Source organism: Hippopotamus amphibius, chromosome 3, assembly GCF_030028045.1.
Source record: "Hippopotamus amphibius kiboko isolate mHipAmp2 chromosome 3, mHipAmp2.hap2, whole genome shotgun sequence".
In the NCBI taxonomy this organism is placed as follows: Eukaryota; Metazoa; Chordata; class Mammalia; order Artiodactyla; family Hippopotamidae; genus Hippopotamus; species Hippopotamus amphibius.
This window is the reverse complement of record NC_080188.1, coordinates 107,355,398-107,427,486: the sequence shown is the minus strand read 5'-3', so window position 1 is coordinate 107,427,486 and position 72,089 is coordinate 107,355,398. Positions and strand designations below refer to the sequence as shown.

The 72,089-nt window shown below is 35.8% G+C and overlaps 2 protein-coding genes and 3 pseudogenes across 2 annotated transcripts; 4 read left to right on the top strand and 1 right to left on the bottom strand.

Moving 5' to 3' along the window:
- Window positions 1-10,465: 10,465 nt before the first annotated feature.
- Window positions 10,466-11,383, top strand: LOC130850195 (olfactory receptor 4A47-like; annotated as a pseudogene).
- A 25,780-nt stretch (window positions 11,384-37,163) lies between these two features.
- On the top strand, window positions 37,164-47,164 carry LOC130848567 (olfactory receptor 4A47-like). The gene is made up of 4 exons (XM_057727020.1): window positions 37,164-38,056; window positions 40,173-40,181; window positions 46,260-46,289; window positions 47,014-47,164. The coding sequence occupies exons 1-4, from the start codon at window positions 37,164-37,166 to the stop codon at window positions 47,162-47,164; spliced, it is 1,083 nt and encodes a 360-aa protein (XP_057583003.1).
- On the bottom strand, window positions 41,178-43,456 carry LOC130849159 (ras-related protein Rab-5A-like; annotated as a pseudogene).
- A 10,899-nt stretch (window positions 47,165-58,063) lies between the features above and the next one.
- LOC130848566 (olfactory receptor 4C13-like) lies at window positions 58,064-58,948 on the top strand (annotated as a pseudogene).
- A 5,656-nt stretch (window positions 58,949-64,604) lies between these two features.
- On the top strand, window positions 64,605-65,531 carry LOC130850393 (olfactory receptor 140-like). The gene has a single exon (XM_057729911.1). The coding sequence runs from the start codon at window positions 64,605-64,607 to the stop codon at window positions 65,529-65,531; it is 927 nt and encodes a 308-aa protein (XP_057585894.1).
- The last annotated feature ends 6,558 nt before the right edge of the window (window positions 65,532-72,089 follow it).

Sequence of the window (72,089 nt, the reverse complement as noted above, 5' to 3'; positions counted from 1 at the left end):
ATTATGTTTAGGTCTATAGATAAGAAAATTATCTGCGTTCTTCACAATTTCATTTTTCCTTCAAGAAGATGATGTCAAATATTTTTAGACTTGTCTCACATGTAGCACTATAGGATTCAGAGGAACAAGTTTATTCCTTGTTTGAAAGTTCAAGTTACGCCTCTTAACTTTTACAAAAGAGCTATGTGAGTATGGTAAAGGTAACCAATAATGAAAAAGAATCTGAAAAGATCATATATATGTATACCTATACAAATATATGGGTAACAAAATCTCTTTGCTGTACACTTGAAACTAACACAGTATTGTAAATTAACTGTAATTCAATAAACAAAAATGGAAAAATGTTTTAAAACTCACCAACATTTGTATGATAATAGATTTTGCTTTTTGTTTTTTAGATTTTTTGTTTGTTTTTCTTTTTTCTATTGTAGAAACAAGTATCCCCTTTGGATTTCTTTCCATTAGTGAAAACAAGTACTAGTGTTGAATGTCATAAAAGATGAGTGGCTAAGGAAAACTTTCAGAATGTGGGAGATACCTGCAATGCTCCTCTGTGCATGTGAAAAATCCCAGGTCATCCTATGTTATTAATAACTCTTTATAAGTCTAAGCTTGCCTGACTGCAGCACTCCAACATATGTTACTTTTCACAGATGTCACTTTCTCAAACTCAGTGATCAACTGGAGCTATTTTGTCCATCATTTGAAAATTCAGTACCATCTCAGCATGGTATTGGGGTGACTGTGTTTACCAAATTGTGCATGGCAGTCTCCAATTAATTAAAAACAGAACTTTTTCCCATAAAGTCTAGGCCTAGAGGATGATATAATCAGCACTTACTCTATTTAAATAGTCAAGTTTGAAATTCCTGATGAGACTTAAACCCTTCAACACAATCTAGACTAAATGATATGTGGTCATTTTGTCTTGTGACTCAGAGAGGAGATGTGTGGAATCCAGGGTTAAGGATGGGGAAAGTCTTGAGTAAATGAGGTTTCTACTGTAAGACCAAAGAGAGGATTTGAAGAGAGAATCTAAGGCCAATGGTTATGTCGTAAGGGCTGTACCATGGGCTCAGTGGAGGGATGAGAAGTCTAATGAGGCATGAATTAGGAATTGTCAACAGAAAACTTGGAAGGTGTGAGAACTGAATGAGGAAGAATAGGCTGTATGGCGTTCTCAGTGGATAGAGTCTTGCTGGTTTGTGAGCAAGTTTAAAGCTCCTTTAGACGCTCCATTGCAGTCATAATCAAGAATCTCTCCTGAGGGCCAACTGCATTGTGACTATTTTTGATTCATTAAAATGTGTATATATGTAGTAAGTGTGTTTCTGCTAAAAATCAATGAGATAGAATGTTTGTATCTGTTGTATGAGGATACTTTGGCTTAATCTCCAATTTTACTTTGGTGAAAATATTAGGCATTAAGTGAGGGAAGTGAGCTCACTATAGTAGAGGCCAACTATGAGGCATACATTTTGATAGGTTCTTTACATGCTTTAACTCTCTTATTGTAGGAACAAGTATTGGTAGATACAATTTTTATTCCATGTTATACAAAATTAAAATGAGACTCAATAAAGTTAAGCAAGACCAGGAAGTCTTTTAGCATCGGCTTTCTCTAGTTTTTCCCACTTCACAATACTCCTTGTCATCATGATGTGAAAATATCAAAACACAGATCTGATCATTGGCCACATTGTGAAGTTGTCACTGAGGAGTTCTTCCCTTATTTCTTTGGGGGGAGGGGCTTTTTCTTCCCTTCATCTCTTTGTTGTCCTCCCTTTCGCAGATTACTTACATTCTCTTGACTCTTCTTTCATCAAAAAATAGTTATCTAATTATCATTTTTCTGGAGATGTATTACCCTTCATGGGCATCCAGGAAAGTGGGATGTAACAGGCTCAAGAAATGAAATTCAAATCATTGAATTTCACAAGAAGTAACACTTGGATGAAGGAGATATTTAGAGGGAAACAGCAACTCAATTATTGAGGAAATTGATACTCTGCTTGGACATGAGGTAGCAACTTGAAAAGCTAAACAGGTGCTATTTCCATAGGGTTTTTCCCATTGTTATCCAATAGTGTTAATATTTATTACTAGAAAAAGTGGCTTCATAATAAATTCACTTCAGGCAACTTTGACTTATTTAATTTATCCAAAAAATAGTGTTCTGTGTCTACAGTGGGCCAGAGAGTTATAGGATCTGGGTATACAATGTTGAATAATAAAAAAAACAGAGTTGTTTTTATGTGGAAATAAGTTCCAGTGGGTAATAGAAGGATAGTAATCAAGTAAAGAAATAAATGAATAATATGTCTTTCTTGGTAAACAGTAAGAAAAAAAAAAACATCTTGTAAGAGCATGTACAGGTGAGCAGAACTGGATAGAGATTTGTGTAGTTGTTTGAAGTATAGCAAGAGTTTCAGTTTGGTCTGAGTTTAAATAACAGTATTATGCCTCTTTCTTCCTTTCTTTCTTTCTCTTCCTTCCTTCCTTCCTTCCTTCCTTCCTTCCTTCCTTCCTTCCTTTATTTCCTTCTTTTAAAGAGTAGGTTACTTAAAAATGTGTTATTGAAATGGGGGAAATAGTAGCTACCCTAAATGTTTGCTACAAGCATCTATGTATCAAGATAAGTCCCAATTTCTCCTACCTCCCTGGGAGGCTCTGTCCAATACAGCAACTTGGTCTGACAGGCTGATTTCTGATTTCTGTTTCTTCTTGGGATGTGTCTGATTTTGTGCGTGACCTTTAAGGCTGGTGTCTTTATTTTCCACAGCCCCCTGGTTCTCCCACAAGGAATCCTCACTGGCTTTCAACATCATATATGTTAGGGGGGATTACCTTCCCAGTGCAGGACCCCTGGGCTGAGGAGCACTATGTGGGGCTCAGACCCTTTGCTCCTCTGGGAGAACCTCTGCAACTGGATTCTCCCTTGTTTGTGTGTTGCACACCTGAGGTATGGGACTTGACTATACCCTGTATCTGCCACTCCTATCAGTCATATCCTGAATCCTGCTTTATGTTTTTAATAAGAGGATCTACTAGTCATCAGGTCTTCCTCATCAAGAGTGGTTCCATAAATAGTTGTAATTTTAGTGTTTTGTTGGGAATTACATGAGTTCAGGGTCTTTCTACTCCACCATCATGGTCACGTCACCCTGTGTGTCTATCTCAAGTATTACAGCTTTGTGACTTTATAAACTGTGTGCTTAACAGGCAGTTCCCTTGCCATCATTTCTTATTCTTTAACCTTTCCTTTAAATCTCAACTAAAGTATTGCTTTTGTTGAGAAGACTTCTCTGAATCCAGTTTGATTGATATATTCCTATACTCTGACCCTTAGCATTTTGTCAATATTCTTGTAAGAGCACTTTTTCGCTGGGGATAGGGAACTAGGACTTTTTTAAATTGGTCATCACAATATCTGTGCCACATTGGACACACATTGATACACTATACACATTGTTTTATTTGAATGGATAAATAAAAAGATTAACTTATAATGCATTTAGACCTTTCCCTGCTTGTTTTGTAGCTTGACTGCTTCTAATATGTGAACTCAGCTCCTGTACAAACTAGATGGATTGAAGGAATAGTGTAATGTAATTCATCCTCTTAGGCCTCACACAGAATGTGAAGGAGCAGAAAGTCCTTTTTGTTAAGTTCTTGCTCTTCTATATTTTGACTGTGGTGGGCAACTTGCTCATTATTATGACTATAGCAGTCGGTAAGACCCCGATCTCACCAGTGTACTTTTTTCTTGCTAGCCTATCATTTTTAAATCTAATTTATTCCTTTTCTATTTCCTCCAAATTGATTTCTGACTTGATCTTTGGGAAAATACCACATACTTTGACTCTTGCATGACCCAGCTCTTTACAGAATATTTTTTGGTGAATCAGAGATCATCCTTCTGTTGATGATTGCCTATGACCACTATGTGGCCATCTGTAAGTCTTTGCATTATTTGGTTATCATGAGGCAAAGGGTGTGTTTTGTGCTGCTGATAATGTCCTGTGTGGGAGGTATTCTGTACTCTGTAATTCAGATTAGCACTATTTATGGGCTCCCATTCTGTGCCCCAATGTTATTGATCACTTTATGTGTGACATGTGCCCTTACTGAAACTCATCTCTACTGACAGCTATGTCATTGGCATCTTAGTGGTGGCCAGTGGGGGACTGGCCTCTGCTATTGTGTTTCTGTTCTCACTCATCTTCTGTGGAGTCATCTTGCACACTCTGAAGGACCTGAGTCAGGAGGGGAGGCTCAAGCCTTCCAGAACTGTGGTTCCTACATCATTGTGGTTGTCTGCTTCTATGCTCCCTGTGTTTTCTTGAATGCAAGACCTGCTAAAGCCTTCTCCACTGACAAATCATTGACTGTGCCTTATATACTCATAAACCCCATGCTGAACCCATTAACCTACAATGTAAGAAATTTTGAGATGACTAATGCTATAAAGAAGCTCTGGAGGGGAAAAAAAGGCAGATCAAGACAAATTAGTACATTATCGATCATGAAGTTAGTAATAAGCTTTAGGGTCAATCTCCTTGGAATGGAAAAGTCTTCATAAATTTGATGCAAACTTTCCATTTTTTAAAGGACTAGTGATTATTATAATTGAAAAATTAAGTATATGTTCATTCTATTACTAAAAATTCCCTGCTAGAAAGTAAACTGAGTAATGTCTGATTTATCACTACACTTAGAAAGGTAAGATGCATTTACAGTAGAGACTAAGTAAATAATATGTAATGAATTAATGAATTTTTATAAAGTTACTAATTTCAAATTAATTTCTGCTTATACTATTATTACCTTCTCATTAATTTTTAATTTTTAGTCAGATTATTTTCCTTTCATTTTATTCACTATACTATTTAAAATAATTATTAGTATATAGAGTATACTTTTTACTCAATTTCATTTCTTTCACATATGAAATCAGTGTAATTTTCAATTTTTTAAATAAAAATTATAGGTATGCTGGTTAATAATAAATACTAAAAGTAGAATCCATGCAAAATGAAATTATGTAGAATAAACCTCCTCCCCATCCCAAACTCTGTTCTCTCAGTCCTTACAGATGCAGTCACTATCCTCTGTTCCTAAGATTCTTCAAGTAATAACCTGCAAATTCAAGCACACTTTCATCTATGTTTGTGTCTATGTTTCAGTGTTTAAAGTTTGCATTTTATTGCTCAGCCTCCTGATGATCTTTACACTCCACTTTATGCAGATCTAACTCCTAGTTTCCTCCTACTGCTTACCTCCTCTATAAATATACCGTAAAATGGATGTGTCTGGTCGTCTTCATGTTTTCCCCAGTCTTTCTCAATACTAAACACTTCTGCAATGAAGTTTTTGAGATTTCGTTCATATGAGTTCCTAGAAGTGGAACTGAGTCCATTGTTTTATGGATTTAAAATGCTGATGTTCATCGTTGTTGCCAGCACGCCATCCACTTGGGCGTCTATTCACATGTTCCAAATGATTTGTACTCCTTTTGCATGAAATGCCCATGAATGAATTTTACACGTTTTCTTTGATTGCTGATCTTTTCCAAACTGATTTGGGTGGTGCGACCACTTTCACAATATTTATTCTTCCAATACATGAACATGGGGTATCTTTCTTTGTGTCTTTAATTTCTTTCATCAGTGTCATCTTGTTTTCAGTGTACAAATGTCCCCTCCTTGGTTAAATGTATTCCTGTGTATTTTATTCTTGTTGATGCTACTGTAAATAGGATTATTGTTTACACTTCTTTTTGGAGAGTTTGTTGTTAATATATGTAAATGCAACTCGTTTCAGTATGTTGATTTTGTATGCTGAAACATTCTTATATTTGTCTGGTAGTTCCAAGAGTTTGATGCAATTATTTGCATTTTCTATATGTAAGATTATGACTACTCTGTACTCTGTTAAATATGGCTTCTTGTTCTTACTATCATGCACATGAGATTTATGCATATCAATGTGTTAATCCATAGTTTACTCATTTTATTGCTGAATAATATTTCATATTATGGATATATCACTATTCCTTTATCCTTTTCTCAATTAAGAGATATAGACAACAGCTGTTTCCAGCTATTTGGAATTATGATTAAAACTGCTCTAAATAATCACATAGAGTTTGGGAAAGGAAGCAACCAAACCAGAAGAAACATGAAGTTATTTTCAAGACACCAGATGTGAGAAGTAAGTGCCAGTGATCAAATGAAAGATTGGAAACCAGTTGAGATCTAGGATTTTTCCAGTTTACTACCTTTCAAAAGTTTCCATGCTGTGGTACAGAGAGGGATACCTCATAAAATCCCAGTAGACTCATTGAGTTGAGCAGATGAATTTCAGAGTCTGAGGAGACCAAAACAGGTAGAATTCTAAGGTTAGAACAGTGCAGAAGATATATCTACTTATAGATGTGATGGGGGGTGAGAGGGCAGGGTAGTCTGTGGGGTGACAGAGAGAAAGAGAGCTAGATTAGCCAGAGAGCTAGAGAGCAGGAGAGAGAGAGAGAATTCAGGAGTACTAAACAGCATCCCTCTCAACTGCTCCTCAGAGTACCACTCAGTGGGTGTATTTGAGGAAAATACCTGAGGCTGGGGAAAGATTTATCCAGGTGGATTAGAGCGAAGAGTGCTTGGTGCTCACACACTGGGCCAGGAAGTGTGCCTATTTTCACCAGCTAGAAAACCTCATAGTTCACAGGGGCAGTGCTGTTGGTTGAATACTTTGAAAGATTCTGCATCAGTAGTGAGACATGATTAGCCCTAGACTGAGCGCTTCTCAAGACCTGTCTCAAAAACCATTTCAGCAAGATTTTTTTTAATTCTAGAAGAAAACATCCAAAGGAATCAAAGTGAGTATCATGTTCAGAATTCTGTGTCTTTGCTAATGTAAGGTATTAATCTAATTATTTTTCTTTTGATGCCCTTGTTTCTCATATATGGGTTATTCAGGGTGCATAAAATGCATTAGGATGTATATTAATTTTCTCCCCTCTGTGAAAGTGTTTATGTAAGATTGGTACTATTTCTGTATAGTTGTTATACAGAATTGATTAATTAAAGCTACATGGGAATGAAATTTTGGGGAGGGGAAAGGTAGGATTCTAAACAAACAATTTATGTAGGTATTAGATTATTCCAGTTTTTAACTATTTTTCTGTGTTTGTTTAGACAGTTGTCTTTTTCATAGCAGGGGTCCATTTTCTTTTAGGTGGCAACTATACTGACATAAATTTATTTATCATATTATTATATTATCTTCTTTACAGTCTAGAGAATCTGCAGTGATGACCATCTCATCAATCTTGATTCTGATAATTTTTTCTTATATTTTCTTAGTCCATTTTGCTAGAAACTTACCAATTTATTTAACATTCAAAGAATCAATTCCTGGTTTTAAATAGATTTGTTATTTTCAATCAATTACTCTTTTAATGACGTCTATCTCCTCAATACCATTTCCATACTACAGTGTTATCTGGGTTTATTTTAATTTTCTTTTATTAGCATCTTTAGATAGAAGCTTAGTTCATCCCTTAAAATATTTATTGTTTTCTAATATTCGCATTTAAAGCTATACATTTCTCTCTAAGCACTCCTTTAGCTTCATCCAGTTAATTTACACATATTAAATTGTGTAGTATTGTATATTATATTATATTATATTTATTGTATTATATTATAAACCCCAATATATATTTATACAGATATTTCATAGATACCTTTCATATTTCTTTTAAATACATGTGTATCATTAGATTTCAGTTGAAAACATACCTGAAAATATTCATGGAAAATTTTAGGCCTTTGTTGCTTAATTTGTAAATAATTGGAAAGTGTTATATTTTTGTTATTAATTTCTAATTGAACTACAGTATTATAATATAGGTATGCTTTATGATTTAAGTCCTTAAAAATGTATTGGAATCTGTGTACTGGCCTAGGGCATTTCTCATTTGGTGAATGCCTTACGACACTTTGACATGAATGGAATTGTCTGACAGATATTTTCTCCTTCCCCAGGTTGACACTAACACGGATTTTATTAACTTGCTTGTCTGAAATTATTTGACAACTTTTATCTGCATTTGAAATAAACTTTAAATGACTTGTTCTGAAAAGAGCATTCGTTACTTTTGGAAATCAGTTCAGATATCGTCTTCCAATACAAAGCTTAAACTTAATGAGATTTGCCAATTTTGAAGGTCATGACTTAAACGAGAGATTTTTCATATTTAATTTTTTCCCAGTCTAGACATTTCCCTTTTGGTTATAAGACGCTAAGTTGTTTCTCATGATTTTCTCCCGGAGGACAGGGTTCTCTAAGTCCTGTTTCACATGGTGGTTATCCTGGAGGCATCTCTGGAGATAAAGTCTACCCTCAAAATTATGACTAAATTCCCAATGTTTTAATTAGACCAAATGAGCCTTGAAGATGTACCAAGTGAATGACTCAGTAGTATGTGCTGCAGTTAAATGTAGACAAACTATTTACAGCCTTTCACCCTAACATCAGAGAGAATTTGTCTGTGGCAGTAAAAGCAAGACAGGCCTCTTCTTAAATTGAAATGATGGACTCAAAACATAGTAAAGTATGCACATGAAATTATTTTCCATCCTTCAGGAAAAGCAAAGTTCAACAATGCTGTGTGAAGACAGGACAGTATAAGATATTGTGAATCAAAACGCTGCAAAGGCTGTTTCACTATTTTACTTTCATTGGTATCAACACAAACAGCAAACTTTTTATTGTAAACAATTCTTAAATAATTTGGAGTTTTCTCTCTCTCCAATCAAAATGTTGGTTTAACACTTGTTTGTTATCAGGACAAATTGTGCAATAGTGAATATTTTGAGTTGCTGTTCAAAATTAAGATTCACAGTTCTTTAGGGAATAGAATATTCATATTCATTTTGAAAATTCCAACAATGTGAAAAGTAACAGTTTTCAGAATGACAAATGAATTAGATTTCCTGCAAGCATGGAAAGAGTTGGTCATGTGGAAGCAGTTCAAGGTCCAGTGATGCTGCATGCATCTTAGTCTCTGTGTTCTCAGAGATGGCATCAGTGCATGAAGGACATGGGAGAAGGCACCAGAGCCCAGAACATGGATTGAACAGCTTTCTCCTTATGCAGGTAATCCAGGAAGTGTAATTAGAAACAACATTCTAAACTAGGCTTTTAATTTTGCAAGAGTGCATTGGTGTTGTGAGAATTCAATCTTTTAAGAATTCTCTTTTGGGATTTTCATAATCAGCCATGTTAGGAATCCTTTATGATTACTAAAATATCTAAAGATTGATTCTGTCCTATAATATTATTTTTGAATATTTTCATATTCTAACAATCTGGAATAAATTTACCTTCTGGAAGACATCCTTAGAACTAATTACAAGTGTAAATCTTTGGGGACATTTTCATGGACAGATATTTGTAAATCTGATCAGAAGTTCAATTTATATATTCTCTCAACATAGCCCGTTAATCTGATAAAAATGAAAAGTTGAGGTAGCCTCTGTAGACCTTGATTCAGTGACTTTGAAGAGCCCAAGATAATATTGTAACAACCAAGCTGTTACTTCAATTCCTATTTTTCTGCTCAGAGATGAGCTTCAGCATCCTATCATATGACTTTTGACCATTTAAATGTATTCTTCCTTTAATTGTTGATATTTTTATTTATTTCACATTTTTACCTTTAATTGGTTAATTGTTTAGACATCTTTGTCTCTTTTAGATATTACCTCTGTGTATATTCTTTAACATGTAAATCTTTCTCCAAATTACTTTTGGGTATTGGTGTTGTGGCATTGTTCCTAAATCCTTAAAAAAATTGAAATTGTGAAATATATCTATTTGGGATTTTGATGATTGGTTAAGAAGATTCTTCCACCCCTAGAATGTAGAAATTCACCTCCTACATTAGCTGGAAGTATATATGAGGTAAACTTTGTTTTGCTTTTTTATTAAACCTTTCATCACTATTAATTTTTATGTAAGGGATTAGCTGTATGTAGGATTTAATTAGCTTCTAGAGGGAAGGCTAGTTGTGGCACATCATTTATTTAATAATATGCCCTTTTCCCGAAAAAGTGTCTACTTCCTTACCTTTCCATTAGTCTAAAAGATTTTTGAGTTTAGGGAAAATGTTTTAATCAGCCCATTATATAATCAATATTACAATACATTATAATATTATACTATATTACAATACACTATAATGTTGATTAAATAATATGTTGTTTAAAATGTTCCTCAACTATAATTATCAATATTATAATATATTATAATATCTGAAGTACTGGAATAGAATAAAGTAAACAGCCTATTTGTTGAATGAATGAACATATTATCATAACACTTCTGTAAGTCAATAGAAATAATTATATTTACAGGTAAAATTGTCCTGAACTCTGAAATAAAACATACAAAAGCACCTATGGAACAAAGGAACAATGTTACTGAGTTTGTCCTCTTGGGGCTCACTCAGAGCCTCCAGGGTCAGAAAATATTATTCGTTGTGTCCTTGCTCATCTACATTGTGACGATGGTGGGCAACCTACTCATTGTCCTGACTGTGGTGTTCAGCCCAACCCTGGATGCCCCCATGTACCTCTTTCTTGGTTGCTTATCATTTATGGATGCTGTTTATTCTACTACCTTCAGTCCAAATATGATTAAAAACTTCCTTTGTGAGAAGAAAACCATTTCATTCCAAGTGTGTATGACCCAGCTATTTATGGAGCACTTATTTGGTGGTGCTGAGATTTTACTCCTGGTGGTCATGGCCTATGACCGCTACATGGCCATCTGCAAACCCTTGCATTATCTGACAATCATGAATCAGCGAGTGTGTGTTCTGCTGCTGCTCTTGGCCTGGGCTGGTGGATTTTTACATGCTGTCCTTCATCCTCTAGTTGTTTACAACCTTCCCTTCTGTGGCCCCAATATCATTGACCACTTCATCTGTGATATGTACCCTTTGTTAAAACTTGCCTGCATTGACACCCACATTATTGCCCTCACAGTGTTGGCCAATGATGGGACAATGTGTGTGGTCATCTTTACACTCTTACTCATCTCATAAGGGGTGATTCTGCACTCCCTGAAGAACTTTAGTCAGGAAGGGCGGCGCAAAGCCTTATCCACCTGTGGCTCCCACATTACTGTGGTGGTCTTCTTCTTTGTGCCCTGTATTTTTCTTTATGTGAGATGCCCTTCTACCTTACCCACTGATAAATACTTGGCCGTGTTCTATACCATTATCACCCCTATGCTGAACCCTCTAATCTATACTCTGAGAAACGGAGAGATGCAAAATGCCATGAAAAAGCTCTGGACCAAAAAAAGAAAATGAGGAAGCAGGAAATGTTATCACCTATTTCCCATGAAGAATTGCTCTTTTGAGGAAAGCTATGTGTAATTATTTAACTGTAATCAATGTCTCCTCAGGTTTTATAACTTTGGCATGATGAAAAGTTTTATTATGTGAATAATTCCAATGATTATAATATACTTTTAAGATTTTCATAATAACCTATTTCAAATACATATATTTTTTGAAATACGTTCTTAAGATTTCCATAATTTAAAATGTCAACAAAATAAAATATCTCTACTGAGACTACAGATTTATGTTCTATATGATGAGTTAAGCTATAGTTAATATTGTAAATTTACCTAATTAGTGGAAGAGTTTCTCATATTTCTTTTTAAATAATATAATCTTTTTCAGAATTAATAAGGCTGATTACAGATATCAAAAAACTAGCATAGAAATAGGATAAAAATCTTGGTTCACTGCTCCCCCTGCAAAGACAACCCATATTCATATTTGAAGCATGTGTCTTATTTTGCAAGATACTTTATATGTATTATTTTCTTTATATTGCTTAGCATGTTAGGGTTGAAGGCAGATATTTCAGAGCTGTAATATTAATCATAAGGAGGCTATCTTTAGAAAAATAATCTGAATGAACAAGGTGTATATGCAGAATAATAACCAAATCACACTTATTATGCAAATTGGGTAATTATATTATCACCTTAAGTTTACCAGCTTTGTTTGGAGTTATATTTTAATAGAAATAACCCACTAATCTTCTTAGATAGTTTAGAATATCTGGGAAGACCTCTGCTACTTTTCAATATTTGCATCTCCTTTTTTGTTTACTGTGTTTCATAGCCTTCTATAGCAACCCAGGCTCTGCCCATCATGTGTAAATTTAGCACAATCCATGGCACATAAGCTTCAAATATGCACTAAGGAACTTGAGACCAGATATTTTGGGTGATATCATTGTTAAGGAAGATGGTGACACTATATGCCACTCATCTCTCATTAATATAATACAGATAACTTGGTAATAAAGAGGACAGAATACATTGCTTTATTTAACAGAGGCATCATTCATAAAATTCTCTCTCTCTGAATCAGGCTTGAAGCAACATATTATCTGCCTCTAATATGGTCAGAAGAATGTGATCAAATAAACTTATTTGTATGCCTCCCATATTTGTCTGGATTCATGAGGAACTAGGGCTATGGGGTGCTGGGGTCTTTTCACTAGGAAATCACACTCTATGAGAAAACTCATATCCTGATGATTTTTATCCCTATTGCATGGAGATTTCTTGTATTATCTCAAAATCTTCTCAAATATAATACTATTCACCAAATAATAGCAAGCATTTAGTAAACATATAATTTACTCCTCCACTTTTGGATGTTGCTATATACTGAAAGTCTATGCCCCTCTTCAAAATCATAAATTAAACCCTTGCTAATGTGGTGGTATTGGGAGTGGGCCCTTTGGGAAATGATTAGGTCATGAAGGTGGCACCCTAATGGTTGAGGTTAACACCCTTATAAAGAGACCTCAGAGAGCTCATGTGACCCTTCTGCCATGTGAGGACACAGGAAGAAGATGGCTGTCTTCCCCCAGATAAGGAATCTGCTGGAACATTAATCTTGGATTTTCTAGCCACCAAACCTGTGAAAAATAAATGTTTTTTATTTAATCAATCTACTCTATGGTGTTCTATAATAGCAGCCCAAATGGACCAAGACAGAAATGTAGTGAATTTTCAAATTTGTGTAGTTATTTCAAGTGATGAGATAAAAATCTTTGTTAATTGTCTATGTCCCTTGGTCTGTAAGCTCTGTGAAGTCAGGAAGAATATCCTAATTGTCTCTGTGTTCTCTAATCATTTCACAATGCCTGGGACATAGAATCCACTGTATAGAATTTCTCAATTACTTGAATTCTTGATCTATTGGAATGACAATTTATATTAGTAAATTTTAATTAACTCTTTCTACATTAAATATATTTACAAGTATTACTCTTTTTTGACATTTGCTACAATTATTTATTATGTTATTTATGTTAAATTATAAGTGTTTTTATTAAAGGTGCTATTTTAATATTCTTTTGATTATTTATTTCTTCTATCTCATCACATTTAAAAATTCCATTTCCTCCCAATAATTTTATAAATTTTAACCTCTTTTTCTTTCTTAAACAAATTGTGAGATGTATACACACACAATGAAATGCTACAGAACCATAAGAAGGAATGAAATAATGCCATTTGCACAAATATGGATGGACCTAGAGATTATCATACTAAGGGAAGTCAGAGAGAGAAAGACAAATAACATACGATATCACTTATATGGAGAATCTAAAATATGACACAAATAAATTTAGCTATGAAACAGAAAGACACAGACAGAGAGAACAGACTTGTGGTTGTAACATTGTGAATCAAATATACTTCAATAAAATAAATGTTTAAAAAAACACTTCATTTATTAACCCAGCTAGAATTTGTTTCTGTCTCTGGTAGTGAAATATCTAAGCCTGTTTTCCCCAACAGGTAAAATAATCTGCCAACATAACTGTTAATTTCAGTTTGTTTGATGTTTTTCTGTGTACTATGCCAGATGGAATTCTGAGCCACCTTTTCCTCCTCTTTCTCCTTTTCCTCCCCTACTTCCTCCACCTATTCTAAACTTTAAAGTCATTTTGCAGTTTGAAAACTTCCCATAAAAATATGTTTAGAATATCATGATACTATATATCTTTTTGGAGGAAAATTACATATTTTAGTATTTTGTATTCCCATACAGAATAAGACACCTATTGTAAAGGATTCATTGTTGTCTCAATAAGAATTTGTAATCATCTCCATAGAGCATATATAAATCTTGCCTTTTGGTTTTGTTGCAGAAAAAGAGGATCTATTTACATTTGACTCACATTTTCAATGAGTTGCTCAGAAAAGGCTCAGTGTCTTTTGCTGTCATGAGTTACAGCCCAATCCTCAAGGCCACAGATATATGTCTGTATCCAAACATTCACAGACCTGAGGTAACAACACACAACTGTGTATCCCACCACACACTGAGATCTGTATGCAACCTCAAGTGAATCTCTATGACCAATTGTACCTCCATATTCAGTGTCATGTAGGTGTCTGTCCAATTGCACCTATGTGTCTATATGTGAACACCACCCAGGTCTGTATCTGACAACACATGGATCAGGATTTGGCTCCCGATATGGATGCACTTGTATATGCATATACATATCTATCTGATATGAGCACACACAGGCCTATATCTGTCTACACACAAGGCTGTAGCTTGCCATGCACAGGTTTATGTTTGAGCACACACAGCCTGTATATGTCCACACACAGGGCTATATCTTTCTATTCTGTGCTCTGTATCTAACCTTAATGAATTTGGGCAGAATTTTGGCTGTAGAATTCCTGTTCCATGTGGCATGGACTGAGGTCACTCTCTAGTCATCAGCGTATTGCTGGACTTTTAAGCTGGGTCCAAGATGCCTGCACATATATGAATGGTGCCTTGGCAGGGATGGCTAGAAGAACAGGCTCTTCTGGATCTCTCTCTTCCCCATGTAGATACATGACTATGTGGACAATGCCTGTCCATTGAGTTTGTCAGACTTGTAAAAGGGCAGCTCAGGGCCCCCAGAGGGAGGAGGCAAAAGTCATCAGATCAGTTAAGTCTCATCCCATCATGGCTTCAGACCTAAATCCAGGATCTCAAGTTCAGGCTGCTTTTGCACATTGAAAGGAACAATCAACAAAATGAAAAGGATATCTATAGAATGGGAGAAAATATTTGCAAATCATATACTCTCTATATATATACTCTATATATATATACACTCTCTATATGTATATATACTCATATATATATATATATATATATATACACACTCTATACTATATGTATACCCTCTCTCTCTCTATATATATATATATTCTCTAAATATACAAGGAATTTCTACAACAAAGTAATATAAAAACACATAACCCCATTTAAAATGGGAAAATGTATCTGAATGGATGTTTTTCCAAGGAAAATATACAAATTCCAATAGGGACATTAAACGCTGCTCAATATCACTAATCAAGGAGGAAAAGCAAATCAATGCCAAAATGAGATACTACCTCACACCTGATAGGATGGCTATATGACATGTACAGGAGATGACAAACTCTGATGAGGTTATAGAGAAAATGGATCCCTACCAAACTGTAAGTGGGAATATAAATTAGTTCAGTCACTACAGAGAAGATTATGGAGGTTTCTCAATTAACAATAAAACTAACTTATGAATAAATAGCCTTACCTCTATGTACGTATCCAGAATATGAAATCAGGAGTCTGAAGAGATATCTGTACTCCATGTTCATTGCAGCGTTATTCACAATAGGCAAGACATGGAAACAACCAAAATGTACATTGATGGGCGAATGGATTAAGAAAACATCGTATCTATCTATCTATGAGGGAGAGTCAAAAATTATCTGCACTCTGGCTGTAGAATTTATAGAAGTTTTAACACAACTGGAGTGCGGATAATTTTTACTCACCATTGTATCTATCTATCATCTATCTATCTATTCTAGTTATCTCGCTATCTAGATGTCATCTATCTATCTTTCTATCTATCTATCTATTGGAATATTATTCAGACATATAAAATAAGGAAGCCTGCCATTTGTGACAACAAGAAGGGACTTTAAGGGCATCATGCTAAGTGAAACAAGCAGAAAACAACAACAACAACAGCCACAAAATATATACTATATGCTCTCACTCATATGTGGAATTTAAAAGAAAACTCAGAAGGAGAGAGTAGAATATTGATTACTGGGAGCTAAGGATGAGGAAAATTGGGAGCTGTAGTTCAAATGGTACATACTTCCAGTTATAAGATGAACAAGTTCTGAGGATCTCATGGACAGTGTGGTGACTAGAGTTAATATTGTATCATATACTGAAAGTTGCTAAGAGAGTAGTTCTTAAATGTTCTCACCTCACAAACACAAATTGTAACTATGAAAGGTGATGGATATGTTAACTAACATTATTGTGGTGATTTTTTCCATATGTGTGTGTGTGTGTGTGTGTGTATCAAATCATTCTTAAATTTACACAATGATATATGACAATGTATCTCTACAAACCTGGAAAAAAATAAAATAAAATTGATTTTATGTACTAAAAAAAATAAAAGTCTATGAATTAGAGACATGGTATTTCTTCCCTATGACCTACATACCATTTTATTTGGGGGGGGAGGGATGATATAATTGAAATAGATGCAGTTCACAATGGCTATGGTGCTTCCTTTAGTTCAGTCTTCTTAAAAATGTGTAGACTTTTTTTTTTAATTGGAGTTTATTACACTATGGCAACATGAATAAATAGTTTTGAGAATAGCCCTTCTGAGGTTTGGGCTGAAAGTTCAAGTGCAGTAGATAATAGCCTTAAGCTTCTTAGGAAGTTTTATGTGGTTAAAGGGTTTGTGAGAGAAACCTCGTATCTTTCTGAAGTATTAACAAAGGGTCCTACATCTACAACATTCAGATCATATTTATTCTGATGCCATTTCTTCCTTTGAGAGAGCTTTGGCTCCAGGGAAAGGCTGGGAATGCAAACCGGTTCTATATTTGGAATCATTCTATCCTGGCTCCTTTATGTTTCTCCTCATTCCTACTTGAAACCTTAATAGTCACTGTTTTGACTAATCTCACTTTAACCATTTTTTATCACAATACGTGATGCTAAATGAAAAAGCTGACACTTTCAATACTATACTTGGATATCTTGATTCTATCTACCTCTTTATTTAAGTATATTTTCTACTTTCCATGCTACTTATAGCTGACACTATTGCCAAACATTTCCAGGACTAGATATATCTGTAGATCTATAGATAACTTTAGATCCCAACAATATTGAACATCTGAACAATATTGAATTTGAGATTTCCTGAACATGATACATATCTATTTATTTTGGTGTTTTAAGATTTTATTTCTTTTCTTCTTTTTCTTTGCTCTGTTTTTTGTTTTTCTGGCCATGGTGCATGGTTTGCAGGATCTCAGTTCCGCAACCAGAGACGGAACCCACGCCACAGCAGCAGAAACCTGGAATCTTAACCACTTGGCCACCAGGAGACTCCCTTAAGATTTCACTGCTGAAAAGATTTGTAGTTTTACTGAAGGGATCTTTCTGATCTTTTCCTAAGTATTTACATTTTTTGTTGCTACTGTACAAGGTGCTAAAATTGTTTATATATTCCAATTATTATTGATACTGATATATAGAAATGCAACTTCCTATTTTAGTAGGGTCTACACTCCTACAAACATCCTATGTTCACTTATTAATTCTCATATTCTCTGCCTGTAGATTTCTTACGGGTTTCTATGTCATAATCATGTTGCCTACAAAAAAGGATAGTTTCTTCAGAGATAGAAGTATTTAGCCTTTCAATTTCTTTTGGGGTCATTTTTAGATGATTGTGTTTTTCCTTTATTTTTATCCATTTTACCTGTTAATCCAATTCACTGAAACAATGCTTTTTATAAAAGTTCTTTATTATTGTTCTTTTAAGGTATGAGAGATCTATCTGTTCTCTATTTGCTTTTATTTTTGGTGTTGGTAAATTGTTTTCTCACTTTCTGTCATTCATGCTAGAGTTTTATAAATTTTATTAGAATAGGATCAACTTTCAGCTCTTTGATTTTCTCTATTTTATGGTTCTACTTTGTTGATTTTTTTATCCTATTTTAATTATGCCCTTTCTTTTACTTTGACCTTTATTTACTCATCATGTTTTCCCCCTTAAGATAAAGTTTAGATAACATTTTAAGCTTTATTTTTAATATAAGCACTTAAATCTAAATAATGTGTAGGCAGCCTCCCACCCATTTTGTTATGTTTTTGTGGTCTAGATATAAGCATTTGTATCTTATGGTTTCTTCCTTGGTTCATGGGTTCTTTAAATACTTATTGCTGTATACAAACATTTGGAAGATTTCATAGATATCTGTATTAGCTATCGTCTTCTGCATGTCAAATTACACACAATCTAATGACTTGAAGAAAACAAAAGACACTTATGATCTCACAGTTTCTGTATGTCAGCAAACTGGGCAGGACTCAGCTGGTTCTGTAACCTGGTAGAGCTAAATCAGACTCCTTGTTGGATCTGTTTGACTTTAACCTTTGCTTTTTGTTGCCTTTGTTATTATAATCACACATGATGGCCTGCCTCAGGGAACCCTGCCTCTCTGCCTGAATGTTAAACTAAAGTGTCTCTGTTCAGCTCACAGGCAGACAATCTGCCCTGCACACCTGTGTGAATGACTGCTGAAAAGAAGATATTAATATATCCCCTCACCTAGGCTGGTCATTCCTGGAGATCTTTTGTAAGACTGATGGCCCTTTAAATTTACTTCCTCACAGACTCTCCCTCTCTTTTCTGCCCATTTACTTTACTTCCTCACAGCCTCTCCCTCTCTGATGTTATAAAAAAAAACTGCCATCCAGACTCCGATAAGATAGTTTTTTGGAGACACTGATCTTCTCGGTCTGCTGGCTTTCTAAATAAAGTCATATTCCTTGTGTCAACACCTAGTCTCAGATTCATTGGTCTGTCCTGAAGCGAGAAAAGTGAGCTTGGACTCAGTAACAGATCTTCCCCTTCAGGTTCTGGCAGAATCCAGTTTCTCAATATAAAGTAAATGCAGAGGAAAATATTTTTTAAAAAGTGAAGTCATGACTCATACAAATATAAAATCAACACATAACAAAGATTCCATTTATTGATTAATGAGGGAAAGAGCAATATAATAATACATATTATAATCAGTAAAAAGGAAATTCCAGTGTCTCACTCTTACCATTGGTCAGTCAGCAATGTGTAAAGAATTTACAACTGAAGGCAAAGCTGTCTTTATCTGTAATGATCAGTGAAAGCAATGAAACTCCCATCAGAAAACATTTGCCTTACAATTTCAACAAGAATTCTTTGAATTTTTCTCAATTTTCTACAAATTAAAGAGTTACAAAATAGCTAAAAGGCAGTAAAGGGAATAAACCCCATAGAATCATATAACTCGATGAGAGGATAACAGATAACACATAGATTTCCATGAAAACACCCACTAACATTTATCTTACATCTCAGTCTTTTATAATACTCTTTCCCACCAAAAGTTAGTTTATTTAACAGATATACATCAAAAGAATACAGATGCTGTATGAATAAAATAAATTTATTAAAGGAAAAACTATTTTGTCATTTATTTTAACTTTTTTTAAAGGAAATACTGCAGAAGCTTTCTACATCCATTGGAAACCTGTCAACAAACAGCATATTTTGAATGGGACATTAAAAAGTGTTGAATATATTTATTTGTCAAGAGAGAGAGCTAAGGGAAACTAATACTCATAAGGGATGATACAGCACCCTGGGTCTGGAAGCAGTAGGACACCACAATGCGACCTGGGAGAGGGTCCATCTAACAGGGCACAGCCTCAATTAAAGGCACCCAATCATTGACAAACCACAGCAGGGAATCGGGGCAGTAAACACCATGACATTCCTTCTTCCTTTCACCTGCCCTCTAATATTCAGCTAGGGCTACCTCTTAGCCAGAAGGAAAGGGAGCTGGTTGGTGCAGACCAGGGAAGACAGCTGTTTAGGGTGGAGAGTGTGAGAGATTTCAATGGCTGGAAAGATGGAATTATCATTCCAAATATTTATGCCATTTTTTGTTTTTGTTTTCATTTTATGAAGAGAGCAAATGCTATTTTTGGAGTTAGTGGGAAAAAACAGGGGAATGGGAATCTTCCAACTTCTTTATTCACTTAATTTTATTGAACATCAGTAGAAGTCAAATACTGAACCAAATGCTGGTGATAAAGATGTGAAGACAGATGCAGACCAATGTCTCAGACTTATTTAAGTGGCGCTTAAATGTAAGAGGCGCTTAAATGTAAGACTTGATCTGCGTATAAACAGTGTTCAGAATCAGAATCAATTGTGTGTGTGTGTGTGTGTGTGCATGTACACACATATATGTGTATAAATATTTTTTAATATTTAAGGGAGATTTTTGTATTTCTTACTGGCTGAGAAGCAATCAGGTTTATTACATGGGGATCTCCTTGTGCCTGGATATCCTCCAGCAAAGACCAGCGACCACTGTTTAGAAGTTGTGGAAGAAGGATTTGAGCATCCTTCAATAAGCTGAATAAAACTGCTTCAGAAGTTTATACTTTCCATGAAATAGAAAATGTAGCATGTTTCTTTCCTCCTGCACACCATGGGAAAAATGCCTTCTCTAATTAAAATGATTTGGACTTACCTGAAAACCCAAAATATAAATTTCTCATTACCTTGCTATGACTTACAGGGCTGGGATAGGGAAGGTGGGAAGGAATCGCAGGATGGAAGGGATATGGAGATAAATGTATAAATACAGCTGATTCACTTTGTTGTACAGCAAAAACTGGCACAATGGTGTAAAGCAATTATATTTCAATAAAGAGCTTAAAACGCTATTGTCTTTACAGGTTAATTCCCCACTTCTGAATTCAACATCAGCATTGAAATGGAAGAAGACAGAATGAATGTGACTGAATTCATTCTAATGGGACTTAGATTCCTCAGATGCAGAGAATTCTATTTGTACTATTACTTACCAGCTACATTGTCACTGTCAGTGACAACTTGCTCACTGGTTACTATAATCTGCAGCCAGACTTTGGCCTCCCTAATGTATCTCTTCCTGGCCTTCTTTCCTTGATAGATGCCTGCTATTCCTCTTCCATAATCCCTAAAGTGCTAGCTAATTTGCTCTCTGATTCAAAAGGTCTCTCCCTCAGGGGCTGCATGACACAGATCTTTATTGAACATTTCTTGGCAGTTTCAGAGATGGTCCTTCCTGGCGTCACCTCCTGTGACCACTATGTACCCATCTGCAGACCGCTGCACTATGTCACCATCATGAACCACAGCATATGCTGCCTCCTGGTGGGGGTGTGTTGGGCAATGGGTTTTCTCTGCTTGATTGGATAGATCCTAGTCACTTTCTTGCTCCCATTTTGTGGCCCCAACATTATGGATCATTTCATGTGTGACATTTTCCCCTTGATACTACTTGCCTGCACTGACACTTTCCTTAGTGGTCTCTTGGTTGCTGCCAATGGTGGGGGAATCCCTGTGATCACTTTTGCAATATTGTTGGTATCCTGTGTGGTCATCCTGTGCTCCTTGAGGACTCACAGCTCTGCAAGGGAGGAAAAATGCCTTGTCTACCTGTAGCTGCAACCAGTAGCTACTTCTACCATGGATAAAGCCATAGCCGTATTCTAAACCCTTTTACTCCCATGTTAAACTCTGTTATCTACCCAGCAAGGAATTCAGAAGACAAAAATGCCATGAGAATGTTATTAAACAGGAATGCCATTGCAGATAGGAAATAACACAACATGAAGTTTTTATTTCTCTCAAGGTCTTTACATTTTCACATTTTATTACTCTAAAGCCCTTCCCATACTCTCACCTGACACTAACAGCACCTCTGCAAGGCAGGTACTATTATGATGAGTCCCATTTCTCAGATGAAGAAGAATAAAGTTGAAAGAAGTTCAATCATCTGTGCAATATCAGAAATACAGCTAGCATCAGATCTGCATGCTTCTAAATCCCAGAGTGATACTCTTTCAACCATGTCAAAGCATATCAGAGAAAAGACATTTCATCAGAACTTCTCTTGTTTTGTAGTAATTGAAAATTTTCTTTTCTAATTACATACTTACATAATGGGCATGTGTATATAAGCAGTTGTCTCTCAGAACACTGTGTGGCCTACTGGTGTCTAAGTATGTATTTTGATTATATGACACAGGAGGCAATATTTTAGTAGATTAACAGTTATTAGTATCAATGAAATGCAGATATCTTTCAAAAGCACACAGTAAAATAAATTTATCAAATAACTTTCCTATTGGAAATTTGGCTTTACACTTACTTCCTTGAATCTGGAATCCTCTTTGAAAATTGCTTTAGGAGATTATTTATGTGGATATATATATCCACATAAATATATATATATCCACATAAATATATATATATATATATATATATATATATACATATATATACACACATAAATATATTTATATATCTCCCAGGAATTGTGACTCCACAGTTGACCAAAGAAAGTATTTTTCATTTAAACAAATGCCTTACTTATAAGACTTTGTGGTAAATTAATTTTGGCTGTTTTCATAAGTGAACTCTGTTACCAAAATACAAATATGTGTATGTCATTGATGTGTTTATAGTTTCCTCTTTGACAGAAAGTTCCAGCCTCCCACTTCATGGGTACCGTATGTTTTATTAAGAAATCAATAGACTCTCTGATGTAAAAATATTTAGCAACATATTATTGCTATGAAAATATGAGGGACAGTAAGAATGCTAGCTGCAGGATGAGGAGACATGAGTTTTATTTTACACTATGCCATCATCTTCTATAACTTTAAACAGCTTCCCTAATTCTATAGGTACTATGCTTAGCTAAATTGGAAGGTGTGTCCGAGTTCTGTTATTCTACCTAAGCCAATAGGTTTATTGTCATAAATATTGTTGTATTTACTTCTACTTCAATTAGAAGCAAAATTGGAGCTTTTATATGATGACAGCCCACCTCCCAAGAGCTTTCCCATTCCTGGTAAATAACTTAGAAGATGTCCTTCTCAGATGAAAGATTCCATGGATTGGACTAAGAAAATATGAGCTCTGCTCTTGAGTTCTTTGTTACTTTGAGAACACATTTCTCTACCTATTGAAATGAATGAAGCTGTCCATAAGAACATTTTGGCAGATAACTTGTTTTGTGAAATTAGTCTCTGAATCTATCAAAGTTCAAACCATCTTCAGATAGATCCTGGTCAACTGTAACATGATCCATATATAATTTCTCCTGCTTTCATTCTGGTTCCCCTTCAAGTCTGAGAATCTGTGTGGCTGTCTCTGCAGGGTTTTAACCACTGTGTCCTCAGAATTGTATTCTGAAAATAGAATTTCCTGGTATATTTCCTGAAACTCCCCTTCTGAAACATTATTTTCATGGACAGCCATCACTGATTTAGACCAAACTCCGCTCTCTTTCCCTTTGATACTTCTCTAGGGCTTAGGGAGCTAGACAGGTGTAGGGATTCTAAGGCAATCTCTCTATTGAGCACTGTGGCTATTTAAGTAGAGGCTGATGACCACTCAGGGGGCCATGGTGAATGGATTACAATCTTTTATGAGGTTGGGAATGATAACTTTGTCAGTTCATGCTAATGCTGATCTGACTCTGGCTTTCATTCCAGAGTTGAAAGACAAGTTTATAACATTTTCATGATGACACTTCAGCAAAATCCACATCACTTATAGTTCATTGGATAGTTTCAAATCCTCATTCAGACTGTCTTTAACATCTGCCAAGACACATATTATTACTTTACTATACTGTTGGAGTGTACAGTCAAACTCGGGTTGGTCAAGTGGTGTCAGTTTTCTTAAACTCTTTTCCTTCATGACATATGCTGCTCACAATGACAGGATTCTCTGGAGCCAGTCGACAGTTATGTACAATTTACTTCTCTTCCTATTAATGCAAACATATTTGAACATGTTGAGTGAGTGTGGATTTACATAGGTTTATTTCTGAGTTGAACTAATTTAAATTTGTTTACAAAATAATTTCAAATATTGGTATTTATTTCTTTCCATAGATAATTGTAATAGGCCTTACAATCGGTGGCAACATTGACATGTCATGGCACTTTAGTTGTAAAACAAGAATTTAAGATAAGCATCCTGGTCCAGGATTGAGTGCCCTAGCTTATTATTTCTGCTTGACAAATGGCAATCTTATTCCCTGCCTTTATTTCCTTGTTATAAAATGTGATTATTACCTATTTTTTATTCCATATAGATATTGTACAATCACTTAAATGAGTTGAATAAATGCATTTTACCACCTCTAAGTGTAGTTGAAGAATAGAATTATTTTCATCATTTCATGTTAACCTAATTCCAGAATTGGCATGAGAAAGAACTAATTTGAAAAAGTTCTGTAAAGTTTACATGGTGTGAAGAATCAGTATTTTAGTAGGATACATAATTATAAATTAGTGTACATCCGAACACAATAGTTAAAGATTGTGATTTACATAAATGGTAGATCAATTAAAAAACAAATTAGTTTAATATATATTTAAAAATCAGATAGTGACCAATCTAAATATTTAATTTACATAATACAAAATATTCAGACACCATAATAAGCTCATATGTTATCAAATATCTAAATTGATAAGTAGTCAACTAGTTTTTTTGTTTTTTATTTCTCTTATAGTGTTTAATCTTCATGTAGACACAAAGAGGAGTTCTAATTTAGAGATGAATTCTATAAAATTTCTTCTCTGCTGTTGATTTAACTTACATGAAATAATTGGGTTGTTGGCAACATCTGTAAATGATAGTGAAATACCCCTGAGGTCCTATTAGCCACAGCCAAAAATCTTTACAGAATTTGCCCACAAATAGGATATTTAGTAATACTTTTAAGGCATATCCACAGGTAACATTTATAAATCAGTAAAGACAGTTATTGTAGCTGGGGTAGTTGGCATTTCCAAATCTTACAACTTTACTTCTTTCTTGGTGAACTAACAGCTTCCTGGGGCCCTGACCATGGAACTACGTTAAACATGTTCATAGGTGAGGTTATTTTTCCCAGGAAGTCATATAGTCATAGACTCTCAGGTTTAAACTGAGTTTACAAATCTTATAATCATCCCTTGTCCACAGCCATCTGACATTTAAACGTCTTCTCAGCATACAAAACATCAAGAAACATTCTCAAATAAAATACTATCCATTAAGAAGTAAAAAGGTTTCGAGTCTTTTTCTTATTGATATATATTTAAATTAGGTAGAATAATAATGTTAGTTAGAATTAAATTAGAAAAATTAGAGAATTCAATTTTGTATCCAAAATTTTCTCAGCTTTATATTACAACTTAAGAATGTTCCTATGACATTGCACAACTTTTAAAATCATCTGTGTTAAAAACTACACATTAAAAGGAGAGGTACCATATACTAATTATCCATTCCTCTAATGTAGAACATTCCATGTAATTTCTAAATTTTCCACAGCTCTTAATTGTGTTGAACATATTTGTAAAAAAATATTTTTCTCTCCTAAAATTATTTTCCATTAGGGCTTATTTCTAGAAAGAGTATATTGGAGACATAGAAAAATTTAAAAAGCATTGTCTATTTCTTCATAATCATTTCTAAAACACTGTTATTAATCACGTCTGGTTCTTACTTTCTGTACACTATATTCTCTTCAGTTCTGTTGGGAATCACATGTAGAATAAGGAAATGCAGTGAAGCTGCTGCACTTTGTTCCCACACAAGTATCACATTTTCATCTTAGGTAACTAAAAATGAAAGCTCTTCATTGATTACTCTTTGAAAGAGTTTTTTGCAGAATACATTTTATTATATTTATGTCTTCTCTTTTCTGTTTGTTGGGAAATCTATGTTCCCAACATTCTCATTCTCTTAGTAATGCAGTAGCCTGTAACCAGGAATGATGGATGACGGATGCTATGGGATGATGGGAGAAAAAACATGAGAATGCATGTAGCAGAAATGTTAAGGAGTGGGAATTTTATTCCTATCATGGATGGAAGCATTGATGCTTTTTCATAATGAAATTTCAGTTATTAAGAGCATTTAACAGGGACACTCTTCATGACCTTGTGTGAATAACATACATTAACATACAGAGTAAGGGTCCAATAAATATGTGTTGAATGATTGAATGTGTAATAGGTACTTATCAGAACTAATAATTTTATATGTGTCTATGTTAGTCTGTATATAAACGTATATATGTGTAGTACATTATCTCTCTATATTTCCAAGCAGAATATTTATTTCTGGTCTCCACATTAAATTTTTATTTTTAGAACTTGAAAATAAGGACTTCCTTTGCATGAAAGATCTTCTTGTGCTGAACCACTACACAAAAGCTTTTTTATCCAATTCTATGGAAGCCATAAATTTCCTGAATATGACTATGTCTAAGTGTATGTGGAAGATAATTTTGAGGTATAAAAAATGTCACATAATAAACACACTAATTATCATTAAATAAAGTGAGCCAGGAACATACTTGTTCCTAGAAGCAGTTAAAAATTTTCAATCTCACTCCATAAAGTGTCAGAAATGATTAAACTGTAATACAACTTCCTTTCAAACTTTTATTTATGTTTCTCGTAAAGTAGAATGGTAATAGATAAACAGAATTGGAGGACAAGAGCACTTGAATTCCTGCTCAATTGATGGTCTGGGGAATCAAGTATAGCCTTTCCCATTGAGAATGGCAATTCACCAAGCATTTACTCATCACTAAACAGGTTTCAGATATTGCAGGCATTATGCAAGGCACTATGATAAATGAGGAAACACAACTGTATAGCTTGTGTGTTCTAGGTGGTACCAGGTATAGTGTGTCACCAGTGACTCATATACATGTCCCTAAACTCCCAGCTTATGACAGATGTTTATTGTCTTTCTTTCCACAGTTAGAGTTGAGTGTTCAAATATAAATTCTCCTGTAAGAGGGAATGATTCTTACCTGTTTAGGCAACTCTAAACATACAAGATACATCTGAGAATTACAATTTGTAACCCATCAGACAAAAAGGAGGTCTCAAAAGAATGGTACATTGAGATGCCTTTGCAGAGGCACATGGAATTGGAACTAGAATGAGAATCCAGATTTCATGTAGATAGCCAGTGTAATCTCAGGAAATTACACATCAAATTTTGCCCAAGTGTCTGAAGAGATGGAAAGCATAATAGATAAAATAAGAGAGACTTGAAACAAGTACTGAGGCAGATGTGCCAAGGACATGCTCCACAATTATAGTGAATTGATTATTTTTTTTTTTTCTGATGAAATTCAGGATAAATGCTTTCATGATTAACAGGTACCATTCTTTATTCCTTTGTAGGTAATTCAGGCCCCAGGAAGGTGTTAGTTTCTAAATGGATGCCTTCAGGCCTCCCAACAATGTGACTGAATTTGTTCTCTTGGGACTCACACAGAATCCACACTTGCAGAAAATACTCTCCATTGTCTTTCTGTTCATCTTCCTATTTACTGTGCTGGCCAATCTGCTCATTGTCATGACCATCTCCCTCAGCCCCACACTTTCTGCTCCCATGTACTTCTTTCTCACTCACTTGTCCTTCATAGATGCCTCCTAGACCTCTGTCACCACCTCCAAACTGAACATTGATGTGGTGTACAACAGGAGAACCATCTCCTGGGGTGGCTGCCTAGCTCAGTTCTTTATGGAGCACTTCCTGGGAGGATCAGGGGTCATCGTCCTCACTGTCATGGACGATGACTGCTATGTGGCCATCTGCAAGCCTCTGCACTACACGACCATCATGCGACAGGGGTTCTGCCAGCTCCTTGTGGTGGTGGCCTGGTTGAGGGGGATCCACACGCCACTGTGAAGATTCTTTTCATAGTTGACCTGACCTTCTATGGTCCCAATGTCATTAATCACTTCATGTGTGATTTCTTCTCACTATTGGAAATTGCCTGCAGCGACAGCTACAGGCTTGGAGTGGTGGTGGCAGCTAACACAAGGGGCATGTGCTTACTCATTTATTTCCTGCTACTTATCTCCTACATAGTCATCCTGAGCTCCCTGAAATCCCATGGCTCTGAAGCACGACGCAAATCCCTCTCTACATGTGGCTCCCACGTTACAGTAGTGGTGCTCTTTTTTGGTCCTTGTATATTCACCTACATTCATCCTGTGACCACTTATCCTGAGGACAAGTGCATGGCTGTGTTCCATGCAGTCCTCACACCAATGATAAATCCTATCATTTACACAGTGAGAAACACAGAGGTTAAAAAATGACATGAGTTTGCTGAAGAGGATAGTAACCTAGGTTGTTCACGCTGCCAGGCACGCGGTGATTTATGTACACAGGGAGGATTATGCCTGTTTTAAAGTGTGAAAAAAATTTAAGAAATTTTCATGATCATCCATGAAAACAATGGAACAGGAACTAATATTTGTTGATTATTTAACATTGGCTAGGCCTTTTTTAGACATTTTTATGACATTAATGTACTTTACCGAGGCTCAGTGTTCATGCTCATACCTCAGAGTTGGCAATAGAAAGAATAACTGTAAACCCCCAGTGTGATGATCGTAGGGTAAGGTTTTCTTCATAGTCTTGTTGCTACTTTACCAAATTCTTCATATATGTTATTTGGATGGAATTGACTTTTCCATTGGACTTTGATCTTAGAAATTCTTCTATTTTTGCTTAGCCTGTGGTAAAGCAAACAAGGGATAGAAATTCTTAGGTAGATCCATGGGGAAGGGACAGTTGAGTGAAGGAATAACAGCTGATTTTTTTGTGTATGTGTGCACAATGAATTTACCAAAAGCAAAGCAAGTGACACCCAGAAAAGGAGGGTAGATTAATTCCCAAATTTTGTCTAATTCTTTCCTTGAAACAAAAAAAGAAAGGAGAAATTTTGAAATTATTCTTAATTTACTCTATTTTCTTAAATATTCTCATGGCTCACAGTTTTTGTTGAATTGACAGAAATGTTTTCATTTTTTATACCAAGACTTGAACTATTTGAAACAAGGGTAAGCATCTTTTAGAAATCCCAACAAAAAAGGCCAATGGTTAGGTTCCGACGCTATTGCTCTGTAGGTGTGACACATATATTTACATTAAAGTAACACTTTCTTCTCTATCAGGCATAGTCAGTTCATTTTTCCACATACTAAACTGGTATTTGTATTATTATTATCCTAATTTCCAGAGAAGCAATTTGAAGCCAAATGAGGTTTACTAATTTTCTGAACTCACATCATACTTGCTTACCCCATAATGTGCATCAGGAACTATTTCACTGGAATGCAAATTCCTTTCAAAAGTTTCACCTAGAAACTTCCAGTCTAGGCCTTTAACACTCAGTCTTCCTTTCAGATGAAACAGTTTGTGGTATGTTTAGGTCTATGGATAAGAAAATTATCTGCATTCTTAATGATTTAATGTGTCCTTCAAGAAGATGGTGTCAAATATTTTTAGACTTGTCTCACATGTAACACTATAGGATTCAGAGGAACAAGTTTATTCCTTGTTTGAAAGTTCAAGTTGTATCTCTTAACTTTTACAAAAGAGCTACATAAGTATGGTAATGGTAACCTATAATAGAAAAGAATCCAAAAAGAACATATGTATGTATACCTATACATATATATGGGTAACTTAATCTCTTTGCTGTACACTTGAAACTAACACAGCATTGTAACTTAACTACTTCAACAAACAAAAGTGGAAAAATATTTTAAAACTCACCAACATTTGTATGATAATGGATTTGACTTTTGTTTTTTTGGTTTTTTGTTTGTTTGTTTTGTATTGTAAAATCAAAACTCCCCTTTGGATTTCTTTCCGTTACTGTAAACAAGTACTAATGTTGAATGTCATAAAAGATAAGTAGCTAAGGTAAACTTTCAGAAATTGGGGGATACCTGCAATGCTCCTCTATGCATGTGAAAAATCCCAGGTCATCCTATGTTATTAATAACTCTTTATAACTCTAAGCTTCCCTGACTGAAGCACTCCAATATATGTTACTTTTCACAGATGTCACTTTCTCAAACTCAGTGATCAACTGGAGCTATTTTGTCCATCATTTGAACATTCAGTACCATCTCAGCATGGTATTGGGGTGACTGTGTTTACTAAATTGTGCATGGCTATTTCCAATTCATTACAAACAGAACTTTTTCCCATAAAGTCTAGGCCTAGAAGATGGTATAATCAGCACTTAATCTATTAAAATGGTCAAGTTTGAAATTCCTGATGAGAATTAAACCTTTCAACACAATCTAGACAAAATGATATGTGATTATTTTGTCTTGTGACTGTTAGAGGGGAGATGAGTGGAATCCAGGGGTACAGATGCAGAAAGTATTCAGTAAATGAGTTTTCTACTGGAAGACCAAAGGGAGGATTTGAGGAGCGAATCTAAGGCCAGTGATTGTGTCTTAGGGGCTGTACCAGGGCTCAGTGGAGGGATGAGAAGACTAATGAGGCAGGAATTAGAAATTGTCAACAGAAAACTTGGAAGCTGTGAGAACTGAATGAGGACGCATAGGCTTCATGGCATTCTCAGTGGATAGAGTCTTGCTGGTTTGTGAGCAAGTTTAAAGCTCCTTTAGATGTTCCTTTGCAGTCATCATCAAGAATCTCTCCTGAGGGCCAACAGCATTGTGACTATTTTTGATTCATTAAAATGTATATGAATGTAGTAAGTGTGTTTCTGCTAGAGATCAATGAGATAGAATGTTTGGATCTGTTGTATAAGGATACGTTGGTTTATTCTGGAATTTTACTTTGGTGAAAATATTAGGCATTACGTGAGGGAAGTGAACTCACTATTTTTGGAGGCCATCTATGAGGCATACATTTTGATAGGTTCTTTACATACTTTAACTCTCTTATTGTAGGAACAAGTATTGGTAGATACAATTTTCTTGTCCATGTTGTATAAAATTAAAATGAAACAATAAAGTTAAGCAAGGAACTTCCTAGGTATATCAGTGGTTAAGAATCTGCCTGCCAATGCAGGGGACACGGGTTTGATCCCTGCCCCAGGAAGATACCACCTGCCACTGAGCAACTAAGCCCGTGAACCAAAACTATTGAGGCCTGCGCTGTAGAGCCTGTGAGCCACAGCTGTTGAGTCCATGCACTGCAACTACTGAAGCCCATGTGCCTAGAGCCTGTGCTCCACAACAAGAGAAGCCACCACAATGAGGAGCCTGTGCACCACAATGAAGAGTAGCCCCTTTTCGCCGCAACTAGAGAAAGCCCGTATGCAGCAACAAAGATCCAACACAGCCAATAAAAAAATAAAGTTATTTAAAGAAATTAAGTTAAGCAAGAAGAGGAAGTCTTTTAGAGTCAACTTTCTCTATTTTTCCTACTTCATAATATTACTTGTTATCATGATGTGAAACTATTGGCACATCTGATTATTGACAACATTGTGAAGATTTTCATTGAGGCGTTTTTACCTTATTTTTGGCCGGGGCAATGAGGGGGCACTTTCTTCCCTTCATTTCCCTGTTGAACTCCCTTTCACAGGTTACTTACACTCCCTTGAGTCTTCTTGTGTCAAAGAACTATCCTACAATGATCTCTTTTCTGCAGATATAGTACCCTTCATGAGCATTATGAAAAGTGGGATGTAATAGGCTCAAGAAATTAAATTCAAATGGTTAAATTTCATAGGAAGTAACCCTTGGGTGAAAGAGATATTTAGAGGAAAACAGAGCAATTCAATTATTGAGGAAATTGATACTCTGTTTGGGCTGGAGGTAGCACCTTGAAAAGCTAAATAGGTGCTATTTCCATAGCGCTTGGCTCCATAATACATCCACTTTAGGAAATTATGACATTTAATTCAACCAAAAAATACTGTTCTTTGTCTACAGTGGGCCAGAGAGTTATGGGAGCTGGGTATACAATGTTTTATAATGTAAAAAAAAAAAAAAAAAAAGTGTTTTTTTTTTTTTTTTTTTTTAATGTGGGCATAAGTTACAGTGGGTAATAGATGGATAGTAAGCAAGTAAATGGAAAACATACTTTTGCTGGTAATGGGTAAGATGGAAAACATTCTATGAGAGCATGATACAGTTGAGAAGAACTGAAGAGATTTGTGTAGTTGTTTGAAGTACAGCAAGAGTTTCAGTTTGGTCTGAGTTTAAATAACCATATTATGCTCCTTACTTTTTTTTTTTAAGAGGTTATTTAAAAACATGTATTTGAAATGGGGGAAATAGTAGCTACCTAAAATGTTTGCTACAAGCATTTATGTCCCAAAGTGAGTCCCAATTTCTCCTACCTCTCTGGGAGGCTCTGTCCAACATCAGCAACTTGGTCTGACTCAGACTGCTTTCAGATTTCTATTTCTTCTTGGACTGTGTGTGATGTTGTGTGTGACCTTTATGGCTGGATTCTCTATTTTCCACAGCCCCCTGGTTCTCCCACAAGGAATCCCCACTGGCTTTCAACATCATATATGTTAGGGGGGATTACCTTCCCAGTGCAGGACCCCTGGACTGAGGAGCACTATGTGGGGCTCAGACCCCTTTGCTCCTGTGGGAGAACTTTTGCAACTGGATTCTCCCTTATTTGTGTGTTGCCCATCTGAGGTTTTGGACTTGACTATACCCTGTAGTCGCCCTCCTATCAGTCTTGTCATGAATCCTGCTTTATGTTTTTAGTAACAGAGGATTTACTTGTCTTCAGGTCATCCTCATCAATAGTGGTTCCATAAATAGTTGTAATTTTAGTGTTTTGTTGGGAGTTACATGAGTTCAGGGTCTTTCTACTCTACCGTCATGATCACATCACCCTTTATGTCTGTCTCAAGTATTATAGCTTTGTGACTTTATAAATTGTGTATTTCTCATGCATTTCCCTTGTCATGGTTTCTTATTCTTTCATTTTTCCTTTAAAACTTAACTACAGCATTGCTTTTGTTGGGAAGACTGCTCTGCTTCCAGATTGATATATTCCCACACTGTGACCCTTAGCATTTTGTCAATATTCTCATAATAGCACTTTTTCCATTAGTCTGGAATTGTTTGATGAATCATTGTGTATCATATCACTGGGGATAGGGAACTAGGCATTTATTAACAAGGTCATCACAATGTCTGTGCCGCATTGCATATAAATTGATAATCCATACACATTATTTTAATGGAATGGATAAATAAAAATGATTAACTTACAATGCATTTAAATATTTGCCGGCTTGTTTTGTAGGCTAACTGCTTATATGTGAACTCAACTCCTGTACTTACTGGGTGGAACAAAGGAACAATGTAACTTAATTCATCTTCTTAAGCCTGGCACAAAATCTGAAGGAGCAAAAGTCCTTTAGTTTTGTTCTTGCTGTTCTGTATTTTGACCATGCTGGGCAACCTGCTCTTCCTCATGAGTGTAACTGTCAGTAAGACCTGGAATTCACCAATGTACTTTTTTCTTGTCAGCTTATCATATTTAGATCTAATTTATTCTTTTTCTATTTCCTGCAAATTGATTTCAGACTTGATCTCAGGGCAAAATACCAAATCCTTTGAACCTTGCATGACCCAGCTCTTTACAGAGCACTTTTTTGGTGGATCAGAGGTTTTCCTTCTTTTAGTGATGCCCTACAACCACTAAGTGGCCATCCGTAAGCCCTTGCATTATTTGGTTATCACGAGCCAAAGGGTGTTGATTGATGAAAGCTACATGGGAATGAAATTTTGGGGAGGGAACAGTAGGATTCTAAACAAATAAATTATGTAGGTATTAGGTTATTCCAGTTTTTCACTAATTTTCTGTGTTTGTTTAGACAGTTGTCTTTTTCATGGCAGTGGTCCATTTTCTTTTGATGGCAAGTATACTGACATAAATTTATTTATCATATTGTTATATTACCTTTTTTACAGTCTATAGAATCTGCAGTAATGACCATCTCATCGATCTTGATTCTGATAATGTGTTCTTTCTCCTATATTTTCTTAGTCTATTTTGCTAGAAACTTATCGATTTATTTAACATTCAAAGAACCAATTCTTGGTTTTAAATAGATTTGTTATTTTCCATCAATTACTCTTTCAATGAAGTCTGTCTTTTCAATACTCTTTCCATACTACAGTGTTCTCCAGGCTTATTTTAATTTTCCATTTCTAGTGTCTTGAGATAGAAGCTTAGTTCATTCCTTAAAATATTTATTGTTTTCTTATATTTGAATTTAAAGCTATAAAATTTCTCTCTAAGCACTCCTTTAGCTGCATCCAGTTGATTTATGCATATTAAATTGCATTGTATTATATATTATATTATGTTATATGTCCCATATATACATATATAGATATTTCATAGATACCTTTCATATTTCTTTTTAATACATGTGTATCATTAGCTTTCTGTTGAAAATATACCTGAAAATGTTCATGGGATATTTTAGGCCTTTGTTGCTTAATTTGTAAATAATTGCAAAATGTTATATTTTTGTTATCAATTTCTAGTTGAACTACAGTATCATAATATATATATATGCTTTATGATTTAAGTCCTTAAAAATGTACTGGAACTTGTGTCATGGCCTAGGGCCTTTCCTCATTTTGTGAATGCCCCATGAGCACTTTGACCTGAATGGAATCGTCCCACAAATGTTTTCTTTTTCCCCAGGTTGATCCTAACACAGATTCTATCAATTTGCTTGTCTGAAATTATTCAACAATTTTTATCTGCGTTTGAAATAAACTTTAAATGACTTTTTCTGAAGTTACCATTCATTATTTTTGAACATCGGTTCAGATATCATCTTCAAGGCAAAGCTTAGACTTAAAGAGAGTTGCCTATTTTGAAAGTCATGATTTAAACAAGATATTTTTCATATTTAATTTCTTCCCAGACTGGACTTTTCCCTTTTGGTTATATGACCTCAAATTTTTTGTGTGTGCGATTTTCCCCCAGAGAACAGGGTTCTCTAAGTTCTGTTCTGCATGGTGATTATCCTGGAGGCATCTCTGGAGATAAAGAGTCTACACTCAAATTTATGACTAAAGTCTCAATGAATTGTTAGACAAATTAAGCCTTGGAGATGCAGGAAATGAATGACTCAATAGTATGTGCTGCAGTTCAATGTAGACAAACTGTTTACAGCCCTTCACCCTTACGTCAGGGAGAATTTGTCTGTAGCAGTAACAGCAAGACAGGCTTCTTCTTGAATTGAAATGATGGACTCAAAACATAATAAAGTATGCATATGAAATTATTCTCTGTCCTTCAGCAAAAGCAAAGTTCAACAATGCTGTATGAAGACAGGACAGTATAAGTGATTGAGAATCAAAATGCTGCAAAGGCTATTTCACTATTTCACTTTCATTGTTATAAACACAAACAGCAAACTCTTTATTGTAAACAGATCTTACATAACTTAAATTTTTCTCTCTCTCTGATCAAAATGTTGGTTTAACATATTTGTTACCAGGAAAAATCGTGCAGCAGTGAATATTATGAGTTTCTGTTCAATTAAGAGTCACAGTTCTTTAGGGAACAGAATATTCATATTCATTTTGAAAATTCCACCAATTTGAAAAGTAATAGTTTTCTGAATGACTGAAATGAATTAGATTTCCTGCAAGCGTGGAAAGAGTTGGTCACGTGGAAGCAGTTCAAGGTCCAGTGATGCTGCGTGTATCTTATTCTGTGTTCTCAGAGTTGGCATCAGTGCATGAAGGACAAGGGAGAAGGCACCAGAGCACAGAACATGGATTGACCGGCTTTCTCCTTATGCAGGTAAACCAATAAGTGTATTTAGACACAAAATTCTGAACTAGGCTTTTTTATTTTGCAAGAGTACATTGGTGGTGTGAGAATTCAATCTTTTAAGAGTTCTCCTTTGAGATTTTCATAATCGGCCATGTTAGGAAATCTTTATGAATAATAAAATATCTAAAGATTGATTCTGTCCTATAATACTCATTTTGGATAAGTTCATATTCTAATGATCTGGAATAAGTTTACCTTCTCAAAGACATTCTTAGAAACTAATTACAAGTGTAAATATTTGGGGACATTTTCATGGACAGATATTTGTAACTCTGATCAAAGTTCACTTTATATATTCTCTAAACTAGCCTGTTAGTCTGTTAAAAATGAAAAAATGAGGTAGCCTCTGTAGACCTTGATTCAGTGACTTTGAAGTCCCTAAAGTAATATTGTAGTAAGCAAACCACGTTTTAAATTCCTACTTTTCTGTTCACAGATGAGCTTCAGCATCCTATCATATGATTTTTGGCCATTTAGATATATCCTTCCTTTGTTGATATTTTTATTTATTTCATTTTTTAATATTTTATTAGTTAGTTGCTTAGAGATCTTTTTCTATTTTAGCTATTACCTCTGTGTATATACTCTAACACAAACCTTTCTCCAAACTACTTTTGTCTATTGGTGTTGTGGCATCATTTCCTACACACCTAAAAAATTTAGAAATTGTCAAATATATCTATTTAGGATTTCAATGATTCCTTAAGACGATTATTCCCCCCCTAGAATGTAGAAATTCACCTCCTACACTAACTGGAAAGTATATATGAGGTAAACCTTTCTCTACTTTTTTATTAAATGATTCCTCACTATTCATTTTTGTATAAGTTACTAGCTATATGTAGTATTTAATTAGCTTCTAGATGGAAAGCTAGTCATGGCACCTCATTTATTTAATAATGTATCCTTTACCCAAAAATGTCTCTAATTACTTGACTTTCTATTAGTTTATAAGATTGTTGAGTTTAGGGACAAAGTTTTGATCAGCCTATTATATAATCAACATTATAATACCTTATAATAATATACTATAATATTGATTATATGATAGGCTATTTAAAACTATTTTCCCTACATTATAATAATCAGTATTAAAATACATTTTAATATCTCAAAGTACTTAAAGAGAATAAACTATACTGTATATTTGTTGAATGAATGAATATATGCTCGTAATACTTCAGTAAGTCTTTAATAATAATTATATTTACAGGTAATTTTGTCCTGAACTCTGAAATAAGACATATACAAGAATCTATGGAACAAAGAAATGATATAACTGAGTTTGTCCTCTTGGGGCTCACTCAGAGCCTCCAGGGTCAGAAAATATTATTCGTTGTGTCCTTGCTCATCTACATTGTGACGATGGTGGGCAACCTACTCATTGTCCAGACTGTGGTGTTCAGCCCAACCCTGGATGCCCCCATGTACTTCTTTCTTGGCTACTTGTCATTTATGGATGCTGTTTATTCTACTACATTCATTCCAAATATGATGAAAAACTTCCTTTGTGAGAAGAAAACCATTTCATTCCAAGCGTGCATGACCCAGCTTTTTATAGGGCACTTATTTGGTGGTGCTGAGATTTTACTCCTGGTGGTCATGGCCTATGACCGCTACATGGCCATCTGCAAACCCTTGCATTATTTGACAATCATGAATCAGCAAGTGTGTGTTCTGCTGCTGCTCTTGGCCTGGGCTGGTGGGTTTTTACATGGTGTCCTTCATCCTCTCATTGTTTACAACCTTCCCTTCTGTGGCCCCAGTATCATTGAGCACTTCGTCTGTGATATGTACCCTTTGTTAAAACTTGCCTGCGCTGAAAGCCACATTATTGGCCTCACAGTATTGGCCAGTGATGGGACAATGTGTGTGGTCATCTTTACACTCTTACTCCTCTCCTATGGGGTGATTCTGCACTCCCTGAAGAATCTTAGTCAGGAAGGGAGGCACAAAGCCTTATCCACCTGTGGCTCCCACATCACTGTGGTGGTCCTCTTCTTTGCGCCCTGTATTTTTATGTATGTGAGACCCCCTTCTACCTTACCCACTGACAAATACTTGGCCGTGTTCTACACCGTTATCACCCCTGTGTTGAACCCTCTAATCTATACTCTGAGAAATGAAGAGATGCAAACTGCCATGAAAAAGCTTGGACCAGGAAAAGAAAATGAGGCAGCAGGGAAATATTATTGCCTATTTTCCCTGAAGAATTGCTCTTCTGAGGAAACCTATGTGTGATTATTTAACTGTAATCAACATCTTCTCAGGTTTAATAACTTTGTCATGATGAAAAGATTTATTACGTGAATATCTCCAGTGATCAAAATATACTTTTAAGGTTTTCATAATATCCTATTGCAAAGTACATATTTTTTGGGAATAAATGTTTAAGGTTTCCACAATTTAAAATGTCAACAAAATAAAATGTCTCTCTTGAGACTACAGATTTATTTTCCATAGGATGTGTTAAGCTACAGTTAATACTGCAAATTTATCTAATTAGTGGAAGATTTTCTCATGTTTCTTTCTTAAATAATAAATCATTTTTTAGAATTATTCGGGCTCATTACAGATATTGAAAAACTAGTATAGAAATAGGACACAAAATCTTGGTTCACTGCTCCCCCTGCAGAGACAACCCATATTCATATGTGAAGCGTGTGTCTTATTTTGCAAGATACTTTACATGTATTATTTTCTTTATATTGCTTAGCATGTTAAGGTTGAAGATGGATGTTTCAGAGTTGTAATACTCATCATAAGGAGGCTATCTTTATAAAAATAATCTGAATGAACAAAGTGTATATGCAGAATAATAACCAAATCATACTTATTATTGCAACTGTGTAATTATATTATAATCTCAAGTTTACCAGCTTTGTTGAGAGTTATGTTTTCATAAAGATGACCCACTCATCTTCTCAGATAGTTTAGAATATCTGGGAAGACCTCTGCCACTTTTCAATATTTCCATCTCCTTTTTTGCTTACTGTGTTTCATAGCCTTCTATAGTGACCCAGGCTCTGCCCATCATGTGTAAATTTAGCACAATCCATGACCCATGAGCCTCAAATATGCACTAAGGAACTTGAGACCAGATATTTTGGGTGATATCATTATTAAGAAAGATGGTGACATTATATGCCACTCATCTCTCTTATTAATGTAATACAGATAACTAGGTAATAAAGAACACAGAATATATTGTTTTATTTGACAAAGACATCATTCATAAAATTCTTTCTCTCTGAATCAGGCTTGAAACAACATATTATCTGCCTCTAATATGGTTGGAAGCGTGTGATCAAAGAAGCTTACTTGTATGCCTCCCATATTTAGCCTAGATTCATAAGGAGCTAAGGCTATGGTGTGCTGCGGTCTTTTCATTAGTAAGTCAAATTGTATGAGAAACCTCATATCCTGATGATTCTTATCCCTATTGCATGGAGATTTCTTATATTATCTCAAAGTCTTCTCAAACACAATACCATTCATCAAATAATAGCAAGCATTTAGGTTTATCAGAACTTATGTAATTTATTCCTCCACTTTTGGATGTTGCTATACAATGAAAGTCTGTATCCTCTCCAAAATCATAAGCTAAACCCCTGTTAATGTGGTGGTATTTGGAAGGGGCCCTTTGCGAAATGTTTAGGTCATGAAGGTGGCACCCTGCTGAATGGGATCAATGCCCTCAGAGAGCTCATGTGACCCTTCTGCCATGTGAGGACACAGGAAAAAGATGGCTGTCTATGAACCAGGGAGGGGACCTCATCAGCTATCAGGTCAGTTAAGTCTCATGCCATCATGGCATCAGACTGACGTCCAGAATCTCATGTCCTAAATACAGACTGCTTCTGTACATTGAAGGAAACAATCGACAAAATGAAAAGGAAACCTATAGAATGGGAGAAAATATTTGCAGATCATATACTCATAAAAAGTCAATATCTAAATATATACGGAACTTCTCCAAGTAAATAACATAAAACACATAATTCCATTTAAAAAGGGACACAAAATCTGAATAGATGTTTTACCAAGGAAAATATACAAATTCCAAAAGGGACACGAGATGCTGCTTAACATCACTAATCAAGGAGGAAAAGCATATCAACGCCAAAATGAGATACCACCTCAAACCTGATAGGATGGCTATATGACATATACAGAAGACAACAAATTTTGATGAGGTTATAGAGAAAATGGAACCGTACTATACTGTTGGTGGGAATATAAATTAGTTCAGTCACTACAGAGAAGATTATGGAGGTTTCTCACACAATTAACAATAAAACTAACTTATGAACAAATAATCTTACCCCTGTATACGTATCAGGAACATGAAATCAGGAGTCTGAAGAGATATCTGTACTCCATGTTCACTGCAGCATTATTCACAATAGGCAAGACATGGAAACAACCAAAATGTGCATTGATAGATGAATGAATCAAGAAAACATCATATCTATCTATGTACGAGGCTGAGTCAAAAATTATCTGCACTCTGGCTGTAGAGTTTATAGAAGATTAATATAACTGAAGTGTGGATAATTTTTGACTTACCATTGTAACTATCCTAGACCTATCTCTATCATCTAGTTATCTAGCTATCATCTATCTATCTATTCATCTATTGGAATATTATTCAGACAAATAAAATAAGGAAGACTGCCATTTGTGACAACATGAAGGGACTTTAAGGGCATCATGCTAAGTGAAACAAGCAGAAAAAAATATGTACATATACTATATGGTGTCACTTACATGTGGAATTTCAAAGAAAACTCAGAAGGAGAGAATAGAATATTGATTACTGGGGGCTGAGGATGAGGAAAATTGAGAGCTGTAGTTCAAATGGTACATACTTCCATTTATAAGATGAACAAGTTCTGGGGATCTCATGGACAAGGTGCTGACAAGAGCTAATATTGTATCATATACTGAAAATTGCTAAGAGAGTAGATCTTAAATATTCTCACCTCACAAACACAAATTGTAACTATGAAAGGTGATGGATGTGTTAACTAACATTATTGTGGTGATTTTTTTCCAGGTATATATTTGTGTGTGTGTGTGTGTGTGTATCAAATCATCCTTAGACTTACACAATGTTATATGACAATATGTTATATTTCCACAAAGCTGGATAAAAACATAAAATAAATAAAATTGTTTTTATGAATTAAAAAATAAAGGTCTATGAACTAGAGATGAGCTATTTCTTCCATATGACTTCCATACCATTTTTTTTCGGGGGGAGGACATGATATAACTGAAATAGACGCTGCTGTTCACAATGGCTATGGTGATTCCTTTAGTGCAATATTCTAAAATATTTGTAAACTTTCTATTTTTTTTTTGTTTTTTTTTTTTGTTTTTCATACCACTTTATTCCAACCTGAGCACCTCAATATAAAACTAAACTCTGGTGAACTGTTTTCCTTACTAATTTTGAACTACTGTAAATGTACAAGTTCTGCTAGCAGTTCAACACTTAAATAGATTAAATCATCTCTGACACACGGTAGATTTCATATAATGAAAATACCTAAAACAATTAGTGCAATATACTGAACAGATCAAAATAAAATGAACTTTGGAAAACAAGGCTGCAAGATCGTTACTAACATATCCAATACTTGTGTTACACAATTACTGGTACATTGTTTATTATGGTTCTAGCCAGGTAGGAACAATTGAAACCCCTTCCTTTCAAAGGGGGAGAGAAGGAAAAAATTAGCTGTTTTAGTAACTGTACATTTTGTATACTTTTAAGCAACTCTTAAATATTACAGAAAAGTAATAAACATATATGGAGACTACAATGCAGTACCCTATTTACAGTACAGCTGAAGATCGAATTTAAAATAATCGTTTGAATGTACATAATTGTTAGTGCATTGACTATATTTATGTCCAAAGGGCACAAAAGCCCCCTCCCTACTCCCATACAACAAAAAGCTATGCAATGGCCAGCAGTGATTAATCAGAAATCACAGACACCTGGTTTATTTCATTCTTGTTGAACTTACATGTTTGAAGGGAACACTATCCTTCAAGATGCACTTTATCAGTTTTCATATTCCTAAAACAAGACGGGGTTGACTCTTCTTTTAAACCCCATTTATAAAATAATAGGACTAGCTATAATTTAGATGCCACTTATGTTCATTTTTCCCCCTGAAGATGTGGGATTGTTTCCTTGTGGCTAATCTGTTAAAATGTGGAATGTATACTTTAAATAAGGATACTAAGAGAAATTACAGGCTGCCTGAACATGGTAGCTAAGCATAAATATCTTTAGAACCTCCCTCCAAAGAAATATTTTTTTTCAAAAGCCCCAAAGAGTAAGTTCCAAATATTTTTCACGGAACTGGCTAGTTAACTGCCGGTTCAGTCATTTGTTTATATCCCTGGTGAAGAGAAATGAGTCCCGCTAACCTTCCAAAGAAACAAGCGTACACATAGCTCTCATTTCTCCCTTCCACTGCTGAAACATTAGTCAGAGGGTCACGTGCATGTTGTTAAAAATTAAGTTCAAAACACTTAAAATAATTCTGTATTAGAAACGACTATAGTAAGTCTCTTCTTTTTGGAAGTCATACTGGGCTGGTTAAATGCTCCAATTCCACTGTTATTAACAATTAGGAAGCAGAAGAATATTCCAGTTCGTTTAAACTGGAGTTTAGTTACTACAGCACTGACTCCTGGTTGGCTGCGTGGGTTCAGTAAGGTCTACTCCTCTTCCTCTGGCAGAATTCGCTCCTGGATTCTGTGGTTCGTTCTTTGGCAACGTTTTAGCTATTGCCATGAATATTTCATTTACATTCATTGACGTTTTAGCTGATGTCTCCATAAATAATAAACGTCATCTGCATAGGACTGTGCTTCCTGGAAGTCGACAGCTCTTTTACTTGCGAGGTCAGCCTTGTTTCCTGATAAACCTATTACAATGTTAGGACTGGCTTGCCTCTGATGTTCTTTAACCCAGTTTTTGGCTCTGGCAAAGGAGTCCTCGTTCGTGATGTCGTATACAACTATGGCCGCTTGTGCTCCTCTGTAGTACATTGGTGCTAGGCTGTGGGATCTTTCTTGACCAGCTGTATCCCATATTTCAAACTTTACTGTTGTGTCATCAAGACACACAGTTTGGGTTAGAAAAGCAGCCCCGATGGTACTCTCTTGAAATTCATGAAATTAGCCCTTCACAAAACGAAGCACTAGGCTTGATTTGCCAACAGCAGACTCTCCCAGAAGTACTAGTTTGAACTGGCATATTTTATTTCCAGTATTTGGCCCGTTGGGTCTTGTTGCTCCTCGATTAGCCATGTCCAAATTTGAAAGAAGTCCCTAATTTCAGTCTCTTAAATGAACTTCCAGGATGCAAGGTGTCAATTTTTTTTCTTTCTGGAGGTAAAAATACCTGAGCCTGCAGCTCGCGGAGCCGCGGCGTCGAAGCTTCCAGCTTCAGGTCCCAGGCGGAGCCCGAGAGGCAGCTGAGGCAGAGGCTGAGGCTGAGGAGGCGGCGGCGGCGGCGCGTCTTCTCCGCGTGCCGCTCCCCTCAGACTGGACAGTGCAGGGCTCGTGCCGCGGTACCGCCCCCGTCGGGCTCCGTCTCCGCCTCTCTCCGCTCCGCCTTCCCCTTTCCTTTCGCCGCCGCCGCCGCCGCCGCCGCCGCCGCCGCCGCCGCCGCCGCCGCCGCCGCCGCCGCCGCCGCCGCCGCCGCCGCCGCCGCCGCCGCCGCCGCCGCCGCCGCCGCCGCCGCCGCCGCCGCCGCCGCCGCCGCCGCCGCCGCCGCCGCCGCCGCCGCCGCCGCGAGTTCCCACTAATTCTTCCACCTTCTCCCTCCTCTCCTCAGGCCGGCCGCCGGCTCCTGTGCGAACCAAAACACAAACACTCCAGTCCCAACGCGGGAGCCACTTCCCTCTATTTTTTTAATTGGAGTTTACTCCATTACACGATGGCCACATGAATAAATATCTTGGAGAATAGTGCTTCTCAGGTTTGTGTTAAAAGTCTATGTGCAGTGAGATAATGCCCTTAAGCTACTTAGGAATAGTTTTAAGTGGTTAAAGGATTTGTGAGAGAAACTTTGTATCTTTCTGAAGTCTTAAAGGGTCTTACATCTACAACATTGAGATCATATTTATTCTGATGCCATTTCTTCCTTTGAGAGAGCTTTTGCTCCAGGGAAAGGCTGGGAAGGCAAACCAGTTCTATATTTGGAATCATTCAGTCCTGGCTCCTTTATGTTTCTCCTGATTTCTGCTTGAAACCTTAATAGTTACTGTTTTGACTCATCGCACTTTAACTATTCTTTATCATAATATGCACTGTTAAAAGAAAAAGCTGACACTTTCAATACTATACTTGGAAATCTTGATCCAATCTACCTCTTCATGTAAGTATATTTTCTGCTTTCCATGTTACTATAGCTGACAGTATTGCCAAACTTTTCCAGGACTAGATGTGTCTGTGTATCTATAGATAACTTTAGATCTCAACAATATCGAACATGTGAACAATATTGAAGTTGAGATTTCCTGAACATGATACATATCTATTTATTTTGGTGTTTTAAGATTTTATTTCTTTTCTTTTCTTTTTTTTTTTTTTTTTTTTTTCTGGCCGTGGCGCGCAGTTTTCAGGATCTCAGTTTCCTTACCAGAGACTGAACCCAGGCCACAGCAGTGAAAGCCTGGAATTCTAATCACTTGGCCACCAGGAAACTGCCTTAAGATTTTATTTCTGAAAAGATTTTGAAGTTTTACTGAAGGGATCTTTCTTATCTTTTCCTAAGTATTTATATTTTTTGATGCTCTTGTACAAGGTGCTGAAATTGTTTTTATATTCCAATTGTTATTGATGCTAATATATAGAAATGCAACTTCATATATTACTTGGGTCTACAGTCCTATAAACATCCTATGTTCACTTATTAATTCTCATATTCTCTGTATGTAGATTTCTTAGGGGTTTCTATGCCATAATCATGTTGTCTATAAGAAGGATAGTTTCTTTAGAGATAGGAATATTCAGCCTTTCAATTTCTTTTTGAGTCATTTTTAGACGATTGTGTTTTTCCCTTCTTTTTATCCATTTTATCTGGTTATCCAATTCACTGGAACAATGGTTTTTATAAAAGCTCTTTATTATTGTTCTTTTAAGGTATGAGAGATCTGTCTGATACTTATTTGCTTTTATTTTTGGTATTGGTAAATTTTTTTCTCACTCTGTCATCTATGCTAGAATTTTATAAATTTTATTATAAGACAATTTTTAGCTGTTTGATTTTCTCTATTTTATGTTTCCATTTTGTTGATTTTTTGTCTTATTTTTATTATGCCCTTCCTTTTACTTTGGCTTTAATTTATTCACCGTGTTTTCCTTCTTAAGATAAAGTTTAGATAGCTTATTTTAAACTATTTTTTTTTAACATAAGCACTTAAATCTTTATATTTTCTTCTAAATACTGTTTTGGTTGCATCCCACCTATTTTGTTAAGACTTTGTGGTCTAGATATAAACATTTGCATATTATAGTTTCTTATTTTGTTCATGGGTTCTGTAAATGTTTATTCTTGTTTACAAACATTTGGAAGATTTTATAAATATCTCCATTAGCTATCCTCTTCTGTATGTCAAATTACACAAAATCTAGTGGCTTGAGAAAAAAAAAAAAACAACACTATTATGATCTCACAGTTTCCATAGGTCAGCAAACTGGGCAGGACTCAGCTCGTTCCTCCCCTTCAGGTTCTCTCTCGAGGCTATAAGCAGAGTGCTGGCTGGAGCTGCAATATCACATGAAGGTTCAGCTGAGGAAGGATCCTCTTTTTTGTGTATATGGTTGTTGGCAGGATTCAGTTTCTTAGTATGAATTAAAAAGCTTATCAAATTATAATTCTAATTAATCTCACTGTCCTTGTATATTTTACCACTATGTATGTTATAAATACCTGAATATATTAATATTCCATTAAATGATTAGTTTAAAAATATTTTATTTTATTTTTTCTACCTAGGAAGGATCTCATTCAGATTCAACAGAGAAATTAAAAAAACATTTAAAGAGGAAAGAAAAATAACCTATACTTAATTTTCATATATGATTTCCACTTTCTTCTTACTTTTCTGTCAGTTCTGATTTCCATACGATATAATTTGCTTCAGCCTGAATAACCTATTTTTGAACTTTTTGCAATGTGTGTTTGCTGGCTATGACTTTTCCCACTCCTGAAATACTCAGGTGATTACTGAGTTGCACGTAGGCAGGTTTGTGACTACATTCAGCTCAACAACAACAGAAAAACAACAGCAACAAAAGCTGAAAGTCTGAAAAAGAAAGCAGAAGAGTCAGCATATCCCCAAAGAAGATGTATGAAAAAGGAATTTGGAGCTCAATTTCTGTCGGGTTATCAAGTTTTATTAAATGCATTAGATATCCCATCGAAACCCAGCAAGGTCCATTCCTCAGGATTAATATCTCCATCACAAGAATAAGGACTGTATATGGGAGTTTTAGACACTCCTTTTCCAATGGGACTTCTTCTTCTTTAGCTCTTATCATTTTCACTTTTTTATAGTTACAAATTGTTGCTCAGCTGGCTCAACAGAAGCTGAATATAATTACAATAATATAATTCTCAGGCAGAGCACTGAATAAACTTCAGTCAAGTTCTCCCACTCAAGCAAAAAGCGAATGAGCGGCTTTTCCTAGCATCAACTGACTTAATGTCACATATGAGAGATATACTTGAGGTTTATTCTCTACAGTCAAGATCATCTCACGGGAAAATAATAATAGTGTACTTTTTTAAGACTTACCACCCATTTCTGTATTCCTTTCCAATTGCCATGATTTTCCCTTTTAACTATTTATTATTCATATGAGCCAGAATTCAGATTTTGATTAAGTTATTATTATGTGGGTTGCAGGAGGTAGAATATATTCATGCGATATACTTCTTACCCTATTTGTGTTCAATGGGCATGGGGAAATTTTTCTTGGTTAAATAAGATGTAAATTGGGGGAACAAATTGGTGTACCATATAAAGAACGAATAGCTTGATGGTGTTTTCATTTTTGATTTGGATCACAGGCTAAGCAAAGTTCAAAGTATAATTAAAAGTCTATTTCAAGATACATCCATCATGGCCTTGCCTTTTGTAACTTCACTACAAGCTATGCGGTGGTTCTTGGCCCTAGAAAATCCTCCTAAAAGCTATTTTAAACAGCTTTTCTGTGGTTAGTATAGCACATTAGTCTCTATCACATTAGTGACCCTTGTTGACTTTATGGAATATGTTGCTATTCTGCCCATCGTTATGTGTCATTCATCTCATATATCCAAATGGCTAACTCAAAGTCTGGGTCAAAGGCATTCTGTTGTTGTGAGTCAAAACCTGGATCCTTTGGGGAATCCACATGGCCCACTTTAATCTTCCTTCTAAATACTCTGAAGCCTTCCATGTCAACATTCTCTATCACTAGGTATCATGATCATTCAACAAGGGCTTATTTATCTGACAAAATCGTGAGACTATTAGCTATAACCCATGTGTCTTTAACATCCAAACATTGGTCTGAAGGTGAGAATCGAGTGCTCCTTGTGCTAGTAGATATGCTGCTCACACATCTGGCCACTGGGACACTTTGTCTTATTTGACCAAGTTTTACCTTGCAGAGGGAATTTCATCAGAGTTCCAAGGGAACTGAAGTTCCCTTAGTTTGGAAACTTCCCTTGCTAAATAAAGTATTTTGTGTTTCTTTACAAGAAATGAATAATTGCTTTCATATCACTCAGAGGTGGCAAACTCTGCCAGAGATTCTGTTTTGTTCTGAAAGTTATGCTTATGAATATAATGTCCTTCTCCTGAACCGTCTACCACAGCACATTACTGTATGTGCTATTTCTATTTCATTAAGAAGCTTTATAATGTTACTCCATCATTTTGGAAATGACTCTCTGACATCACCCATGATGTAAAGGGCATTTGTGATGAATTTAAGCTGTGTCTACTAGTATCCATAACTTCTAGGTTTTGTCTTTCAAATGAACTGCCCTGGACATTGTAGCAAGGAGTTATTGAATTCCAAATCTCCCACAGTCATCAGGTTGCAAGTAGTTCTGGAGCAGAAACTTCCAAAAATATTAGAGCATCAGTATTAAGGAATTCCAATGACATTGTATGAGCAACTTCCCACTGCAAATCTCCTAGAGCTAGTTTCATTTATTTCTTTTCCTTCCTTCCTTTCTTTCTTTCTTTCTTTCTTTCTTTCTTTCTTTCTTTCTTTCTTTCTTTCTTTCTTTCTTTCTTTTTTTCATTTATTTCTTGTTACTAGGATATGAAAAGTGTAGTGATGGGATGAATTTGGTAGGGTTTATAGGAGATCTCTAGTGATCATGGGCTATGTTATTCCCAGAAACTTTCCTAATTAATCCAGTCCCTTTCTCCTGGCTAAACTGAACAGTTATACCTGACCAATTATTTAATAGTCTGTATATCCTCTCAAGCTTCTTCTTTTGAGACGGAAACTATTATGAAGTTATCAGTGTAATGAATTAACTTATTTTGATTATGGTACTTTCTAAATTTCTTTTAAAAAATTATGACAGTATGTAAAGCATATATCTTTGGGGAAAAATGGTAAACCTATAATGTATTCCTTTCCACATAAAAGTAAACTATGCCTGACAATTCGTTGATTCTAAAAGTTCATCTGGAAGCATAAATATATGCAAATTCCAATTAAATTTTTAAAGAGTAATGAGTCATTCTAGATTATAACACAAATTAAAATGTTACAATTAAAAGAATGTGGTGGAGAAGAATCAAGATGGCAGAGTAGAAGGATGTGCGCTCACTCCCACTTGCAAGAGCACCGGAATTACAACTAACTGCTGAACAACCATCGAAAGAAAGACACTGGAACTCACCAAAAAAAAAAACCACCCCACATTCAGAGACAAAGGAGAAGCCGCAATGAGACGGTAGGAGGGGCGAAATTGCGTTAAAATCAAATCCCATAAATGCTGGGTGGGTGACTCACAAGCTGGAGAACAGTTATACCACAGAAGTCCTAAGGGTTCTGAGCCCCACGTCAGGTTTCCTAACCTGGCAGACCAGCAACGGGAGGAGGAATCCCCAGAGAATCAGACTTTGAAAGCCAGTGGGATTTGATTGCAGGACCTCCACAGGGCTGGGGGAAACAGAGACTCCATTCTTGGAAGGCACACAAAAAAGTGTGCTCACCAGGACCCAGGGGGAAGGAGCAGTGACCCCATAGGAGACTGAACCAGACCTACCTGCTGGTGTTGGAGGGTTGCCTGCAGAGGTGGGGGGCAGCTGTGGCTCACTGAGGAGACAGGGGCACTGTCAGCAGGGGTTCTGAGAAGTGCTCATTGGTGTGAGCCCTTCCAGAGTCCACCATTAGCTCCACCAAAGAGCCTGTAAGCTCCAGGGCTGGGTCTCCTCAGGCCAAACGACCACCAGGGTGGGAACACAGCCCCACCCATTGGCAGACAAGCAGTTTAAAGTGTCACTGAGCTCCACCCACCAAATCAGATTAAAGTTTTACTGAGCGTCACCCACCCAGCCCAACCCACCATCAGTCCCTCCTATCAGGAAGCACATGGGAGCCTCCTAGACAGCTTCCTCCACAAGAGGGCAGACAGTAGAATCAAGCAGTAGCAGCACTATTTCATCTTGTGGAACTGAAAATCACAGCCACAGAAAGATAGAGAAAATGAAAAGGCAAAAGACTTTGTACCAGATGAAGGGACAAGATAAAATACCAGAAAAACAACTAAATGAAGAGGAGATAGGCACTCTTCTGGAGAAAGAATTCAGAATAATGATGGTGAAGATGATCCAGGACTTTGAAAAAAGATTGGATGCAAAGATCGAAAAGTTGCAAGAAAAGTTTACCAAAGACCTAGAAGAATTAAAGAACAAACAAACAGAGATATGCAACACAATAACTGAAATGAAAAATACACTGGAAGGAACCAATAGCAGGTTAACTGAGGCAGAAGGACAAATAAGCGACCTGGAAGACAGAATAGTGATAATCACTGATGTGGAAAAGAATAAAGAATGAAAAGAACTGAAGACAGCCTAATAGACCTCTGGGACAATGTTAAACACACCAGCTTCCGCATTATAGGGGTCCCAGAAGGAGAAGAGAGAGAGAAAGGACCTGAGAAAATACTGGAAGAGATTATAGTTGAAAACATCCCTAAAATGGGAAAGGAAATAGCCACCAAGTCCAGGAAGCTCAGAGAGTCCCAGGCAGGATAAACACAAGGAGAAACACACCAAGACATATAGTAGTCAAACTGACAAAAATTAAAGACAGAGAAAAGTTATTAAAAGAGCCCTTGCCACACAGGTCAAAAAAAAAAAAAAAAAAAAGAATGTGGTGATGGATCTAAAATAGATATACTATAAATGATTAAAAAGACATAAATTAGTCTAACATTACATATATATTTAAAATAAGGATGTTTCAGTTAGGATACTTTTTGTTGTAACTGCCAGAAAAATCAACTAAAATTGTTTTGAAATTTAAGAATATTTGTTGATTGACTAACATAACTGCAAACTTCAAAATTATGGAAAGCTTCAGAGTTAGTTGATAACACTGATCAATTATGCATTAAAGGAATCTTTTCCTTTTTTCACCATGTACCATTTGTCATAGTGTTGGATCTCTCCTAAATCTAACTCCCCTAGCACTAGAAGATTTGCTATCTATAACAATTCAGAGAAAAGTTTCTTTCTATGACTCTGCCAGAGGTAACTGACCCCAAATATTAGGTGGAAATGGAGATGCTATAATACAGTGGTGGCAAAGAGGAATATTTTTGGCTCTCATTTTATCCACGTGGCTACCTCTTGCTACTATTCTCCAATGGTTAGAGTAAAGGAGAAAGTACATGAACTCTGCCCCGAGAAAGGCATAGTGAAGAGGTGAGTAAACCTTTTAGGGGTAAAGTCCTAGGCTACACCTTCAGCTAAACCACGGACATTAACCCAGGTGCTGGCAGAAGGAGAAGCAATAAGAATAAAATTGGTAGTGCAGAAAGAAGATGGTAAATAGAAGTTCAACTCTAAGATCTGCTGTGGTGGCAAGGGGCAAATATAGTTCATCCAAACTTTCAGGGCAGGGTCACCCAAATGGCACCACAACTCAGCCTTCACCAGGATTCACCAATTTCCCATTCAGTGAATGTTTCTAGGTGATGGGAGTATAGTTACACCAGTGTGCTCTATGAAGGCAAGTGATTTGCTTTCCTTTATTTACTACAGAATGTGTGTCTTGGTTAAAGATAGTCATGAGTGGGGAGTACAATGGCAATGGGTTAGGGATTCTGCTCCATGAGTAATAAAGCAGGCTGAAGCACTGCAGGTAGAAGGGACAACTATATACCCAGAATATATTATGACAAGTTGCTGTCTCTTCCAGGTTGAGAGGTTTTAATGGAGTGAGCTGCCACAGGTGTTTGGCTGATTAGCCTAGAGCATTTTGCCCTATGAGGGAGTCAGTGATGGACTTTACTAATGGGATTTTGGATGTTCAGCAGTAGCCAGAATTGGTGACAGGCACATCCCACTGCAAATTGAGCCTATGTAGAGCATTCATGTCCACCACAGGCACTACATGAGTGGATGAGAAGTCTGACTGATATTGCATTCTCATTAAAAACACCTTTCCATTCCACCAACTTTTACGAATGTTGATTTTTTTCAATGGACAAGCACCCTGAGCTGATTGTGTTATTACAGTTCAGTTTCCAACTGCCCTGCAATACTAATATTTTCATATACTAAATCTATTATTCTATTTCTTAGCTTTCTATTTTGTTCAATTAGTCTATCTATTCATAAGCCAATATTATTGTGCCAAAGTTACTGCTGTGTTTCATCTACCACTGCCATATAAAAAAATTACCCCAAAATGTACTGGTTTAAAACACCAGCATTCGCTTTATTATTTCAGATGATTATACTGAGTCTGGAATTTGACTAGTTCAGTTGAGTACTGTAGGCTCAGCATCTCTTATGAGGTTACAGTTAGAAACTGGCTGAGTCTGAATCATTTAAAAAGTTTCTTCACTCATATACCTGATATACAGGCTGGAAAGCCTTGAACAACAGGGACTGGAATAGCTGGTACACCTTGAGATCATAAGGGGGGAGCCCTAATCTAAAAGAATTGCTGTCTTTATAAGAAATGGAAAGTATACCATAACCCACTCTTTCATGCTTCTCTAGAAGAAAGGCCCTGTGAGGACAGATTGAGAAGGTGGCCATCTGCAAGCTGGGAAGAGAGGCCTCACCAGAAACCAACCCTGAAGTCACCTTGATGCTGGACTTCCAGCCTCCAGAACTGTGAGAAAGTAAATGTTTGATGTTTAAGCTCCCCAGTCTCTTTATTTAGTTATGGCCACACAAGCCAACTAATTTGCTATTGTTGATGATGACGATGGTGATAAAATGTCATCTGGGTTTGGTGAACACTGGTCTGAATTGCATGACCAGGACTCAATTCAGAAAAAATCATGGTTCCTCATCAAATCACTAGTTATGGCTAATTTCCAAATCCAGAGATAGTTGAGCAAAGGAGACATCAGGTATTTTTGAATAAGAACTCTGTAATAGCACCAGAAATAGGTTGTGTAGCTCTCCAACCTGATCTCTCTCTTAAGGGTCTGAGACCATTTACCAGAGTAATTGTGTTCTGGGAAAACAGAAATGTTCATATCTTCTGGAGATTACTTGAAGTAAGAGGGTGAGTCAAAAATTATCCACACTCCGGTGCGCCCTCACTGTCTTATCAGTGCTTTCCTTTAAAGGCTACTGTCTCCCCATTCACTGTTGTGCAGGTGTGAATGTATTACATCAGTTCATGTGTAACTGCGCTATGAGCAAAAATGGATGCCCCACTTGTGATTTGCACAAAAGGGGAGAAGTGTGCAGTGATTTGTTTTTTGTAGTCTGAGGGTGTGCACATCCACACACTTCTGCCCACACCATTGACACTCTGCAAAGCTTTGTTTTGGGGTGTTAAAGCATCCTCCCTATAGTCCTGATCTTGCTCCATCGGGTTTTCACCTGTTTGGTCCCCTGAAAGCAGCCCTATGAGGACAAAGATTTCACCTCTGATGAAGAAGTGAAGACAGTGGTGCATTCATGGCTCACAGCTCAGCCTAAAACATTTTTTAATGAGGGAATACAAAAGCTGGTTGACAGATGGACAAAGTGTATTGAAAAGCAAGGAGATTATGCCAAAAACTGATGTATTTATCTTTTCTAAAAGTTAATTAAAATAAATTCTACAGCTAGAGTGTGAATAATTTTGACTTACCCTTGTATATTCTAACCCAAAACAAACTGCTGGGTGTGCCAGAATGACATTGTCCTCCATTAGTCAGAAGGTCCATGGATGGCTGTTGACCTGAAAAGTTAGCCCAGATATTTCTCCACAAAGATGGATTTATTTAGGATCAGGAAGAATTGCAATTTGGGGCCTGCAACCATGGTAAAATGTGCAATACCCACCCTCCCAAGGCAAGGGAATGAGAATGCTTTTATAGAGGGGAAAGGGATTTGGGGATGTGGGCAAAAATATTCACAATCTAAAAGTTGAGAGTTATGTTTTATTTGATGGGAATTTTTAGGAATTCAAGCTTGGGAGGCATCTCAAGTAACCTTGAGATAACTGCTCCGAGGAGGGCAGTGGGGGTGGGGGGTTTGGGGGGAAGAGGGGGCAGTGAAGGGCAGCCAGTTTATACAGATGTTTTGTAAGAAAGGCAGATAGTAGGGAATAGCAAAGGATTATTTTTAATTAAAGAAAACCAGATATCCCAAGTTAAGGAATTGAGGACTCTTCTATGTATGGATAGATGTAAGATTCTGGGCTCACCGACATCATTCCTTTGATATGCACCTCAGCTCTCTGGAATTAGTATCCTATATTTTCACATCCTGGGTCCCTCAGGGCTTACTGTAGGGAGTGGCTGCAGTCTGGTGGCTGTTAGATGGCAGGCATTCTTTCCTTCCTGAGTTCCCTCAAGGCTCACTGGCTAGAGTTGGAGGGCTGCAATTGCTGATGACTCTGACATTCTTTGTTTACCAATAAAGCAGGAAATATTCCACTTCTCAGGGGGCTCTAGTAAATAAAAAGACCATGCCCTTTCATTGGCTGAGCCCTTTTAAGGAAAGGAGTCTATTCTTCCAGTTGAGCTCTGCTATGTTTCCCCTTCTAGTCTCCCAGCTCCATTAAATCAAGTTTCTGCTTACTAGTTTTTTACAAGGTGACAAATATATGACCCAACACTTTCACATTGTGCCAATTCTGCATGTAGAGTAGACCATGTGTGTTCTACAGAGAGCATAAATTTCCATGTTGGATCCCTGATGCTTGAGTAAATTCATCAGATTAAAGGACTGAGTAGAAGTATTGGAAACAAATCTCCGTTTCCAAAATAGTGAGCAGAAAGCAGCTACCAAAGAGATTTGACAGATGCAGGGAGTAAGTCTCACCCCATTCTCACGTAATTTACTTCTTTGCTATAGGAATAAAATTGAGAGAGAGGCTAAATCAGTGTGGAAAATGGAAGCTTAAAAAAATTCTGTCCCATTAATCTCTACTTTGTATGATTTCTCTTTACATGAAAAAAATCCTACTGGATTGAGTCAAAGTGTGTATTTGTCTATGGTCTCTTAACATCTTCATTTCCCTAGACAGGTCTCACTTGGGAAACAATGAGGCTCATTGCAGTAATTATATAGATCAATTATACAAACAAAACAATGTCTATTGCTTTCCTTACTTTGTAACAAGTGACAATATTAGCTATTCCGTATAGGGAAAAGATAAAACAGGTTGGAATTTAGAAAACTTAAATTCTTATCTTTAATCTGCCAGTATCAGAATGTGCAATTTTGGAAATGTCCCTTTTCTTTCCTTGATCTCTGATTCTTTTTTTGTTTGTTTGTTTTTGTTTTTTTAAAGTGTACAATTTGATTTTTTTTTTCTTATTAGCAATGTATATATGGCAATCCCAATCTCCCAAATCATCCCCTCCCAATCCCCCCATCAGATTCTTTGTATGCACAATAAAAACAATGAATTAGATGCTCTCTAATAATCCATTAATTCTCAATGCATAAGATTTTGTTATTTGTTTATTTGTTTGCAGACCAAATTCTGGCCTCCGTGTACTTGAATTCCCAGAAAGCTCATTTTTAATATAATATGAAATACAGGATAGTTATTCTGCATATGGTGAAACATGTCCAACACTTTCTAGAGATTTCTGATTTTCACGAGGTCTTAATTCAGCTTAGAACTGAAACAACAGAAGCAAGCTTTTAGTTCTACTACCTACTCTTTATACCATCCTAGGCGAGTATAATAAACTCCTCCAGCCTCAGCTTTTCTATCTTGAATTGGGAATAATATATTTGTCTCCTAGGGTTATTTTGATATTAAATATGAAAGAGGTTTGCGAACAATAGATGTTCGGTGTGTGACATTTCCTTTTAATAGCAAAATTTAGGACAGATTAGAAATGGACAGGGTTAGTAATATATTATTAACAGACTTAACAAAGAAAGGAAAGTACATGAATAATTCTAAATCCCCCTGAGAGAGGAAATGGGAAATACTCAGAGGAAGAAATTGACATCTTTCAAATTTCCAAGTTTTTTTGAATCCATTTGTTAATTCCTCCACAAATTAGGATGAGAGACAGTCTTCTGAAATCCTTTGTTGACAGATGGATGTTAAAGAAAGTTCTTGCTATTTGGTAAGTTTTTAGATGGGAGATAATGTGTGGCCAAGATCAAGATCAAGACTTGAGGTCAGACTGTCTCAAATTGTATGTTCAGGTCTGCTCCTCACTAACTATATGTCCTGGGGTACAAGGTTGAACTTCTTCATGTCTCAATTTTCCTAACTTTCAATCACATGTAACTCTTTCTAAAAAATATCAAATGAGATAGTTCATATAAAATTCTTTGCACTATGCCTAGCATATATAATGCAGTCAATATTAGGTTTTGATCATTACCATAATCATCTCTGATCTTCAAAAAGAACTTTATAATTTACTAAATAATAATATCTCTCGAGTAAGGTAGGCTTAATTTCCTTATTCCTTAACCATCTCAGAACTTGTAATCTTTTGGACACCACAGAAAGTGGAAACAGAGATGAGAGTGTTCTATTGGAAATTTTGACTTCAAAGTCTTAAAGAGATTTTTATAAAAACAGAAAAAAAACATGGTGAAATAATGCATAGGGTAAGAATATCTAGACTTTCATGAGTCTTTTAACTTTTCTCTGTAAAATGGTATTCATTCTAATAAGCAGAGGAAAAATATTTTTTTAAAAAGTGAAATCATGACTCATACAAATATAAAATGAACATATGACAAAGATTTTATTTGGCTCATTGATTAATGAGGGAACTAGTAACATATTATAATCAGTCAAAAGGAAAGTCCAATGCACACTCAACACTGTTCCATCAGGGAAGTGTAATTAATTTACAAATAAATGCAAAAAAATCTGTCTTTACCTGTAATGATCAGGGGAATCAATCAAACTTCCACCAAAAATATCTGCATTTTGATGAATAAGAATTATTTGAGTTTTTATCAGTTCTCTTCAAATTAAAGATTTATAAAATAGTTAAAAGGCAGTAAAAGACATAAATCCCATAGAATCAATCATTCCATGAGTGCTATAGATAACACACAAATTTCCATGAAGACATCCAATAATCTCTATGTTACATTTCAATCTTTTATAATACTTTTTCTTCACAAAAGTTAAATATATTTAGCAGCTATACATCAAAAGAAGTACAGATGATTTATGAATAAAATACATTTATTAAGGAGAAAAGTATTTTCTAATTTATTTATCTATTTTTTTTTCACAAATTAAAAACACAAACTTTTGACATCCATTGGAAACCTGTCAAGAAAGCATAATTGAAATGGGAGATTAAAAAGAGTTTAATAGGTTTACTTGTCAAGCTATGGAGAGAGTTGAGAGAAACTAATGAAGGATGATACAGCACCCCTGGGTCTGGTAACAGTAGGAAGCCATCACCACATTGGGACCTGGGAGAGCAGGGGAGAGAGATCTCAGGAACCCAGGAGGTCCATCCAAAACAGCGCAGCCTCAGTTAAAGGCACCCAGCCATTGACAAACCACAACAGGGATCCAAGACAGTAAACCCTGTGATATTCTTCCTTTTCTTCTCATCTACCCTCTAATATTGTTAGTGTGAACTCTTGGCCAGAATGTAAGGGAGCTGGTTGGAGCAGATCAGGGAAGACAGCTTCTCAGGGTGGAGAGAGAGAGAGATCTCAATGGGTGGAAGAGTACATTTAATTAATGTTCCAACTGTTTACCTAGTTTTTTTGTTTGTTTGTTGTTTTGTGTTTTAAGAAAAAGAGTAAATGGTATTTTTGGAATTAGCAGGAAAGAAGGAAAACACAGAGGGAATGAGAGTCTTCCAACTTATTTATTCACCTATTTTATTGAACACCAGTATGAGTCAGACTCTGAACCAAGTACTGGTGATAAAGGAGTGAAAACAGATACAGATCAATGTCTCAGACTTATTTAAGTGGCTTTTAAGTGGAAGAGGGGGGTGAATTAGATTTAAGCTGTGTATAAACTGTATGCAGAACCAGAACCAATACTTGTACATTTTTAAAAAATATTTAAGGAAGAATCCTTAATATATCTTGTTGGCTGAGAAGCAATCAGGTTTATTACATAGTGAGCTCCCTGTGCCTGAATTTCCTCCAGCAAAGACCAGGAACTACTTGTTAGAAGTTGTGGAAGAAGGATTTTAGCATCTTTATAACAAGCTGAATAAAACAGCTTCAAAAGTTCACTCTTAAACAGCAGGGAAAAAAAACAAAAAGTTCACTCTTTCCAAAAAGTAGAAAATAGCATATTTCTTCTACTCCTGCAACCATGGAAAATAATAGCTTCTATTATTAAAATGCTTTGGACTAACCTGAAAAAGTAAGATATATATTTCTCATCACCTCGCTATTAAAAATATCGTCTTTACAGGTTAATTCTCCACTTCTGAATTTATCATCAGTATTGAAATGGAAGAAGGCAGAATGAATGTGACTTAATTCATTCTAATGGGACTTACACAGCATCCTCAGATACAGAGAATTCTACTTTTGGTGTCACTTATCGCCTACAGTGTAACGATCACAGGCAACCTGCTCACTGTGGTGACTACATTCTGCAGCCAGACTTTGTTTGGACTCCCCAATGTATATCTTCCTGGCCTTGTTGTCTTTGATAGATGCCTGCTATTCCTCTTCCATAATCCCTAAAATGCTAGCTGATTTGCTCTCTGATTCGACAGCTGTCTCCTTCAGAGGCTGCAAGACACAGCCGTTTATTGAACATTTCTTGGCAGCTTCAGAGATGGGCCTCCTTGTGGTCATGGCCTTTGACCACTACGTTTCCATCTGCAGACCTCTGCACTATGTCACCATCATGAAGAACCACATATGCTGCCTCCGGGTGGGGGTGTGTTGGGCAGTGGGTTTTCTCTACTTGATTGGACAGATCCTCGTCACTTTCTCTCTCCCATTCTTTGGCCCAAACATCATGGATCACTTCATGTGTGACATTTTCCCCCTGATACAACTTACCTGCACTGACACTGTCCTTGCTGGTCTCTTGGTTGCTGCCAATGGTGGGGGAAACCCTGTGATCACTTTTGCAATATTGTTGGTATCCTGTGTGGTCATCCTGTGCTCCTTGAGGACTCAGGGCTGTGCAGGAAGAAAAAAAGGCCTGTCTACATGTAGCTGGGACCAGGAGCTATTTTTCCTATGGGTAAAGCTGTGGCAGTGTTCTATATCCCTGTTACTTCCACATTAAACCCTGTTATCTATACTGTAAGGAATACAGAGGACAAAAATGCCATTAGAATATTATTAAACAGGAATGCCATTTCAGATAAGAAATGACCCAATATGAAGACTTTATTTGCATCACGATCTTTACCTTTTCAAATGTCATGACTAGAAAGCCCTTCCCATCCCACTCACCCGACACTAACAGCACCTCTGCAGGTGCTGAGGGATTATTATGATTATTATGCAGGTATTATTATGATTATTCCCATCTCACAGGTGAAGAAGAGTAAAGTTCTAAAAAGTTATAATCTGCCCCATATCAGAGACAGAGCTAGTGTCTGATCTGCATTCTCCTAAATCCAAATCTGATACTCCTTCAACCATTTCAAAGGATATCAGAGAAAAGACAACATTTCATCAGAACCTCTGTTGTTTTGTAGTATTGGAAGATTTTCCAATCTAACTACCTACTTACATAATGTGCCTGTGTATATAAGCAGTTTGCTCTTAGAAAACTGTATGACCTCCTGGTATTTAGGATGGTGCGGAATATAACATAGAAAAAAGTTGCTTTCCATTACCCCCTTGACACACATCTAATATACCTAATATTTAAAATTATATTGTGTTTCTTGATTTATTGGGTAAAAATTGTGTGATTATAAAAATTAATTGTATTTAAACTGATGTGAAAATATTAGTGCTCTCAAATGGTCCCAACGACATTATAAAATTAAAATTTAATGTTCTTATTTTACAGAATAAATGAAGGATCTGAAAGTTTAAATAATTAGCACAGAACATGTAAGTCAGCTTTAAGCCCAAGAACTCTTACTCCACATCTTGTGATCTTTACATTTTACAGAATGTATTGGGGCTGATATTTCATTATGGTTTTGTATATAAAAAATGTTTTTTATTGATATGCTATAGGTGATGATTCTTTATTAGATTAACAATTATTACTAGCAATTAAATGCAGATGTTTTTCAAAAGCACACAGTAAAATAAATTCATGAAACAATTTCACCCTTAGAAAGTTGGCTTTATACTTAGTTCCTTGAATCTAGACTCCTCTTTGAAAACTGCTACAGGAGATTAGTTATATGTATGTGTGTATATACATATATAGAAAAAACACCAGAAATCATTACTCTATAGTTGACCAAGTAACATATCAATATTTCTCAGCTAAACAAATGTCTAATTTATGAGATTTTGTTGTGAATTAATTTTGGCTTTTTTTGTAAATGTAGTCTGCTACCAAAATACAAATGTGTGTATATGTCATAGATGTGTTTATAGTCTCCTCTTTTGACAGAAATGTCCAGCCTTCCACTTCATGGGTACCATAAGTTTTATTGAAGAAATCGATGGACTTTATGATGTAAAAATATTTAGAAAACATTATTGTTATGAAAATATGATGGAAGTAAGAACACTAGCTTCAGGATCAGGAGACATAAGTATTATTTTTCACTGTGCCTTCATCTTCTATAACCTTAAACAACTTACCCTATTTCTACAAGTACTTTACTTAGGTAAATTGGAAGGTGTTTCCAAATTCTGTGATTTTGCCCAAGCCAATATGTTTATAGCCATAATATTGTTGTATCTGCTGCTACTTCAATCTTTTTTAAGAGAAATTTTAAATTAATTAATTTATTTTATTTTTTATTTATTGGCTGTATTGGGTCTTCGTAGCTGCCCACGAGCTCTCTGTGGCATAGCTCCAGGAATTCCTCTCTTGAAGAATTATTTTCACGTAAACCTTCACTGATTTAGACCTAACTCTACTCTCTTTCCCTTTTATGCTTCTCTAGGGCCTGGGGAGCTAGAGTAGACAAGGGTAGGGGTTCTAAAGCAATCTCTCCATCCAGCACTGTAACTACTTTAGGAGAGACTGGATGGCCACTTAATGGGCCATCGTAAATTGATTTCAATATTTTATGAGGTTGCGAATGGTGACTTTGTCAGCACATGCTAATTCTCTCATCTGACTCTGTGTTTTATCCTAGAGTTGAATGGCAATTTCATCACATTTTCATGATGACACTTCAACAAAATCCATATCCCTTATAGTTCTTTAGATAGTTTCAAATCCTCAAGCAGACTGTCTTTGGCATCTGCCATCACATATTATTACTGAACTCTAATACTGAAGTGTCCAGTCAAACTAGGTTTACTCATGTGGTTTCAGTTTTACTAAACTCTTTTCCTTCATGACACATGCCGTTCACAGTGACCACATACTCTGAAGCCAGTCAAGAGTTATGTGCAATTTATTTTTCTTATTATTAATGCAAGCATATTTGAATATGGTGAGTGAGTGTTGATCTACATAGGAATATTTCTGAGTTGAAATGATTCAAATTTATTTCAAAAATAATTTCAAATATCAATATTTCTTTTCATAGATAATTGCAATAGGCCTTACAGTTGGTGGCAGCATAAACGTGTCATGATACCTGAGTTGTAAGACAATAATTTAAGATAAGAGTCCTTGTCCAGCATTTAGTGGCCTAGCTTCTTATTTCCCTTGGGCAAATGGCATTCTTATTCCCTGTCTTATATTTCCTTGTTATAAATTGTGAATATCATTGCCTATTTTTTTCTATTCCATATGGATATTGTACAATTAAACTTAAGTGACTGAAATAAATGCAATTTACCATCTCTAAGTATAATTGAAGAATAGATTTATTTTCATTGCTATCAAGTTAATCTAATTCCAGAATTGACACAAGAAAGAACTAGTCTGAAGAAATACTGTACAGTTTACCTGGTGTAAAATGCCAGTACTATAGTAGGATTCATAATTATTAGTTAATGTACATCTGAAGATAAAATTTAAAAATTATGATTTGCATAAATGGTAGAACAATGAAAACAAAATTTATTATTATAAGAATTTAAAAATAAGATAGTTACCCACCTACATGTTTAATTTACACAATACTAAATACTAAGACTTCATATTAAGCTCAAAAGTAATCAAATACCTAAATACATAAGTACTCAACATTTTTTTTTCTCTTGTCATAGTGTTTTGTCTTCATGTAGACTCAAAGAGGAGTTCAAAAGTAAGGATGAGTACTATAAAAGTTCTCCTCTGCTGTTCAGTTAACTTACATGAAATAATTGGCTTGTTGGCAACCTTTGCGAATGATGGTAAAACACCCCTGAGGTCCTATTAGCCTCACCTAAGAAACTTTACAGATTTTACCCACAAATAGAATATGTGGTAGTACTTTTAAGGCTTATCCAAAGGTAACATTTATAAATCAACAAAGACAGTTATTGTAGCTGAGTTAGTTGACATTTTCAAATCTTAACAGCTTCACTTCTCTCTTGGAGAACTAGCAGCTGCCTGGAGCCCTGGCCATGGACCTATGTCAGACAAGTTCATAGGTGAGAATTTTTTTTTTTATTCTAGGCAATTACATAATCAGGGACTTTCAGGTTCAAATTGATCTTACAAATCTTACAATCACCCCTCATACACACTTATCTAGCATTTAAACTTCTCTTTCAGCATACAAAATGTTAAGAAAGATAGACTCAAATACAATACTATCAATTTAGAAACAAACATATTTTGGGTCTTTTTTCTAATGATATATATTTAAATTAATTAGAATAATGATAGAATTAAATTAGAATAATTAAACAATTCAAATTTGCATCCAAAATTTTCTCCACTCCATATTACAACTTAAGAATGTTCCTATGATATCACACAATTTTTCAAAACATCTCTGTAAAAAACTACACATTAATCAAAGAGATGTACTATATTTCAATTACCCATTTCTCCAACGTTGGACATTCCATGTTGATTCTAAATTTTCCACTGCTCTTAGTAAATGTGTTGAGCCTATCTGTAAATAATGATTTTTCTCTTTTAAAAATATTTTCCAATAAGATTTATTCCTAGATAGAGTATTGAGGAGCCAAAAAATGAAGAAAAAAATAGTTTCTATTTCTTCATAGTTATTTCTAAAGCAGTGTTATTAATTATATTTGATTATTATTTTGTGCACACTATATTCTTTTCTGATCTGTTGGGGGATATCCCCTCAGAATAAGGAAATGCAATGAAGATGCTGCACTTTGTTTCCACACAAGTATAAAATTTTCATGTTAAATAACTAAAAAATAATGTTCTTTATTCATTGATCTTTGAAAGGAAAGACATTTTTTGCAGAGTCTTCCTCTTTTCTTTGGGAAATTTATGTCACCAAATTTCTCATTTGATGAGTAATGCAGTACCCTGTAACCAGAAATGATGGATGATGGATACTATGGGAAGATGGGAGAAGAGGGTATGAGAAGGCATATAGCAGAAACATAAAGGAGTGGGAAGATCATTCCTATCATGGATGGATGAGCTGCTGCTCTTTGGTAATGAAATTTCAGTTATTAAGGGCATTTAACAGGGACACTCTTCATGACTTTGTGAAAAAACATACATTAACATACACAGTAAGTGTTCGATAATATATGTTGACTGAGTGAACTTGTAATAGGTACTTATCATAAGTAATAGATTTTATACGTGTTTGTGTTGGTCGGTGTATATATGTTTCTATGTATTATACCTTACCTATATCTCTAACTTGTCTAGTAAACTATCTCTTTTTTCCTCCATATTATTTTTTTCTTTTGGAAATTTGAAAATAAGGATTTCTTTTGCTTAATAGATCCTCTTGTACTGAACACGTATGTAAGAGTTTTTTTTTTTCTCTAACCAAGTCTACTGAAACTGTAAGTTTATTGAAGATGACTATGTTAAATCATATGTGCAACAGAATTTTGAAGAATAAAAAATAGCGAATAATGAACACAATAATTATCTTGAAAATAAACTGACCCAGGAGCATACTCTTTCCTAGAGGCAATTAAATGTTTTCATACTTACCCCATAAAGTATGTCAGAAGCTATTAAACTGTAATGCAGCTTCTTTTCAAATGTTTATATTTCTCTTAAAGTACAAAGATAATAGATAAACAGAGATGGGAGACAAGAGCACTTGAATTTCTGAGTTGATGGTCTGGGGAAGCAGGCAAATGGCAATTCACCAAGCATTTACTCATCACCTAATAGGTTTCAGACACTGCAGATATCATTCTAGGCACTATGGTAAGTGAGAAGACACAGCTGAATATCTCATGTATTCTGGTTGGTACCAGGTAGAGCGTATCGCCAGTAACTCATATACATTTCCCTAAACTGCTTGCTTACAACACATATTTATTGATGCTTTCTTTCCACAGTTAGAGCTGAAGATTGAAATGTAAATTGTCATGGAAGAAGGAATAACTCATACCTGTTTGAGGCAACTTTAAACTTACAAGATACATCTGAGACTTGCATTTTGTAACCACACAGACAAAAAGGAGGGTTCAAAAGAAAGTTACACTAAGATGGCTTTGCAGAATCACATGGGGTTGGAATCAGAATGAGAATCCAGATCTCATGTAGACAGCCCAGTGTTTTCTCCGTAAATTACACAACAAAAGTTGTTCTAGAGATGTTTAACAGGCGACAGGTACTAGGTGTTTGAAGAGATGAAAACCATCATGGAGAAAATAAGCAAGAGTTGAAACAAGTACTAGGGCAAAAGTGGCAAGGACATGCTCCACAGTTACAGTGACTGCACTATTTTTTCCTAAGGAATTCAGGCAAAATGTTTCCATGGTTAACAGGTATCATTCTTTATTCCTTTTTAGGTAATTTGGGCCCCAGGAAGGTGTTATGTCCTAAATGGGGCTCCTCACACCTCCCAACAATGTGACTGAATTTGTTCTCCTGGGACTCACACAGAATCCACACTTGCAGAAAATACTCTTCGTTGTCTTTTTGCTCATTTTCCTATTTACTGTGCTGGCCAATCTGCTCATTGTCATGACCATCTCCCTCAGCCCCACACTTTCGGCTCCCATGTACTTCTTTATCACTCACCTATCCTTCATAGATGCCACCTTGACCTCTATAACCACCCCAAAAATTACCCTTGACCTGCTGTACCAGAGGAGAACCATCTCCTGGGATAGCTGCTTGACTCAGATCTTTGTGGAGCACTTCCTGGGAGGATCAGAGATCATCGTCCTCACTGCCATGGCCTATGACCGCTATGTGGCCATCTGCAAGCCTCTGCACTACACAACCATCATGCGACAGGGGCTCTGCCAGCTCCTGATGGTGGTGGCCTGGATCAGGGGCATCCTACATGCCACTGTGCAGATTCTTTTCACAGTGGACTTGACCTTCTGTGGCCCCAATGTCATTGACCACTTCATGTGTGATTTCTTCTCACTGTTGGAAATTTCCTGCAGAGACGCCTACTGGCTTGGAGTGGTGGTGGCAGCTAACACAGGGGGCATGTGCTTGCTCATTTTTTTCATGCTTCTTATCTCCTACATAGTCATCCTGAGCTCCCTGAAATCCCATGACTCTGAAGGACGACGCAAAGCCCTCTCTACACGTGGCTCCCACGTTACAGTGGTGGTGCTCTTTTTTGGTCCTTGTATATTCACCTATGCACGTCCTGTGGTCACTTACCCTGCAGACAAGTTTGTGGCTATGTTCTTTGCAGTCCTCACTCCCATGTTAAATCCTATAATTTATACAGTGAGAAACACAGCGGTGAAAAATGCCATGAGGAGCATGTTAAAGAGGAGAGTGACTTAGTCTGTTCAGGATGCCAAGAAAGTGATTATTTATATACATAGAAGGGATTATACCTGTTGTAAACTGTGAAAGAAAATTAGGAAATTTTCCATATCATTGACCAAAATGAGGACCAGAAACTAACATTTGTTGATTATTTAACATTGGCAAGGCATTTTTTAGACATTATTATGACTTTAATATACTTTACTAAGGCTTCAATATTCACACATAGCTTCAGAGTAGGCAAAGGAAAGAACAATTATAAACCCCCTGTTTGATGATTGCAGAGTATATTTTTCTTCATAGTTGTACTGCTACTTTAGCAAATTCTTCATATATGTTACTTGGATGAAATTGGCTTTTCCATAGGACCTTTATCTCAGAAATTTTTCCATTTTTGCTTAGCCTGTGGTAAAGCAAACAGGGGATAGAAATTCTTAGGTAGATATGTGGGGAGGGACAGATGAGTGAAGGAATAACAGCTAAACATTTTTTTTTTAAACTGTGAATTTACTAAAAGCAAAATGAGAGACATCCACAAAAGGAGGAAATAATGCATCATGATATATCTCTAATTCTTTTTTGGTATAAAAAATAAAACAGAAATTTTGAAATTACTCTTAATTTGCTCTATTTCCTTAACTATCTCTATGGCTCACATTTTTTTTTTTTAATATCAAGGAAATGTTTTCATTTTTTTATGCCAAGACTTGAGGAACCATTTGAAACAAGGGTAAATATTTTTTACAAACCTCAAAAATAAAAAAAAGCACAGTTTCCAAAGCTATTGCTTTGTAGTTCTGATACATATATTTATATAAAATTAACACTTTATTATCTATCAGGCATATTCACTTCAGTTCATTTTTCCGTAATGTAACCACACAGTAATATCTGACAATGGTACTGGAGTGACTGTGTTTACTAAGTTTTTCATGACTATCTGCAATTCTTCAAAAACAGAACGTTTTCCAACAAAGTCTGGGCCTGGAAAATGATATAATCAGCACTCAGTCTATTAAAATGGTCAGGTTTTAAATTGCTGGTGAGAATTAAACTTTTCAACAAAATCAAGACTAAATGATATGTGGTTTATTTTGTCTCAGGACTGTTAGAGAGGAGATGAGTGTAATTCAGAGGCAGGGATGGGATAAGTCTTGAATAAACGTGGTTTCTCCTCTAAGACCAGACCTAGGATTTGTAGAGGGAATCAAAGGATAATGATTGTGTCTTAGGGCCTCAGTGGAGGGGGGGGAGAAGATTAATGAGATGCAAATTATAAAATTATTAAATGTCAACAGAAAACCTGGAAGGTGTGAGAGCTGAATGATGTATGACATTCTCGGTCAATGAAGTTTTGCGAGACTGGAGGTTTAAAGCTCTTTCAGATGTTCCTTTGTACTCATGATCGAGACTCTCTTCTGAGGACTAACTGCCAAGTGACTATTTTTGATTCATTGAAAAATATATATATATATATATATATAGTAAGTGTGTTTCTCCTAAAAATCAATGAGATAGAATGTTTTGATCTATTCTGTAAGGATGCATTGGTCTAATTGGAATTTTCTGTTGGTGAAAATATTAAGCATTAAGTAAGGAAAGTGAGCTCACTATTGTTGAAGGCAAACTATGAGGGATACATTTTGAAGGGTTCTTTACATACTTTAACTCTCTTATTGTAGGAACAAGTATTAGTAGATACATTTTTTTCCCTTGATTCTATGTAAGAGGAAAATGACTACTCAATAAAGTTAAGCAAGAATAGGAAGTCTTTTAGAGATGGCTTCCTCTACACTTCCCACTCCACAATACTGCTTGTTGTCATGTTGTGAAAATATCAACACACAGATCTCATCATTGGCCACATCATGAAAATTGTCACTGAGGCATTCTTTTTTATTTTTTTTCAGGGGCAGCACTTTCTTCCCTTCATCTTTGTTGACCTCCATTTCCCAGGTTACTTATAATCTCTTGATTCCTTTGTGTCAAGTACAATCATCTGATGATCTCTTTTGTGCAGATATATTAACCTTCGGGGGCATCATAAAAAGTGGGATGTAATAGGCTCAAGAAATGAAATTAAGCTGATTGAATTTCAAAGGAGGATACACTTGGGTGAAAGAAATGTTTAGAGGAAAAACAATCATTGAGAAAATTGATAATCTGTTTGGGAATGAGGGTAGCATATTGAAGAGATAAATAGGTGCTATTTCCATAGGGCTTTTCCCATTCTTATCCTATAGTGGTAATATTTACTACTAGAATATTTGGCTGTATAATCAATTCACTGTAGGAAATTTTGGCTTATTTAATTTATCCAAAAAATTACTGTTCTCTGTCTACAGTCAGCCAGAGAGTTATGGGACTTGGGTATACAAAGATGAACAATAAAAACAGAGTTGTTTTTATGTGAAACTAAGATTCCAGTGGGTAATAGATGGATAGTAAGCAAATAAAGTAATAAATGAAAAAATACTTTTGTTCATAATGGGTAAGATGAAAAATATTTTATAGGAACATGATAGAAGTGAGAAGAATTGGATATAGGTTTGCGCAGTTGTTTGAAGCACAGCTATAGTTTCAGTTTGGTCTGAGTTTAAATAACCATATTATACCCTTTTCTTTTTCTTTTTTGAAAAAAGTGTAGATTATTTTAAAATGTGTATTTGAAATGGAGGCAATAATAGCTACCCAAAATGTTTGCTACAAGCATCCATGTCTCATGGTGAGTCCCAATTTTCTCCTACCTCTCTGAGAGGCTCTGTCCAATATCAGCGTCTTGGTCTGATTCAGGCTTCTTTCCAATCTCTGTTTCTTCTTGGATCATGTCTGATTTTGTGTGTGATCTTTAAGACTGGAGTGTCTTTTTTCCACAGTCCCCTGGTTCTCCCACAAGTAATCATCACTGGCTTTCAACGTCATTTGTGTTAGGGGGGATTCCCATCCCAGTGCAGGACCCCTGGGCTGAGTAGCACTATGTGGGGCTCAGACCCCTTTGCTCCTTTGGGAGAACTTCTGCAACTGGATTCTCCCTTGTTTGTGTGTTGCTTTCCTGAGGTATGGGATTTGACTATACCCTGTATCCCCCACTCTTATCTGTCTTGTCGTGAATCCTGCTTTATGTTTTTAGTAATAGAGAATCTGCTAGTCTTCAGGTCATCCTCATCAATAGTGGTTTTGTAAATAGTTGTAATTTTAGTGTTTTGTTGGGAGTTACATGAGTTCAGGGTCTTTCTACTCCACCATCATTATCACTTCACCATGCATGTTTGTTTGTCTAAAGAATTACATACTTGTGACTTTATAAGTGGTGTACCATTTCATGGAATTCTCTTTCCATTTTTTCTTGTTCTATCACTTTTCCTTTAAAACTCAACTAAAGCATTGCTTTTGTTGGGAAGACTTCTCTGATTCTAGTTCGATTGATATATTCATACACCTTAACATTTTGTCAAAATTCTTATAATAGTACTTTTTACATTGGTCTGGAATTGTTTAATGTGTCATTGTGGGTCATATCACTGAGGAAAGGGGAACCATAGCTTTTTTAACTAGTTCATCATAAAGTATGAACCACATTGATTGGAAACAAATTGATACTCCATACACATTATTTTAATTGAATGAATAAATAAAAAGGATTAACTTATAATTCATTCAAAAGTTTTCCCACTTGTTTTGTAAGTTAATTGCTTCAGATATGTGAATCAGCTCCTGTACAGTCTAGATGGGTCCAAGGAACAATATAATTTAATTTATCCTCTTAAGCTTCACAGAGAATTCAAAGGAGCAGAAAGTCTTTTAGTTATGTCTTCCTCTTCTATATTTTGACCCTGGCAGGCAACCTGCTCACTGTCATGACTATAACTATCAGTAAGACCCTGAACTCACCAATGTACTATTTTTCTTATTAGCTTATCATTTTTAGATCTAATGTATTTATTTTCTGTTTCCTGCAGCAAATTGATTTCAGACTTAATCTTGGGGAAATACCACATTCTTTGAATCTTTCCTGACCCAGCTCTTTACAAGGCACTTTTTTTGGTGGATCAGCGGTCTTCCTCCTGTTATGATGACCTATGACTGCTATGGCCATCTGTAAGCCCTTGCATTATTTGGTTCTTATGAGGCAAAAGGTGTGTGTTGTGCTGCTGGTGGTGTCCTGTGTTGGAAGTTTTCTGCACTCAGTAATTCAACTTCATACTATTTATGGGCTCCCATTCTATGGTCCCAATGTCATTGATCACTTTATGTGTGACGTGTATCCTTATTGAAACTCATCTGTATTGACACCTATGTCATTGGCATCTTAGTGGTGGCCAACAGAGGACTGAACTCCACTGTAATGTCTCTGCTCTTACTCATCTCCTATGGAGACATCTTGCACTATATGAAAAGCCTGAGTCAGGAAGGGAGGTGGAAGGACCTCCAGACCTGTGGTTCCCACATCACTGTGGTTGTCTGCTTCTTTGTTCCCTGTATTTTCATGTCTGTAAGACCTGCTTAGACCCTCCCCATTGACAAATCCAGTGTGTTTTATATACTAATGACCCCCATGCTGAGCCCATTACAGCCTACAGTCTAAGAAATTCTGAGATGACTAATACTATGAAGAATCTCTGGAGGAGAAAAAGGCAGATCAAGACAATTAGTGTATTATCCATCATGAAGTTTGTAATTTAGCATTGGGGCCAATCTCCTTAGAGTGGAAGCATCTTCATAAATTTGATACAAACATTTCATTTTTTTAAAGATTAGTGATAATTATAATTAAAGAATGAAGTATATATTCATTCTATTACTAAAAATTCCCTGCTAGAATGAAACTGAATAATGTCTGGTTTATCACTGCACCTAGAAAGCTAGGATGCACTTACGGGGAGAGTCAGTAAATAATATGTAATGAATTAGTCAATGAACCATTTATAGAGTTGCTAATTTTAAATTAATTTACACTTTCACTTTTATGACCTCATTCTTTTTTTTTAAATTTTTGTTGATTCTTATCTTTATCTTCATTATATTTATTGTACTAGCTAAAATAATTAGTGCTGTATAAAGTAATCTTTTTATTCAATTTCATTCATCTTACATATGAAGTTTTAGTGTAATTTTTATTTTTTAAAATGAAAATTGAAGATATGATGTTTACTAATAAATACTAAAAATAGAATCCAGGCAAAATGAATTAACGTACAATAAAACTCCTCCCCACCCCAAACTCAATTCTCTCAGTCCTTCCAGTTGCAGTCACTATACTTTGTTCCTGAGACTCTTCAAGTAATAATCTGCAAATTAAAGCATATTTCATCTATGTGTTTATGTCTATGTTTCAGTGTTTGAATTTTGCATCTTATTTCTCCGCCTCCTGATGATCTTTACACACCACTTTATGTAGATCTAACTCCTTCTAGTTTCCTCCTACTGCTTACCTCCTTTATAAATCTACAGTAAAATGGATGTGTCTGGTCATCTTCATGTTTTGCCCAGTCTTTTTCAGTGTTAAACAATTCTGCAATGAAGTTTTTGAAATTTTGTACATATGAGTTCCAAGAAGTGGAATTGTTTAGTCAATTGTTTTTATGTACTTAAAATGCTCACGTTCATAGTTATTGCCAGCATGCCATCCACTTGGGCACCTATTCACGTTTCAAGTGATTTGTACTCCTTTTCAATGGACTGCTTATGAATGAATTTGAGGTGTTTCCTTTGATTGCTGATTTTTTCAATCCTGATTTGGATGATGTGGCCACTTTCACAATATTTATTCTTCCAGCACATAAATATGGGATATCTTTCTTTGTGTCTTTAATTTCTTTCATCAGTGATATATATTTTTCAGGGTACAGAACTCCCCTCCTTGGTTAATTTTATTCCTATGTATTTTATTCTTGTCGATGCCATGTAAATGGGATTACTTTCTTAATTTCTCTTTTAGGTAGTTCGCTGTTAACAAATGTAAATACAACTCATTTCTTTATATTGGTTTTGTATCCTAAAATATTGTTGGATTGGTTTAGTAGTTCTAACAGTTTTGATGAAGTTATTTGCAATTTTATATGTTAGATTATGAATACTCTGTTCTCTGTTAAATATGGCTTCTTGCTCTTAGTGTCATGCATATGAGGTTTATGCACATCAACGTGTTAATCAGCAGTTTATTCATTCTATTGCTGAGTAGAATTCCATTTTATGGATATATCACAGTTCATTTTTCCTTTTTTCAATTGAGAGATATTTGGGCTGTTTCTGGCTATTTGGAATTATAATTCAAACTGTTCTAAATATTCACATAGTGTTTTGGAAATGAAGCAAACAAACCAGAAAAAGAAAACACGAAATGATTATTTTCAAAACAATAGATGTGAGAAATAAGTGACAGCAATCAAATGAGAGATGGGAAACCAGCTGAGATCTGGGATTTTTCCAGTTTATTACCATTAAAAAGTTTCCATGTTGTGGTATGGAGTGGGATACCTCATAAAATTGAGATGAGGCAATGAATTTCAGAGTCTGAGGAGACCAAGGCAGCTAGAATTCTGAGGTTAGAATACTGCAAAAGATAGACCTAGA

Bases quoted from the DNA above. Each gene is read 5' to 3' on its own strand.
- LOC130848567 (XM_057727020.1), top strand. From the start codon at position 37,164: ATGGAACAAAGAAATGATATAACTGAGTTTGTCCTCTTGGGGCTCACT. The intron at 46,290-47,013 runs GTATGAAAAAGG...TTTGGATCACAG, and splicing joins AGCATATCCCCAAAGAAGAT to GCTAAGCAAAGTTCAAAGTA.
- LOC130850393 (XM_057729911.1), top strand. From the start codon at position 64,605: ATGGGGCTCCTCACACCTCCCAACAATGTGACTGAATTTGTTCTCCTG.